Source organism: Hydra vulgaris, chromosome 08 (genome assembly GCF_038396675.1).
Source record: "Hydra vulgaris chromosome 08, alternate assembly HydraT2T_AEP".
Lineage (NCBI taxonomy): Eukaryota > Metazoa > Cnidaria > Hydrozoa > Anthoathecata > Hydridae > Hydra > Hydra vulgaris.
In genome coordinates this window covers 56,256,401-56,328,489 of record NC_088927.1, presented here as the reverse complement: position 1 = coordinate 56,328,489, position 72,089 = coordinate 56,256,401, and the positions used below count along the sequence as shown (strand labels likewise).

Genomic DNA, 72,089 nt, shown 5'->3' with positions numbered 1-72,089 from the left:
CTTTGGCGACAAAAACGTACAGCAAGAGTGAGAAGGGGTCACCCTGTCTAACTCCTCTTTCCGTAGGAAAGGAGGCTAACAGGAAACCGCAATTCAGAACAGATGTCAAAACTTCTGAATATAAGGTGTTGACAAAAGATAAAACATTTTCTCCGAGATTGAATTTTCGGAGAATCTGAAGCAGAAACGCACGATCGACTTTATCAAACGCCTTTTCTTGATCTATTGACAAAATGAAACTAGGTAGATTTTTAAGTTCCGCGTAATTAATAAGATCACGGACTAAATTTAAATTTGAGAATATTGTTCTACCTGGGATTCCACAAGTTTGATTTGGTTCTATAATTTTCCTTATTACTTTTGCAAGTCTTGGGGCCAGCGCTTTTGTGGTTAATTTGTAATCAGCGCCGATTAATGATATGGGTCTCCAGTTTTTGCATTCAGTAAAATCTCCTTGTTTGGGGATCAGTGATATAATTGATTTTTTCATTGAGTGGCTAATGTTTTTTTTCTACAAAAAGGATTTCGTAGGCAAGTTCTTCGAAATCTTTTTCTAAAATGCGCCGAAAGGTTTTATAAAATTCAGCTGGAAGTCCGTCATAGCCCCGGAGAATTTACGTTTTTAAATTAAAAAAGTGCTTCTTTTAGTTCCGCGACTGCTAGGCGGGTGTTTAAAAATTGATTTTCATCATCACTTAAACGTTTAGTGATGTGTTACAAGACATAATTTTGGCTGTCTTTGCATAAACTAGTTTTGGTGTAAATTTCTTTGTAGTAAGAAACTAGAGAGTTTAGTATTTCACCAGGTTTACTCGTCAAAGTGCCGTCATTCTTGCGAATTTCGGTAATTGACTTGTTCCGCTGTTTAACTTTTTCCAAATTATACAAAAATTTTGAAGGTTTTTCTTCTTCTTTGATTACTTTTTGTTTTGCGCGAATAAACGCTCCGGGAAACAGGAGCAAGAAAAGAGCATTACGTTTTTCTTTGATGCTATCTAAATTCGGGTTAGCGTTTTGTCGCTCCCGTTGGATTTTGTTTTCAATCCTTTTGATATTTGGTTGTTTTTTTGTCGACTTTTTCAGGGCAGTAGATTATGTGGAGTCCACATTTAACCGTCTGATTGCGCCATGTGAATTCTCTTTTGTTGCGAAATTTGTAGCGAAAAACATCAACTAGGTTATACCTACCTTGGAAGACCCCGAGTTTAGTAATGCCGTTGGTGTGATATTTAAAGTTGCTTGTGCCTTCTGTGTCAAGAGGTAGGCTTTCAACCATGTTAAAATTCCCGGCCAACAGGACGGGTAGTCCTGTGTTCTGCGAGATGTCTCCAAGGCCGCCGAAAAAAAGGCGCCTTTTTCTCGGCACATTAGGAGCATAAATATTCAGCACCTGCATTTCGTTTTCATCAATTTTTTTCATGACATTTATTATTCTTCCGTTATTGTCCCTTTATAGTTCGTTTAAAGAAACATTGGATTTAGAGAGAACAGCCACTTCACAACAGTTATGACTCGGACCAGAGTTCCAAATAGACTCGCCAGTCCATTCGTCACTCCACTGTTTAATAGTTGACGGTCCGGATTTTGTTTCCTGATAGAGGATTAGATCGAAGGTGGACTTTTTGAGAAACCCAAAAAAATTATCGCGTTTGTCTTGGTCATTTTGACCGTTTATGTTGCACGTTAAAATATTAATAGCCATGATGAAGAGGATCAGGTTTCCTAATTTGAAAACTCTTGTTCTTTAAACATGAATATAATAATTTTACAACCTGACATAAAAAACACAAACATATAAACCTTTACCTTTCAGCACGATTTTTCGTTTGAACTGACGTAATACGAACAATAGGACGCTCTGGACCATAACATTCCACAAAAAAGCGTGAACTACAACAATACGAATTACGACAGCTAAGCGCTTATATAAAAACTTATTGAATAACAAATCGGCCTCGTCCTGATCAAATTTTTGGTCTGTTTCTTCGCGTGCGAATTCTACCACCGTTTCCATCTCTTCTGGTGTTTCCAAAGCCGTAGTGTCAGTTACCAAAACTGTTGTATTCGTTACTTTTTTGGGAGTTCTACCCTCCGACTGTCCAAGTCTTTTTCTAGTTGACTGAACAGTCTTCGGTAGATTTTTTGTTTTCAAAGAAAATTTATTGTTTTGAGGATCTTTATAAACATTGGTGTCAACTCTGCAAAGGTTTCCATCGGAATTTTTACTATCTTTGTCATCAGTTTTCTTTTCTTTATTGTTGACCTCCGTAGGTTCGACATGTTTGGGTTCAGAGAGTGAAATTATTGGGCCAGCTTTTTGAGCATTGTTTTCTAATTGACCGACATGTTTGTATCTGAGGGTAAGCCCATCAACGTTTTGGTAGCGCGGCAGTGGATTTTGAGATGGGTTTTTCCAATTTTTTATAATAACAATAACGTTTCCTGTGTAAATGTATTCACCTCGTACTTTAACCTTTTGCAGGTAAAAAGAGTCAAATTCACCTCTGCCTGTCGCAAGGTGTTTTCCAAGCAAGATGAAAGCACTTTGACACCTATTTCGTAAAATACCAATTGGGATATTTTTCACGAGGACGTGCACCTTTCGTAGAAACTTTTGTTGAAAATTAAGTGCGCAGCCTATGATTTCAATTTCGGTATTTAAAAACACTTTGACTGCCGAATTGTTTATCACCGCAAACTCGAAGAGTTTATTTAAGTAATGCCTTGTAACTCCCCAGACATTAGGTAAAAAGATTTTTCCCAGACAAAGCAAATAAAAATCAGATTATAATCGCCATATCTGCACACCAACACATCTGAGTTGCCGTTAGATGAATTGGATTTGAAAATTCCAAGTTGAGTTTTGGCTTGAGTGTTGGATGAGACAGAAGATGATTATGCACCAGCATAACTTTTCGTCATCATGACAATACCTCAAAATTCAATACATCTATAATTTTTCAAATAAGTAAAATAAACACGCGAATTAACACAAATACTGTAAAAAGTCTACATGTGTTTTTTTCAGTTTTATCCGAGCTACTTTTACTTGAAGGATTTCCTCGATGTCGACCGAAGCCCACGTTCACTTCGACTCACTGTTTTTGCTCTACAGGGAAATGCAGAAAAAATTTTTAGATTATTAATAATGTTTTACTTGTGGGGCATAAATTTTTAGTAAATTAATTAGTAATTACTTATCCTAATTACTAATCCTTTTTATACTTAAAACGCTTATGCAATAACTAAAAGGTCTTTAAAAAGTTTTCTAATACTTTTATTTAGAAATTTTTATAAAAACTTATAAAAACCAGTAACCAGTATCTGCTGAAAACATCACACCAACTTACCCCCCCCCCCTTCCTCTCCCAAAAAAAAAATTTGTAACAATTCCGGTAGTTAACTAGCCCAAGTTTTATATTTAATGTCTTTAATATGTTTCTGCTTTATTGGATAAATTCATATATAAAAATCAGGTGCGCAAATGTGCAGTTACCGCTCATAATGGGCCCTAATTATAGCTGCATAACAACTGCTTCGTGTTTTTAACAAAGAAAAAAGTTTTTATAATTTACCTTATCTCTTGCAGAGTTTCCATTTTTTTCCTTTCCATTTTCTATCTCTTTCCGAGATAACTCTTTTAACGGATTTCGTCGAGGTAAAACAAAGCTAAAACTCCAAACAACAACCAAATAACAAATCGGGTGTGTCATACTATATAATTTTTTTTATAAAAAGTATTAACGAAAACCCACGATAAAAAAACCTGGCGTACAGCTAACTTAAAACTAAAGCCAAAAATAAAAAAAATTATGTGAAGTACGGAGACTTTTGTTTTAGAATTGCATATTATAAAAAATTGCATATTTATAATTTATGTTACGTACATAAAATTGCTTAAGCCAAATATGTGCATAGTATAAATTGCACAATCTAACATCTCGTGCAATATCTGGACGCATTTTTTGAGCTATCTTTCTAACTCGACATCCTCTGACTATCACACTAACTTATTTCGTTCTTCCTAAATTCACTTACTCTTGGTCAGCGATGCTAGTGATGATGCTCATTGGTGAGCGGAACTTGTCTTAGCTGGCCCGGGAAGTTGGCCTCCATATGGCAATTAGCCGGAGAAGGATAAACCACAATACCCTAACTTAGGTTACGTAAATTTTAATAAAAAAATTATGTAATACAGAAAAAAACACATACTGAAATTTTGAGTCCCTGTGTTTACCGGCATGCTCTAATTAGGCAAACCTAATTAAAAGAATGTCTTTCACCAATTGCACCTTCTAAAATCCTGTGCATTCCTATCCGCTGTTTCTATACTATCTTTCTAAATTAACTACTTCTATCTTTCTCTCTAACATATCTTCGTTCTTCCAAAAATCATTATACTCTTGGTCCATAGAGCGGGGGTATGACGCTCCTTTTGGAGCCAAACCTGTCTTTGCGGTCCTTGGTAATGTGGCCTCTATATGGCAATTAGTCGGAGGAGGATAAACCACAATACCAGATTGCATATTTATGACATGACAACAATCCATAAAGAATACAATAATAAAGATTAAATTAAACGAATTTAACGAGCTTTCAAGCTGAAGTCAAAGTAATTACGACTATGGCTTTCAAATTTTTTATATCTACGATCCATGCCTGATAGAATAAATGATATTATGATTAGATAATGCTATGAATAGATATTAGAAAAAGTGTTGATGTAATAGCAGGGGCAGATCCATTTGATTGTAGCAAATAAAAAAATGCCATAAATATTTTTTCGACAAAAAAATAAGAAAAGGTCCTCGGTTTTCAGATTTGCCGACAATACGAAAAGTCCAAGTTTGCCGACTGTACTATATGATCTACATAAATCAATTTGCTGGTTTAAAAGAGCTAAATTTGCACACATTATAAAATAAAATTTATTGATAGGGTTGGGGTAGGTAATTACACACCATTTGCGGCAGCCTTAGATGTACAGCGGCTTATGTGATACACGAGGTCCCCTACCACTGTTTTTTTTTTCGTCGGTTTAGAACGTAAGAACGTTACTTGATTTACGCGACCTTAAAACTATCTAATTAAACTCTATCTCATAGTAACATAATTACCCTATTTCAAAGTATCAACATAGAATTAATTAAAATTTCAGAATGGTTTAAATTAAAAAAGCTTTCTCTTAACATTGAAAAAAAAAAAGTCTCTTTTTCATCCATGCTACAAAAAACATCTTCTACCAAGTGAATTGCCTGCTCTTTTTATAGATGACATTCAAATTAAAAGAGTAACGGCTACAAATTTTTTTAGGGATTTTTATTGATGAAAATCTGACATGAAAAAAACACATTAAAAACATATCCTCTAAAATTTCCAAAAGTATAGGAATACTATTTAAAATAAGAAGCATGCTAAATAAGCATACTTTAATTCAGCTTTACCACTCTTTTATTCATTGCCATCTAAACTATGTTAATGAGGCTTGGAGTATTGTAAGTAAAACTAAATTAGAACCACTTTATCGCCAACAGAAACATGTCGCAGGACTTATCAATTTTAAACATCGATTTTATCATGCTAAGCCTCTTTTAAACAAAATGAATATTCTTAATATATATCAACTTAATATTATTATTGTATTGTGTTTTAAGTTTAAATGTAAGTCTCGCACATCTCCAATTTCTTTTCACAATTTATATTCTTTAAAAGTTAAAAATAAATACAATTTGCGTAATGAAAATTTTATTCTTAAACCAGTTTTCAAAACTAATTTTGGTAAATTTTGTATTTCATTTAGAGGAGCATTTTTATGGAACAAAATAGTGTTAAAACTTTTTGATTTTTCTCATGAATGGAACTTTTTCTTATTTAAAAGAAAATTGAAAGAAATTCTTTTCTCAGTTGAAAACATTCTGATATTTTTTTAAGTTTGTTTTGTTATTTATTAATACTCTTAGGAAATATTTTATCGTAATTTATTTATACGAAATCTTTTATCTTAACTTATATATATATATGTATATATATATATATATATATATATATATATATATATATATATATATATATATATATATATATATATATATATATATGTATATATATATATATATATATATATATATATATATATATATATATATATATATATATATATATATATATATATATATATATATATAAATATATATATATATATATATATATATATATATATATATATATATATATATATATATATATATATATATATATGTATATATATACGTATTTATGTATGTGTATTTGTGCGTATTATTTGTATGTGTATATATATATATATATATATATATATATATATATATATATATATATATATATTGATGTGTAGGTATATTTATTTACATGTTTGTATGTTTAAATATGTATAAATAATTATATTTGTATTTATGTGTGAATATTTGTCTATGAATTATTAAAGGATTATATATTATTTAAAATCTGTTTAGGCGGTTCTCGATGACAAGATCTTATGATCCTCTGCGAGTATCCGCGTTCTTGTTGTTACGTTAACAAAATTGTAATTCTTAATATACGTATTTTATTTATTCTTATATTGTAAAACTTATTTTGAATAAATAAAAAAAAAAAAAAAATGAATACTATTAACGAAATGATAGTTTTCTTATCTTTTATGCCTTTTATTCATGGCTAAAACCTTGACCGAACCGTTATCCTCTTTCGATGTTTTAAATTTGGTTCTTAGAATTCCTATTGCCAGTCAAAGTATTTATGCCAAATAATACACCAAACATTATCATATAAATTTATCTACATATTAAAATCAGCAAAATATTTGTGGCTGTTAAAGTGTTTGAGTCTGCAAAAAAATTGGAGATTGATGTTTGAAAATGAAAACGACAAATTTAATCTAAATTAGTTTAAAATTCAATTTTTTTATTTAATTAAATTTTGTTTTAAAACACATGCTTTATTTAATGTCTTACCTTATAAAATATTTAAAAATTAAAATAGACACTTTAACGATATATATAAATTTTTAAAAACAATTTATAAATATTTTCATATTTTTAATAATAAATTTCATTACTTCATTTCAATAAACTTTTTGTCAAATCATAAAAAAGAAGAAATAGGTTTCAAATCAAATTAAAAATAGTAAATAAACGTTTCAATAAAAGTATATTGCTTTAAATAAATAAGGAATGCTATTAAAATCCCAAAATAGCAAACTCCAGGCATGTTACAATTAACAACGATACAATCAACAAATGTCAGAAAATAATAAAAACAAAAGTGTCAATGAATAAATGTCAACCTAACAAGATAAACTTAATATGGTCGTTCTTTGCTTACATAATGGTGGTTAATGGTTGCTTTGATTTTGGTGTAGAAAGTTTTTAGTGGTTTTTTATAAACTAATATAGAGAAGTATATTGTGATAACACTCAATTTTAACTAAGTTATGCATTAAAGCATAAAAGTATTGAATATGGAAGTCAAACAAACTTTATCTTTAATCCAATTGAAGAAAAGCTATTGAACAGTATTGTCAAAAGGACATTTTAATCCACCTATTTCAAATGACTTTGGATATTGACTAAAGTTTAAAAATATGAAACATTATACTGGAAAAATTTCATACTCGGTAAGAAAATTGTAACTTTTAAAATACATGCTAATGTAAACAAGAGACTTCTTTGGTTTTGATGAGCATTAAAAAAATATGTCTAACGATACTTTTCTTAAATTTCTAAATTCTGTTTCAAGCAGTTATGTAACAAATTTTCCAAACGTAATATATTTGTAACAAAAGTGTTTTTCTTAATAGCATTTTAATCAGCTAAATTATTTCTTCACGTGAATAACTTGCAAAATGCCTTGTGACATGTATTGATATTTTATGCCTATTTTTCGATTTTTTCCATGCATAATGCTGTATCGCAAAAATCCGAAACAAACTTTCTTTGTTTATCATTTACATCTCTGAGGAAGCTTTTTGATCATTATTGAACCTAAAATATATGCCCACACTTATTAGATTACAAGTTTTCCATTATGTGAAAGCGAGTTTAATAAATCACCAGTTCTGTTAACGCTTGAGATAGTAGAAGTTTTAGAATGATTAAGAATAACATTGTAAGTATTATCAGAAAAAAGGGTTTTGCGTTTTAAGCCCATTATATTGTATGTTTTCGATAACGTGTCAAACAAAGTCAAACAACAAAAGAGTTCTATCTGTAGTTAACCAAGGTTTTTTATTAAATGTTAAAGTTAGATTTTTATCGCATTTAATTGCTTTTGCTTTGCTATTTGACTTTTTTACTGATTTTAAACGAATTTGATCACATAAAAAATAGGAATTTATATGTTTACAGGTTTTCACAACATTTTCAAAAGAAATTTAGAACCTTCAAATATATAACTTGTATTACAAGCTATCATAACATTTAAAATACTTTTCGAAAGAGAATTTATATCAATGGTTTTCCTAAAACAGCAACTTCCTGATAAAATAACATTTTTGTAACATACACCTTGTCAAAGGTAACAATTGGTCTTAGTAGAAATTTAAAAAAAAAGTAGTTGAAAGTTCCTTTGATACAGTTTTATTAGACAATTCCAACGCGAATCGTCAAATAAAACTGTACCGTAACTTTTAATTGGAGCTGAGCCTTTAATTTTGGATGATTTATGATATTCGTACAGATTCTTTAAATACTCGTCTTTCCATCTTGATCGGAAATGCGTCAATAACATGGAAAGGTATTTATTACATTGATTGATATCTATATTACAATCAATTTTTTTTTCAGTTTACTATTATTAATCGTAATATAACAATATAACAATACATAAACTTGGTATCTGAAAGAAGATCCGAAAGATCTTGTCGTCAAAACCATATAAAGTATATCAAACGTGTATATATAATATAATAAAAATACAATTGATTTAATAATTATTAACAATGTAGAATAAACAAAAAAAAAATAATTTTACATTTTAAAAATATTCATATATATTGTCAGAAATCAATATTGGTGGTGGGTTGAGTAGGATTGGTGTAGTCTAACAAGTTAAAAAAAAACAACAATTCCGGGTACAAAAGTTTTATTCGTGTACATTCTACAATTTACAGCTTGATCACATTTGATAAAAATCTAAACGTCTGTAGTAGTAGGAAAATTGGAAACATTGATATTAAAATTACTAATTTAAACGAGAGCACATCTTAAGAAAGACAATTTGTTTTTTTGAATTTTAAAATCAAGACTCATAGCGTTGATCATATTTTGATCCACTTGCATAGTAAAGGGATTGATTTGTTGAGATAAACTATATTGATCTCTTTTTAAAAGTAAAGTATAAGGTATAGGATTGTTTCCAATAGGTTGATACATTTTTAAAATGATATTTTTTAATGACAAGCTGTCTGCCTAAGTTTGTATAATAGTACCGTCGCTCTTTTTTTAATAAATAAATTGTTCGTTGAGCGAAGTGCAATAAAATACCAATTCTGTTGGATTATTTTCTTGTAAAATCGCTTTGACACTATTTAACCATGTATTATGAGTCAGTGTAGTCGCTCTTTCGAAACTAGTTGTAGTGAGAAGAGATACTTAAATGGTATTTGAAAAAATGGGTTTGCTTTGTTCGCAATATATTAAAACTTCAATAAAAGTTTCTACGTTATATATAGCAATTAAAGAAGTATCGGATGTCCGTATTTTATAAATGTCATCATGTAAATTTGAAGGTAAAACTTGAAAAGGAGTGCCTTTCATTTCGGGAGTATATACAAATACAATATGATATCACCTATACAAATAATCTACCAAGAGGTAGATTATTTGTATAGGTGATATCATAATCTGAATAGGAGATACTTTTCATTTCAGAATAGCGTTACCTTTCATAAGGTGTGTGCTAATTTTATTGGGTGATAATAATTTTCTTTGGAAAAAAGGTAAAGAAAAAAAAGGATAATAATTTGAAGTTCCGTCTATAGGATCAGGAATGCATGAAGGCACACCTTTGGATTTGCTGGTAAGATATTTACTAAGTATGTTAAAATCAGGTCCTGCATAAGTATGATCAGCAAAAGTCAAGTTGTTTCAATTGAAATTAAGTAAATTGTTTGTCATGTTTAAACTTTTGGTAAAAATATCCATCATTATTAATTCTCTTTCGGGCCATATGATTTGATCTACGTTAAAAAAAGGTAAAGGTAAAGAAGCTAATGGTATATTCTTTAAGGTAAAACGATAATATTTTCTTTTAGACGTGAGAGGGAAATAAATTTGATAAAAACTTGTTAATAATTCAGTAGTTTCTACGCCTAAATCAGTAGCTGTAACATAGAGAAATTTTGTACGAAATCCAGTTGGAAAAGCAGTTGAAAAGCAGCTTTGATAATATCTCCAAATTGTGGTAATACTATTTTTTCACTGGTATAAACTCCAGGAAATTGAGGGTTTTCAGTGTCGACATAATTGATCCAAATTTTCCATAAAGATTGAATACGAAGAATAAAATTATAAGTTATGTTGAATTCATTGAGATTAGTTTCTACGTTGTATATGTTACCTTTAAAAGGTAACGTGTTGGTGTTGGTTATTATTTTTAGTAAAAAAAAAGCAGTTTGCCACGGTACAATGTGTTTCATTTTTGATTTTGTGCTTTCTGCAACAGGTAAAAGGTTGTTAATATAAATATCTAAATCTACGCTGAGAATATTATCATCCGTAGTTAACGGTCTTGTAAATACTATTCCATCAATTAGATCTCCTCCGAAAGATAAAGTTGGATTTTTATAATTAGGTGTCAGCATAATACGAATAAACGGTCGAACAAAAGTTTCTCCTATGCCGTTTATAATATTTGTCTTTCAGGTGAAATAGCGGCTATTTCCGAGGCTGTTAAAGTTGGATGTTTTGCATATATAACAAAACTTTTACTAGTGTTTGTATTCAAAGAAAAATTGAATATGTTTTCGTATTGAGATAACAATGGATTATAATCAAATTGTAATAATTTGGTAAAATCTTCTGCAACGTATGTACTTGCTGTTGTTCTGTTTGAAAAAAAACCAAAATAAGATTACCCTCTGACTTGTACGCATGGGGTTATACTAGATCCAATAGGTTGTAAAAAGGAAGGGTCACTTACATATTCGTTTTTTTTTATAATACCATAATAAATTATAGTTGGTTCTACCATTGAATGGGGAGGTATTGACGTTAAATAAATTTTGTTGAACATTGTTATTTGTATCTAAACTAAATTTTATCATAGGCATATTGACTACAGCTGTTTTGTACATAAGTTCGGTTGAAGGATCAAATAAATATTTTGGATAAAAATATTTTGTTGATGAAATTTTACCATCTTTATTATAATAATTTGAAAAAAGTCGGAAAAATATAACACTCTATTTATTTTCGAATTATAAAGTTCCAAGTTTCTAATAAAAAATCATCTTGATAGGCGGAAGGTGCATAACACCAAAGAGTCTACCTCCACCAGTTGCATAAAAGGACCACATATAACTGAAATGATCGCAACACATATTTTCCATATCTAATATGTCATAACAAGGAAACGTGTCGCCTGGTAAAGGTATATGATTGGCGTATAAGACAACATTTTTAGTAACAAGATAAAAATATTTTATGGGTCTTATAGGATTACAAATCATATCGCTTTGAATATCTGATAAAAATTTTTTATAGCTGGTTTGGATTCCATTCTTAATCCGTAAGCGTTTTCAGAGAAGGATAGGTTTTCGTCTACTCGAGTTAAATTAGTAGGTACGTCCATACTGGCTAAATGTAAAATAGTATTTTTTTAAATGTGGGTTTGTCGATATCGTAAGGAGTTAACGGTAGACTAAAATCGTTCAAGACATTATAATGCACGCTGGTTTCATTTTTATTTTTAATTTCGCTAAATAATACGTACTACAATCATATTTATTTACATCTAAAATATCGTCAAACATTAAATTGTTCATTTCCTCTTTTTTTATTTTTTTATTGTAGTTTTTTCTTCATAGGCTTTAAAAAAGTATTAACATATTATCGTTTTACTTTGAATGTTGTATTTAAATTTCCTGCTATTCCCACTTTATAAATATAAACAGGTAAATAACTTTCTACTGAAGGGTTTGAGCGCTTAGAGACTTTGATAATAATAACTTTTTTGGTAGTGTCTCAATATGGTTGATTACGAGTAGACGATTTGCTAAAAGTGTCTTTATTATCTATTTTATATTTTTTCAAATAACATTTGGTTCCAACGGATAGAGGTTTGGATATTTTTAATTTTTTCTTTTTGTATTCTTTTTCTACCCGATGTAACATGTTGGAAGAAAAATGAAGTCCTTGTCGTCAAATCTTCAGAAGCTATTCCACTAGTTTCTTTTTCTTTTTCGTTGAGTTTTTGTTCAATGTCCTCAATATAAAAACTCCAATTGTTTTTTTGAAGTTAGCCTTGTTTTCTTAATTTTTGATAAAGTTGTTTTAATCGACCTATTGTCGATTCGGCCAAGTAAGCTTTTCCATTATTTTAGAACTAAAGTGGTAAATGTTTTGTTCATAACACCATTTTTCCGATTTGTTGTTAAAAAATTGTCCACCTTGATCGGTTTGCAAGTAGATAAAAATTTTATCGTCTCTTTTAATGTCTTCAAAAATATGTTTAAAACTGCTCAGCACTATATCGGCAGTTTTTTTACTGGTGACTCTCAAATGCACTTTTTTAGATACTCCATCTACCACAACTAAACAAAATTCAGTTCGATGAGGAGCAAAATTTAAATTAAAACTGTTCATATCGGCCAAATCAGCTTGAAAATATTGGCGAGGTCTATCGTATGAATATTGATGAGTTTCGTAAACATAAAGTTTCCTAGGCGCTTGTTTTTTAACATTGACAGCGGTTGTGTTTTTAAAAAGTAGAGTGACGTGTGACCAAGCTGTTATGAGACCGTTCCATTTGGCATAAATGGAACTTTCTAAAAGCGCTCTTAATTGTTCATAAAATTTTAAATCGGTTGGACTTTTTTTTAAAGTGTCCAATTGTAACAAAACTATTTTAATTTTGGGTACGTCTGTTAAACAAACAAACGACTCGATAATTTAGTCAGTTGATCTTCTACAAGGTTATCAATAGCATCTCTCAAGTTGTTGTCCATTTTTTTTTAAAAGTCCGGTTATTTTGATTTTGCTTTTGATCTTGTCTCTATTTTTGATTTTGCTTCTATTTTTCTTCTTATTTCTTTTCTTTCTTTTGAAGTCAAGATCGCAGATTTAGTTGCTTCAATGGAAGCGCTAACACCTGTTGGTTCGCTAGTAGTAACTGTTTCTGGTAAAGCAGTAGCACCTAATAATTCGGGAGCAGTTCCAAGTGATTCGGTAGGTTCGGTTTTAGTTGTTTCAGTAGGTTCTTCTTCTTTTTTAGTTTCTATTGGAGCTATATAGGGATCGGATGCTCGTGTTCGTGGTTCTAATATGGGTGTAGGAATTTCTAATAAGGAAGTCCTTGTTAACGGACGAGTGAATAAATTTTTCTTTTTAAAATTGGTTAGTAGTTTTAAGGCAATGGCAAAATTTTCAATATTATTAGAATCCATTTCAAAACATTTTTTATAAGATATTATTTGTAAATTTAAACGACAAAGTTGAGAATTACACATTGTAACTATTATCATCAACATTTCGAGTAAACTTTTTTCTTTGATTATATTTTCTGTGCTGTAAAATTGATTTGAATTGGATTTAATATGTTGCAATAATCCCAACGCACCTCCAATAATCCCAACGCACAAGTTTGCTCTACATCTTCTTTTAATAGAACTACATCTGTTACATCTCTAAAAGGTAAAGAAGGTACAGGGTTTAAAAAAGTTTTAAATGTTAAGTAGAGCATGGTTTCTCCGATAGGTCTGTTGGCTAATGCGCTTTCGTCATAGTAATTTGACATTTTAACATAAATATCTTTATTAGGTAGTAAATAACGGTTCACTTGAATGTATTCTCTCAAAATTTTATATTTAAAACCTCGAAACATTTCGCCATATTGTATACATCTTTGTTGAATAATGTCTTTTGTTTCTGATAATATTTTAAAAGCTCTTTTTCCACCAAAACTTTTATCGGTTATAGATTCGCTTTCTATAAAACTATAAGTCATGACAGTGTAAGGATCTCGAGCTAGAGCACCAGCATATACTTCTTCGGATGTTAATTTAGTTTCGTTTCCAAAAGGATCGTTGTATTTTTTAACAAAACTCCACAATTTCACAAAAGCTGTCTTATTTGATAATAATCGGTTGCTATTTCATGCCAGCTACAGAGTGAGAAGAGGTTAAAAAAGTTAAAAATTCGTTATCATAAATGGAATATTGTTTTGGATCGTTTATTTTTTAAAAGGCAAAGTTGGTGACATTGTTTATAATATTGGCTTTGGATTCTTCTACATCTACAACATTGGCTTGATATAAAATAAAAATTTTGAAATTGTTCAGAGTGGCTTTTTCGTTTCTCAGTTTATAAACGCGTGAAGAAATTTGATGAGATCCAAACCGAAAATTGACTTGATTTTTACACATATCGACGAAATGTTTAGGTATATTGGGAATTTTTTTTACAGTTTCGTTTTTAGAAAGTTGTTCTAAAATTACGCTTGAATTGGCTGTTTTGTGAAAAATTAAAAATTTACTAAGAGGTGTCAAAATATAAATTTTTTTATGACTCGATGGAATAGTATTTAAAGTAGTAGAACGCGGTAAAGTGTTTAATGTAGATTAAATAGAGGAGGGAGACGTAGTAGTAAGAAAGCTGTCTTGAGTAGGAAATCTTCTTAAATTTCTCATCATTCTCAAAGATTCGCTTATGTTTCTTTGATCGATTTGATCATCGAATTTGCTTATGGTTTTAAAAGCCTAAGCATATCCTCCTACGTTGAGATATGTTTTCCATTTTTCTTAATCGCTTATTAAACTTGTTGCTAGATCGCTGTTAAGCATAGTATCTAGAGGTAACAAAGCATTTAAATTTTGTTGAAAGCTCACTTCACCAGCGATTTGATTTTCAATATTGATACGATCTGCATAATTAAGAAAAGAAGGTAAATCATATCTCAGGATAAGGTGAGACAAATCTGATCTGTTTGTTTCTTCCGGTTCTACGTTTACTTGTGTGTTTTCTTGTTCATCCGTTTGTAATAATTTTTTATTAAAATCGTCCATGCTGCAGGCATTTTTGGCTAATACTTAACGTAAAGTTAATAAAGGAGACTCGTGATAAGGTCTATATTTATTCATGTTTCATAAAAATACAAATTAGTTTTGAAAACACAATTCTTTTTGACAATAATCAACGTCAAACTGCTGTCTTAATAAATCGATTACAGTTTTTGTAGGTTGTATAGTGTCGAATGAGATTAATTTATTAGCATCATAATTTATAATTTCGTGATAAAGTTTAAAACGAGTAGAGTTAAAATATTCTTTTAAAACGTCGTAATTGTTATAAACAAAGTCTGACATATCTTGATTTTTATCTTTCATTTTTTCTTTTTTCATGATGACTTTTCCGTTTTCGTTAAATTTTGGATACGGATACAAATATTCTTTGAAAAAGGGTTTAATTTCTATACAAACGTATTCTTGAAAAGCGTTTTTTATTTGTTGTCTTTCGTGAACTGATAAAAGTTCTCATTTTAACATTTTTACAGCATTAAAACGTGTCAAAATTTCTTTCATCCATATTTTAATTTCGTTTTCATCAATGTCTTTTCTTCTATTCATTTTGGGGATAAAAATTTGTCCTCAAACAGCCAACTTTTGTCTCATGGTTTGACGTTTACTCGCTTTGTTTGAAGGATTGCATAATTTGTAATCATTTTTATAAAATTCGTAAAAATTCTTCACCCAAACATTCAGAACCAGAACTGGGTCCACTGTCTGAAGATTCGTCTCAAGATTCGTCTCAAGATTCGCACAATCCATATCGTTTTTGTCTTTTAATTTCTTCGAGTAATTGTGTTGCTCTTTCGCTTTCACTCCATTTTCTTTTTTTTAGTGAATTTTCTTTTTCTTTATTTATATCGTTTTTATCTTCTTCGTCAGGCTTATTCTCCTTCTCTTGGTTATAGTTATTATGATGCGATTTAAGATAATAATGATTTTTGAAATTGGGACCCTTGACATAGGGAAAGGATTGAAAACTAACAATTTTTTTGTTAACGCTCATGTCTTTATAATCAAAGTCCAATGTGCCTTGAGCGTCTACTGGAAAAAAATACTTTTTTGTTCTTTACTCGTAATTTGTGTTCTCAAGCGTGCAACCGAAGAGTTTCTTTTAAATAAAGCTAAATGTCCGTGTTGATTAGAATTTTCTTTACTTAACAAATCGCTTATAACGTGATGATGCATTTTGCCAGCGGAAGGTAAATCATTTTTAAATATTTTTTTAATCTCGCTGTTGTTATTAAAAGAAATAATACATTTGTAATGAGACACTAAATTGTTCCAACATTTACTGGCTTTAGAAGGTACGGAATAAAAAATGGTAATGATACCTACTCCGTGATGAGATCCGCTAGAACATGCGCTAGTATATTGTTAACTTTTTAAGCAAAAAGCACTAATATCGTCGAATAAAAGTATCGTTTTTAATAGACGATAATCACTATTCTGAATACCGTATTTATATTTTGAAAAACCAATGGCTCTCTGTATTACTGAATCTCAATTTTCTGGGCTGTTTACTGTTATAATATGATACGCTTCTAAATTATTTTTAAAAGATTCGATAATATTTTTCCATGTTTTGTGTTAAGATTCACTAGGTTCTCTCATTTGTTTCACAAATAACATTTCTGCATCAGGAAATTTTCCACAATGTAATATTTGTCTAGCCATAGTCGATTTTCCTCTGTTTGTAGGTTCTTTAATAATTGTATTTTCAGGATATACATCTTGAGTAGGTTTAAAAATATTAAATTTAAATTGTGAATTGGTTCCTTCGTCTTTGAGTTCAGTTTCTTTTGATGTTCCTTTTAAATAAAAATCATGAAAACCTTTTACGTTTAATATTTCAGTTATAGATCTAGCATCGTTTTATTCTAATGGTTTCTCTGTAGGTTGTTCTACAGTTTCGAGTTTTTGTTAAAGAAGTTTTCTTTTTTTTCTTCCATTTTACTATTAATAAAAACAACGATTTCTTTAACTTATATCTTTTTTTAGTTATAAAAAATTTACAAAAAACGGTCTAAAATAATTTTTTAATCTCCATTCTTGATATGTTGTTCATCGCATAAAGTAATTGTTCTATAGTTCCGTTACGATTCCATATTTTTAACATTTGAAAAGCTTTTTTTTCAATACATCTGTAATCTGCATCAATAAGATCCAGTTCACATTCACTTATTTTTAAATATCTTCTACATATTTTCCAATTACGACTTAATCGATTTCTGTTAATAATATATTATCAATCTTTTTTTCTATTTCTAAAAGACAAGTGCAATTATAATGAACTCGATTGAAATTTTCACAATGAATACAATCTTCTTCATAACATCCTACATGACATACAAAACGTAAATAATCAATCAAACATTCAGTACAACAAGTTAAAAATTCTTCAGAAATTAAATCACGTCCGTTGAGAGTAATGAAAAACAGACGTAAAGTATAAAATCTTTTTTTTTATTTTTAAAATAATGAACTTCGTTTTCTGTTTTTTCTACTAAAAAAAAATTTTTAAAACCAATTTCTTTTAATTTGTTTTCATGTTGTTGTATTGTTAGTTTTTGATCAAAAAAATTAAATTCCGTTTTATTTATAAAAAATTTTTTTATAACAAATTTATATTCTTTTTAAGATCGTACAATAAAGGTATCAAAACTTTACGATTAAACATTTTCATTGTTTGATAACGTTCTGATTGTTTTATAATATTTTTTTCAATTTCAAGTAAATTTTGAATGTGTTCATCGATACAAAATATCTCCATATCAGGTAAAACTTTTAAATTGGCTTCTTGTATCGAATGCAAAAGATAATGATCTCGAATTTCAGTCACAACTCCGTCATCAAAAACATATTTTTTTTGTGTAAATCTTTTTAAAAAATCAATAACGTGAGTTTGTATTTTAACTTGCTTGTAATTGACACTCATTCTATTTTGTTTGATAGGTTGTTTTTTTTACCACAGGAAAAAGAAGTTGTCTACACTATCGTTTTGCTGCAAAGGTATCAAAGCCGTTAACATAATTGGAAAATAAGAGTTTAGAATTGGGTACTCCTTTAGCTCTATTTTTGTAATAGTTTTCTTTTTCTTCGTCTCCGTTGACGCTGTGAACACTATAACATTTTGGTACCATAGCAAAAGCTTGAGCGATGTAATAGGGAGAAGGTGTTTCGTTTTGAAAATAATCAGTTTTTTTGGCGTAAAGAGTGGAATAAAAAGGGTGGGTTTTTTTATGATTGGAATAATCCATCTAACGATCCCCAAATTTTGAAAAAAAAATCCATTCTTCTACTTTTTTACGAAATGTTAAGAAAGTGTAATGTTTTTATTTTTCTTTTGCGTAATGAAAAGACAAGAATCAGTATCTGTTACTACCAAATGTTTTTCTGCTTCATGATTTCTTAATACTTGTCCTAATTCCCAACTAAAACGTCCCACGTTAAGTTTAGCATAAGATAAAGTTTGTGAAGCCACAATACGTAAAGATTTATTATTGAGTTTGCATTTTTCGCTGGTTGTTATAATGAGAGCATTTTTATGATCTTTTGATTTTAAGACTTCATAGACGTCTTTCATTTCATAATGATTGTTTTCATCGTGAATTAAAATACTTTTGGTTTTGACATTGCTAATCAAATTTAAAAAAATTTCTTTAAAATAATCGTCGTAATTAAAATCGACAGTGTCGTAATAATCTAAACATACTTTTTTTCAAAAACGTCCAAGTTATATCTTTCAGGTTCAACGCCAATAAACACTGATTCTTTATATAATAAGTTTTGAAAATGTAAAGGAAGTAACAACTTAATATTTTCATCCGTTTGACCTTCTTGAATTAAAACATGACGAATGTTTTGAAAATTTTCAATGATATTTCGAAATGCTTTTTTTTCGTGATTGATAAAATTAGTGTTTAGTTTTTGAGCATTTGTTGACTTAATGTACCGTAATGACCGTTAATTTGTAATTTGCAAAAAGCATCGACTACTTTGTCACCCTTTTTAATAGCTTATTTTCTTTTTCCATATTTCTTTTTACCATTTTTTGAGCTAAAGGATAACGCCATAAAAGGAGTACTTTGTAAATTTTTTCAACAACATATCCACATCACGTAGTCAACCATATTAAAGTGTCTAAAAATTCACAAGTTTCATGCGAACATAATTTCATGACCAATTTAATGGTTTTATCTTTTTCTATACCATATGTTCCATTATTTTTGAGATAACGTTTAGATACAATTTCAGTTGGAGAATAATCTTGTAATGATATTATTTCTTTTTCTACCATAGGTGAAAAACCTCCTACTTGATCTTGATACTCTGGTTTCATGGTAATTTGACAATGGACTTAAGCACTAGTTGAGAATCCGTTTAAATTAACTCGATGATATTTTCGAATCACATCGTCTAAACTAATACATTCCAAATCAAAAGAATATTTCATGTGGAAAGGTAAAGGTTTTAATTGAGCTCCTCCGTATTGTCCATTTTCGTCCACAAAAATTAAACAACCTTTTAATAAACTGTTTAATTTGAATTCTTTTATTTTAGGTTCAAAGTAATCTTTATCAGTGGCGTATTTTTGTGTACCGTTGGTTGACATGCCGTCTCGAATACCCTTTTCAATCAGTTTTTGAAGTTCGTTGGACGGAGGAAATTGAATAGGAATTAGACTGATTGCAGAATTTATTTTTCTTGTATAACTAAAATGCTAACATGATTAAGAATATGAATGTTTGTAAATTCAAATGTTCTTTCATCAAAGTCAATCATAACAGAACGTAATACTACTGTGTCGAGCACAGTTTAAATATGCAATAAAGATATTAAAGTTTTTAAATTTAAAAAGTTTCAGAATTTTCGAACACCTTTATAAACTTCTTTGATTTTTTTAATTTCTTCTTGCACGTTTTAAGACTTCATTTAATCGTTTTGAGCAAATAATTCAATAGGTGGAAATGTTTTGTATTCAATGTTTAATAGCTCGTCTGTTTTTTGTGAGTAAGGAAATAATGTTTTTTTAATAAAACAGTTTTTAAACTCTTGATTGTCAGTTAAATGATTAATTTCAGCATGAAAAGATTGTAAATAATGCAACATGGTGTTAACAATTTGATTTTGAGCTTTTTGAGATAACATACTACTGGCTAGTTTTAAGGAACAATTTAAAATTTTTAAGCTATCCACAATTTTAATATGTTTACCGATGCAGATAATATTCACTTTGCTCACATTTTTAGATACAACATAAACATCTTCCATGATGCTATATTTTTTAAAAGCTTTAAAAGGTGTTGTTTCAGATTCAGCCAAATGACCGTATAACGAAATATTTAAAAAATATTTTAAACCAGCTACAATTATAATACGGTTATCAAAAGTAGCATTGTGAGCAAAAATAAGACAAGATAAATGTTGACTATATCTGCCTTAATTTTTGTTGCAGAAATCATGAATCTAATCCATAAACTTGTCCTGAAAAATGATCGTGATCAATAACTAGATAACCTTCAAAAGCGTTGAGAAAAAATTGCATTTATTTAAAACTCCATTCGTTATTCTCACATAATCACTTAACAAACCGTTAGTGGCAGGTAAGTATTCAAATTTTTCCCACCATCTACAACAAATATAAACAAACTTAATACTTGAAATAAATCTTGTTTTATTTTTTCCGCATCATTGTTGATTAAATAATTTTGAACATTCAAAGGTAGCATGAACAATTCTAAACAACCTACTCTTTGAAACATGATATTAACAACCTGAATTCTTTTGTCGTTGTAAATACAAAATTCGTTATGCATTAATCTTTCTATTTCTTGAGAAGTCATGCGAGAAAATTTATTTTTATAAATATCAGATTTTCGTATTTATCTGTAGGATATCTACAAATAGAACATAAAGGATTTTCTTCTTGTCATTTCAAATTTCTTTCTTCAGTTGTTATATTTAAATTTTGAAAACGCGGTAAACATATTTCATGAGGAAAACGAACCAAAGTATCAGCTAAAGCTATTAAAACATACTCGCAATTCCATTTTAAGTTTTTTTATTATTTTCATGAGTCGAATTTAACTTTTCCCACAATATACGTCTGTGTGTTTTGTGAAGTAAAGAAACTCCTGGTTGAAAATAGGGAGGTAGATACGTTAAAGGATTTCTTTCTAAACTTTCAATAGTATTTTCATAATAAAAAATCCATTAAGTGATCACGTGTCCTTGTTCATCCAAACCAAAATATTTTCTCGCTAATGTTTTATGAATGCATTGAATGACGATTGAATGACAATGATAACCCAACTCAGATAAAGGTTTAACTTTTGAAGTGGCATTTTCTTCAGACTTTGCAATTCTCGTTTCACAATCAAACGTCATTAAAAAAGGAAATAAGTTTCTACTTGTACACATAAACGAATTTTGCGGACGATAGTGACTAATGCAATCGTCGTACGTAAACTTGTCTGTTTATAATAACCTTCACATTCGTGTGTCTTTCTAGTAAATTTTTGTCCACATTCTGAAGATTGAAAAAGAACACGTGACTTGTTAGCAGAAAAATGTGCAGTAGAAAATTTTTCATTCAACATGCTTATAGCATGAAAAAAATTGTTTTTTTGAAAAATACAAATTTTTATAGTGTTTTTTGTTTTTCTCCGTTGATTGGCTTTATTTCTTTCCTTGTCATTAATAAAAACTCTTTGTGAATCTTGATCACCTTTGGTAATGTTTGCGCTTTCGTATACCACTTTTAATAATTCTGTAAGAGTACTTTTATATTGCGATTTTAATTTAGAATGCAACAAACAAATTTTGGTATTACTTTTGTTAACGGCAAAAATTTTAATGTTAATACGATTAAAAGTATTTTCGTAAGCAAAACATTGACGCAAATCAATCAAAGTTTGAATTGACATATTTTTAGATTTTTCTTTTAAATTTTGTAAAACGTTTTTCCAAGCCAGAATAATTTGCTTATCTTGATCTTCAAAAAGGAGTTGTAAAATATTTTCTTCTGAATATAAATCGCTTTTATTTTTTTCCAAAATTTTTTTATTTCATTCTTTAATTGTGCATACATTCCATTGACGAATCAACAAAGAGTTCAGAAAAGCAGAATAAAAACATAATCCTGGTTCAAACAAAATACTATAATCTGAAAACATTTTTCTTTTTTGGTATTAAGAGAGTTTAGTATAAGGTAGTCTTTTTTGCGAGTTTTGCCATTGAGTTATAGAATGAGGTCTATACCGTTCACCAAACCTTTCGTCTACATCAATTTCTTTGCTTCTAAAAATAAAATTGCTTTTTTTGTTATTTTTGTAATATGTTTTGTTGTGTTTTTTAATTTCTTTGCTCCTCCTATGTTGTTATTCAATTTCTTTGCTCCTCATTTGTTGTTTTTTAAATAAAAGTATTTCATTATTTTTTTCGTAATATGTTTTGTTGTGTTTTTTCTTCTTTTGATTTTGTTTATCTCTCATGAGCATTTTTCTTTTAAAATCTGGCAATTCAAAATTTCGTGATTTCATCATTGATCTTTCTGTTAAATTAGATAGAGATTTCATTTTAATATTACATAATCGTATCAACCTCCATCCACTATCGTTTTCTAAATATTAAAAACACTACAAAGATAGGCATCTTGAACAAAACGTAAATCAGTCGGTTCTTCTAAAGGTTTTATAAAACAAACAGGCGAATTGTAACAACGTTTCATTATTTTACAATAACCATCTTCAATAGATTTGCAAAATAAAGTAACAATATTATAACCAATTAAAAATTTTTGAAACAAGTCAGCAAAATAAATACTGTTTTTCATTTGCGTTTCATACCCTTCCTATGTTTTTTGTTCTACGTGATAAAAAATTTCATTTAGACTTTGAGTTTCTGAATAAAGTTGTGATTCTTCAAAAATATCTTCATCTTTATAATCATCTTTGATAAAAAAAAATGTTCAATGTATATACTGTTGTTACTAAATTTTCTTTTCTCAGTTTGATATTCAAATTTAATTTTTTTTTTTTATATCTAAAAAAAATTCTATGTATTTTTTATAAAATTCCAAAACATCTGAATTAACAGTGATACTTTTAAATATTTTTCGTAATTCTAATTTATTATTAATAATTATAAAAATAATAATAATATTACAAACTCGTGATAAAGAAACATAATAAAGACTATTATTAAAAGCTTTCGAATTAAATTGAACAACTGCTTTATTCATTGTACTTCCTTGAGCTTTATGAACAGTAAAAGAAAAATCTAGTTTTAAAGGTAAACCCAATCTTAACCCTACAACAGCATGAGAGCAATCTAAAATCTCTTCTTTCACACATTCAATTTTGATTTCTTTTTTATTCATATTAACCCAAACAGCATTATATTCTATTAAAACTACTGTGCCAATAGTACCATTGCACAAACCTTCTTCAACATTATTATTTCTCACAAGCATAACAATTGCACCTATTTTAAGATAAACAGCTGCTGGAATCTGAAACGAACATTGTATGTTTGGATTTTTAATAACATCTTTAGCATAAAACCAATAACCTTCGTGTTTTACACTCTCCATTTTTTATTATTATAAACATCGACTTCCATATTTTTAAAAAGTAATCTCGTATATTTAGTGATCAAATATTCATCTTTTTTAAGACAATGCGTCATAAAACAATCAATAGTTTGGTCTTAAACTTGTCAAAAACGTATTTCATTTAAAGCTCCAAAAAATTGCGCATCTTTTTTTTGAATAAAGCATTCAGTTAAAACCAAAACTTGTGTCATGTATTGTTGCCATATTTTAGATTTAAAAAGAAATTCTCCTTTACCAGGTGGTAATTGAAAAAAGTCACCGCAAGCAATAACTTGAATACAACCAAATAATTTATCATAACATTATTTAATTTTACAAGGTATTAAATGTAATTATTAAAATGTATGAGCATTAATCATTGAAATTTCATCAATAAGTAAAACATCAGTTTCCAACCCCATTTTTTTAATATCAGGATGCATATGACGTTTATAATAATCTAAACTTTTAACACCAGTTTCTATAACAGCAAAAGCATGTATAGTGACACCATTTAATAAATGAGCTGCTTTTTCTGTACTTGCCGTAATATGTATTGTTTTATAAATTTGTATACTTTGAGCAATTTCTTTTAGGATATAACTTTTTCCACAACCAGCACCTCCAGCAATAAAAAAATTGATTCCCTCATCAAGCCATTGAAGCGCTTTTTGTTGTTGTAAAGATAACATTTTTTTAATTATTTTGCTGAAAAAAATAAAATCTTATTTTGAATATAAATACATAATAGCATAATTAACAAAAATCATCATAAAAATAATGTTCTTGCCAGCAATTTTTTCCATTTTAGATGATAAATCGTCATGTCCATGAAGCATCGACAAAAACTTTAGAGCTAATATATCATCTTCTGTTAAAAGGTTTTTTTGATTAGTTGATAACTTAAGCAACTTTTATTTATTATTTTCTCTTATTTTATCCATCTAAAGAAATTTTTTACATATAATACACTTGATCAAAACTTTTTTCACACTATATAAAAGAACAAATTCGCTTCCAAACTTCAGAATATTTAAATTCATTGCAATCTTCACATTCGTTTAAATAATGCTTACAATTTTCAATTTCTAGACATTTTTCTTTTACATGATTTAATAAATCTTCTTTAGATATAGTTTTATAAAAATAATAAAAACTTTCAAACTCAAGTTTAAATAAGCATGATAATGTATTTTAATATATTGAAACACCATCAAAATCAATGTAAAAGGTTTTCTTTTAACTTCTTTATTAAAAAAACCATCCCAGTCATATTTCAAAAAAAGTAATCTATAAGATTGACATAAAGTTTGTCTTGAAGTAAATGCGTGCTGTCTAATTTTTTCCAAAGTCTGTGGTTGATTTTGATTGAATTTGTATATGCTTTTGATTACTAAATCCAAATCATTTTCTGTTGGTTCTATTTTTTTCATAATGTAAGCTATAACAAAAAAAAAATTTTTTAAAAAATTCTAAAAAAAATCAATTCAAAACATTTATCACAATATATTAAAAAAAAAAAAAACTTTATTCTGAACGTAAAAATCTGTCTTTGTTGCTGCTTTAAAAAAAAATACAAGTCCGAAGAAACTGAGATAAAGACAACAGATAATTACTTAAGTAATTATCTGATAACTTTACCTCAGTATCTTTATTATTATTTTCATTTTATTTTATTCATCTAAAAAAAATTGACATTTTTTTAATTCAGCAACATTTATCACTTTGACGATAAAGTATAAAATTATTATTCTTCCTATAATGAATGTGTATATTTATATCTCCTTTCAGAATCTATATATTTTGAACGTGAAATCTCAATATTGTTCTTTTTACATTCGAAACACAAATTGTTCTCTTGACATGGACACGAAGCCAAACAAAGTATTTCTCTTCTATGATAACCATTAGTATTTTTTAAGAAAAGTTCTGATAAACCAATTTATTTTGCTGCCAACATAATATTAGTTTCCATTTTTTTATGTAATCTAAAAATAATTTTAAAAAATATAAAAAAAATTACAAAAATTAATTTCATTTGTTGTTTCCATTTGATATTTGTTTACGAGATCGTTGTCGTATATATATTTTTTTAATTTTATAAATATTTCTTGACAAGTAGATGCTTCAAAATCACAATATTCTCCATAGATACAAATTGTACAATTGTTTGTAGAAAGCATACTTTTTTCTAATTTACCACTTGGATCAGATTTTGCAACATAATCTAATAAACCATCAAAATCAAGATCTTTTTTGACAACTTCTCTATATAAATCAAATTCTTCAAAACTTGTTTTATACATTTTCTTATTATGTTATCTAAAAAATAACAAAAAAAAATACAAAAATGAATCAAAAAAAATTATATTTGTAAGTACCATAATATAATCCATTATTATAAACACAATCTCTTGTTTCAGAAGTAAAAATGTCATTTTTTTATCTGTACAATCTAAACACAATGGTTTTAAACAATGACATGGAAAAAATTCATCTATTTTGTATTTATGAATAGAAAAAGTCTTGTTTAAAAAATATTTTGAAAATCCACTCTTGATAGAAGTTTTTTCTATCATATTGTAAAATTCTTCGACTTTTTCAGCCGAACATTGATAACTAAAACAAGCAAATCTATCTTCATCGTATTCTAAACAATCAAATGCGGCTAAAAAATGGATGACATTCTCTTGATTTTGATAAATTTCCATAACCTGTTCTGTAGTTAACTTGAGTTTAGTTAAAGTTTTTTTTATTATTTCCATTTATTATGTAATCTAAAAAAAAAATTTACATATTTAAAAAATTCTACCAAAAGAACTATATCCAAAAATTCTTCTTAATTCAACATAAATATGACAAGAATTCAAATTACAAAATACACAAATAGGAGAACAATCACATTGTGCAATTTTACAAAGAGCTTCGTATACAAAATCACGTTTTGTACAAATAACTTGGTGTAATGTTTTTGTAGTCCCTTTTTTTTGCAACTTTTTCACACATTTCTAAATCGTGTTCACGTAAACACCAACCTAAAAATGACAATTCCGCAAAACTTTGAATAAATTTTCTTTTTCATTTTTAAAAGTTTTTTCTTCTGAATAACTGATTACTCGTAATTTTTCTGGTTTTATTTTACGAACTTTTTTTACAAAATGAACAGATTGTTCTTGAGACATTTCTTTACGAATGCTCGGATGAAAATCTTCCAATGGAAAAAAAGGTAAAAATCGATCATATCCCCATTTTTCATCATCTTCACGACCACTATTGTAAATATCAACTCCTATGAGTTCAAAGATATGAGGTGCAAGATCTATGTTCACAATTTTATCATCAACAATACCAAAACTTCCATCTTCATTTTGAACAGTTTCAGCTTCATAAAACACATCCATTTTTTTTATTATGTAACCTAAAAAAGTTATTACAAAAATTTTTTTTATAATAAAGTATAATTTTCAAATATTTGAGGTACAATTTATTTAATATTTTCTTCGTGAATGTAACGATAAATGAAATCATAAGTTCCTTTACAAGATTCACAAACACTAAAGCCAGTGCAATTTTCTTTTGGACAAGATTCTGCTTCTTCCATTAACTTTTGTATCGTTTGACTTTCATCGTGAGTAACAGCTGTTTTTAATATTAGTAGAGTGATTAGATTTTCAATATGAAATTCAAAATCTGACATTTTTTATTACGTAATCTAAAAAAAAAATACAATAAAAAAATAAAAAAAATAAATTATAAATTTTTTTTCCTTTTCTTGTTTATCACATAAACAATTTTAGCTTTTCGACAATTGGGACATAGTTCTATATATCGAGATGTGGTTACAGCAGGTGTTATAAAACTATTGCTTGCTCGTACTGTTATTTTCACCGTTTTTTATTATGTAATCTAAAAAAAAATATGTAATAAAAATTTATTTAATCTAAACAAAAAGTACTCAAATAATCCATCATTTTTAAAAATGATCGTTGTAATTCTTCACAGAAACGTATTGTTTTTTCAATCTTATTTTCAAAATAAAAATAATTCATAATTTCTTTTAGGAATTCAGGAACATTTTTTTCAATATACTCAAACATAGCCACATCTCTTTCTTTTTGTTTATCTTTTTCTACTGTTATTTCATTGTTAAAACTTTCAATATTTTCTCGATTTGTAGTAAATAAGTTGTACATGGATTACATATATACTTGTAAAGTTTTTAATCTCTCTTTAAAACAATCTTTCTCAGCATCTTCTCGTATTAATTTATTCATTTCATCCATAGCTTCTTTTAATCTGTTGACCTGAAAATTTTTAATAAAATGTTTAGCATCTTCACCATATTTAACAAAATATTTGACCATTTTATATTCAAAAGCGATATCTGGATTCAATTTATCCAACTTTCTGTTTTTATGAGCAAGTATTTTCCATAATGAAATTCTTGAAGGAAATCCATTGTTTTATTAGTTTACCTAAAAAAATACAAAGTTTCTAAAATACAAAGTTTAAAAAACAAAATAGAATTTTACTCATTAAAAATATTTATAAAACTAGTAATGAAATTTTAGAAAATATTTCCAATGGTTTGATAAAAAATCATTTTCATATTATTCAAATTATCAAGTGCTTCAATAAATGAAATAAGTTGAGCGCTTTGCACATATGCCATTATGCTTTCTAAACGACTATGTTGTTCACAATCTAGTTTTTTAATAACATCCCAAGCAAATATGATTTGATTTTCTTCTTGCTTTAGTCTGAAATTAGTATCCCAAGGATGTTCGTCTTCATTCATTTTATTAATTTTTCTAAAATAAATTACAATTAAACAGATAATTTATTAAAATTATATTCTAATTCGTGAGTATAAACATATTGATTAAGTTCAATATGATTATAACCAAAAGTTATCAATTTTGAAAAGTTTTTTACAATCCTATTTAAATTATTTATATAATTTTGAATAAAACTACGCTTTTCCATTTCATTCATGCCATCTATTAAAATTATTTCTAATGAATCCATATATAATTTTTCTCTATCATAACATCTGTTTTGAATCCTTTTAAAAAATTTCCAAAAAAGTTTCTAATTTATATATTGTCATCGTTTTAATCGCTTGCATAAAAGAGCTCTTCATAGTATACAAATTTTCAAGCACATTACTAAATGAATTTGTTTGAACGTTTTCAACATAATCCAGTATTCCTGTTAAACGTCGATATTGTTCTTGATCATGTTCTAAAACAGCATACCAAGCACGTTTGATATCAAAACATGAATTCATTTTTTTTTATTATTTTTTCTCAAAAAAAAATTTACAACAAATATAGCATAAACCTTTTCAAAAAAATTACTTAATTTTACATTTGATATATAAATTATTTTCAATTAAGTAATCATTAATGTCTGCTTTTTTTATAAAATTGCAATATCCATAACCAAAATTTTCTTCATCTTTTGCTGGTCGTTGAAAAGACACATTATTCTCAGTAATAAAACTTTTATTAATTCGCTTACCATTAGGTCCACATAGTTGAAATTTAATAACGCGATTTATAAAAGGCCATCTAATATAGCATCATAAAATGAGGATCTCATTATAATATACAAACCAATTTCTTATTCATTATGGTTATCGCGTTTCATATTGATATTAATTTTCATTAAAAATTTTTAAATTTTATATCAAAATGGTACACTATAATGAACTTTGCTTTCATTTTTTAATTGCTCCTTAAAATTTTCAAAAATCCATATCTTACAACCGTGCCCATTATTATTGTGCATTTCTTCTAAAATGGATACTCGTAAATCTAAATTCATTAATTTATCATTATACAAACCATTGAATAAAAAACTCGGATTGTCAGTATAAATGGTAAATGAAGGTCTACTATTTTCTGCAATTCTATCAGCCATAACTTTTACTAATCTAAAAAAAAATTTATACAATACAAAAAATATATTACAAAAACAAATTTATTTTCCAGTGGAACCGAAACCACCCTTTCTTTTTACATCTTTAATTATTGACATTGTTACTTTACGACAAAAACATCCATCAATTTCTGTTACTTTTTTTACAGCTTTAAATATTTTCACAAATCCCATTTGAGCAACAGCATCTCCACGTTTAATAATATAATCTTCTTTCGAATGATTCGTCAATATGACTTTAATTTCATCTTTATAATCAGCATATATTATTACTGGAGCATTCAACACAACCACACCATATTTAAAAGCCATACCTGATTTTGAATATATTTGTCCTACTAAATCTGAATCTATTAAATTAATATAAACTACAGTGTTTACTAAATTATGTTGGTGTGGTTGAAGTATATAATCCTTTGTACTTCTCAAATCAAAAGAAGCGCTTTCTTTTGTTTCATAAAAAGACCATTCTTGAGTATCTCTAGTTTCGAGTCTTTTAAACTCTTTTGCTTTATAAAAAGACCATTGATTTGGTTTGTTTTTATTTTAAACATCTAAAAAAAAATTTTAAATTCATACATTGTGTTTTTGTTCTAAAGATTAAACTACATGTTCTTTTTTTTCCTTATGAGAAAGAATACAATTTTTACAAAAACTTAATTTACAAAAAAAAAATCAAAACAAAACAAACATATTTTCCTGCAAAGTTCACAGTGTCCAAACCAATAATAATAAAATTCAAACTGTTTTATATCCTTTCCGTTTAATGCTCTACTAAAAAGTTCATTAATATAGGGCAACAAAAGCACACTAGTATTAAATTCAGTATCAATCCACATATTTAAAAATAAATCATCTATTTGTTTTACTAGTTTTCTATCGTAATCTTCTACAACTGAAGATTTTTCTAATTGAAACTACCATCAAAATGTTTGTATTTTAATTTTACAATTTCCCTTCTTGTTCTTTTATAATATCTATTCTCTTCCTTTTCCATTTTTTTGCAGTATAAATAAATTTTTATATCTCACTGACTTTACCAGATGATATTAATGATTTGAACAAGTTTTTTTTCCCCCCTTTTTTTATATAATAGGGTAGTCATAACAACATAATCTCTTTTATTAAAATAGAATCAAAGTATCAAAGTACAAAGTTTAAAGTTCATCATATTTTACATCCTTTAAAAAAACTTATTTAATTCTCGTTTTTTTTAATCTCTCTTTTCATGACAAACAGTATAAAAGGAGCTCATTTTATTTTAAAAATTTATTCAAAACACAAGTGAACAAAAATGTCAGAGTTTGAAGTTGTTTATTGCAATGATAACACCTATGTCAAATTTGCAGAATTAGCTGGTGCTACTTTGTGGCTTATTGAATTTAAAGAAGAAAAAAATGTAAAAGATAAACAATATTATACTGTTCCTCTCAAACCACTGGCACAATTTAACTATGTTACAAAAGAATAGTTCTACAAACCAAAATATGAGGGCTGTGAAATATTACTAATAATATATAATAATAAATATAGAGATATGTGTGATCTTAACAAAACAAATTATTTATTTAGATCTGAATTCAAATTAACTAAAGACGACAACAAATTTAAAATGTCCCAGGCAAAATTACTAATAATGTAGTTTTTAAATTTAATCATAATAAAATGACCAAAAAAGTACTGGAAAGTCTGATGGATAGTATGCAAGCAGCTTAAAATGGAGCCTATATAACAGTCGCTTATTCTAAAACCCTCATATTAAAAACAGTCGAATTTAACGGTTATGCAATACGTTTAGCAAAAGAAGAAGATGAGATTCATGTTACAGAGTATGAAAGATTATTAGCTGTAGAAAATTCTTTCCACAACGCTATGAATAAAAATGGTGTTTCTAGAAATTATAATCAGAATTTGAAAAAAGCCTGCGCAGAGTTTGCTGAAAGAGAAGCGAGTGAAGCAAAAAAAGCCAAAGTGGAACCTGAAGTACCAGAAGTACCAGAAAAAGATGAAGATTAATTTTTGTTTTGTAATTTTTTTAATTGAATTAAAAAAAACCTGTTTTATTAATATAAAACTTGTTTTATTTTTTTGTTTTTTCCTATATAGAGAGTAAAAAAAATAAATTCTAGTTCATTTTTGAAGAAGAAAATGACTTGCAAACAACTCGACGAAAGTCTCATCAAAGCTGTTTAACTTTTTTATCCAGATAATGAATTACATCCTATGTTGTTTGAATTTCACCATTTAAATAACACGTATGAAGAATGGCAAGACATTATATTTACTTATTTAAAAAATTTTAACTTGGAGTTGAATTTGGAAGAAGAAAAATGGATGGATTTGTATTATATATTTATAGCTAAAGACTATAAAAACTGTCTTCGTTTGTTTGAAAAACCTTCTCGTCGTTATATGAATTTTGCAGAACAATGAGCTTCATGGAGAACAAACATGTTTGAAGTATGTCGCATGATTAACGATGATTTTTTAAATATAACCAAAACAACAATAGAAAATCGACACGAAGAACTAAAAAAAAAACTAGAAGAGTTTATTAAAGTATATAAACTTTATTACAAATCAAAAAACATTTAAAAGAAATGTACTTCATGGAAAAGCAAACTTAAACAGTCTTTAAATTATTATTTTTTGTTTCCTTATCTATCCAACAAATGGGAATATGATAACTTGAAGAAAAATTGTAAAAAATTAAAAGACGTTTATCCAGCTTAAATGGACCAACCGCCTTGCTTTTCTTTCAACGATAAAGTTTTTCGTAACGCCTATTACACCATTTATACACCTGCTCCTATTTATGAACATTTTATAGAAAAAAAAGTACATCAAGAAGGTGATAAAGTTTACATTTATAAAGCCTTTGAACGTTGTACTTTTCACGAAAAAAGTTTAATAGAAATGTTCCCTCCTGCTCAATGGTTTTTTTCTTTAAAAGAAACTTTAATATTTCAATGGTATACAGAAAAGAGGACGAAGTTTATAATTACAATACTAACAAAATAGTATCGAAACAACCTATACACTGAAACACTAGTTATACTAAATATTATGTGACTGCGAAAGAAGGATTATAAACAAGACATTTTTTTTATTTTTTTATTTTTTTTTTTCCATATCAAAAAGTTGATACCCAAGATTATTTATTTTAAATGTATTGTTAAAACATTCTCAAGTGTCTTTTTTCAACACGTAAACACATTTGATATTGTCTTTTATTAAACGAATAAAACTTGAGTATTCTTTGACATTAAATTCTGTATACTCTCGCACGTCACTATCTTCTATAAAACTGTTTATAAAATCTTCTAGATAGAGCGCGAACATAAACGTTTCATATTTTAGACAATGTTCGTGTGTGTGTGTTCTTTTGCGTGTTTATGTTGAAAATGTTCTAAGCATAAACTTTCGTTATTAATATATCTAGGTAATTTACTTATTTTCGGAAATAAAAAACGCGATAAATCAAAGCTATAAATCTTCTTATTTTTTATCGAATGTAAAACATCCTTCTCTATGTTTCCACGTTTAACAAAAACTAGATTGTATTTGTATTTTGCAAATTGTTCTTCTAAATATGTTGTTGTCGAACAGCAAAATATAATTTCACTAGTGTGATTAAAACTTGGATAATACGGTAAACCATGAACGTTATTTAAACAATAATAATAAACTTTTTTTAAATGTGTCTCTAATTTTTCAAATTTTACACACGGTAGTACTTGTGTGTGATAAATTTTTTTATCACAGATTGATCTAAAACACAATTCTTTAACACAATTTTTTCCCCACTGATGACGTTCACTGTTGGTTATAAACTCGATATCTAACAACCACAACCAAAAAAAGTTGCTTTTTTATTAAAAAAAGAAGCGTATTCTTTCAATAAAATGAATAAAAAAGTATAAAAAATTAAGTTTTAAAAATTTTTGACATTTTTTTTATTAAAAGAATGAATCGCGTTGATAGCATCATTAGAAAAATTCATAACAATTGCGCAGTGTGCGCGCTTGATAAATTGTCTAAAAGATACAAACATTATGAAAACAAGTCTGGAAATTCTTCACCCTCATCTGATCAAGTAGAAGAAGAACATTTTACAGATAAAAATTCATTTGATTTTCTACAATATGTACTCGATTCTAAAAGAATAACATTAAATTCTTACAGTATTGCAAAATGTTTTAAAAACAGTCAATTTAATAATTAAATCATCAAGTTTGTCCAATTCATCTCAACTACTTTGATGATTTAAAAGAACAACTCGGTGATACCTATATAGCTGAACTCTATAAAGCCAAGCTTACTGTTTTGCTACTAGACAGAGATATCAAACCCACTATATATCAAACAGACGGTGATCAAACAGACGGTTTCGTAGATACGTTTACTACAAAAGTAATACCTACCGTCTCTTCTTTGATAGAAAAACTAGATGGAGCTTTAAAAAAGAAATCTGTTAAAAGAAACATTGAAGGAATTATAAAGGAAGGAACCAGCGATAAAAAAACTTTATTTGTTAATATATTACACGCTTTTGTAACTATATTTATCACGAGTTTTTTTAGTTTAGTAAAAAAAGAAGAATAATAAAAAATGGCTACTGATGAATTTTTGTCTTGTTTTTTTAAAAATTCAGAATTTAAAAATTATTTTATAGGAGTTTATGCTTTTGACGAGCTAAGTCAAACAAAAGCTCATATTCATATTATTAATAATACGAAAAAAATGATTCTTTTATCATTTACAACAATGAAACTACAAACGAAGCAGGTCTACATTGGAGAGTGTTGATGAAAATAGACAAGGGTCATTTTTTTTGTTTTGATAGTTTAGGAGAAGAAAGTGTATTGCAACAAATTCTAAAACATTTAAGATTTAATAAATATTTGTTTGAAGTAGAAGAAGAAGTAAATAGCAATATACAAATCAACGCTAATAATATAAACTACAATGAAATTGAAATTAATTATTATATACAACAATCAAATCATTTTCCTATAGAATGGACAGCAGAGAATCGCGATTTTTATTGGTTTACCAAATTTATTTTAAAATATAATGAAATCACTGGCAATCAAAACGTATTTTTTTCATACAATTAATTTTTTTTTGAATGGAATGATAGTAGTTTATGTGAGGCATTTGCCGCTTATTTTGTAGCTCTAGTCTTTCGCAGTGAAAATGTTTTATATACTGATCAAATTTAATTACCTTCATTGTGCAGACTGTTAAACCATTATTTTTATGAAGTAACATCTCTTTATGCCTCTGAACTAATTCAGATAAATCTCTTTTCATTTTTTCAATTTATTAAAAGAGAACTCTTTCAACACCTTGATAACACTGCTAAACAACTGTTTGAAAAAGACATGCAATTGCATTTTTATATGAGAAAACAGGAATATCTGGAACGCAATCTATTGTCTATGAAAATAAAACAAATTCTTATGAATTATGATATTTATGAAAAACAAATATTGGCTCAAAATGCTATTAAAAGATTTTTTAAAGATGCAGGAAAAAAGTCAATTCTTATAATCGTTATAAAAAGAAAAAAGTAGAAGAAAAACAAAACAATATTTTTTTTATACATGTTTATTCTTTAGATGAAATAATATAATATTTTTTTACAACTGTCTTTTTTTTTAATATACTTTAAACACTTTATCCGGAGGCATATAAGGGTTGGCAGATTTTGTAACAACAGGAACAGGAGGAGGTTTTGTTTGTTTACCTTTCCACGCTTTTTTTATACCGTATAACAGCGAACCCACTTGCAATGTGTTGGTTACATTTTTAGGGGTTATAAAATCAGCTAATCCTCTTCCTCGTCGAACTCTTCCTCGCTTACGTATCTTAGATCTATAATGTCTTTTCTGCGTTTTTCGTCGATAAGCCATCCTCCATGAGAATTTAGAACAAAAAGTAAAAAGTTTTTTTCCGATATTTCAAAAGAATGTTCTTCTCCGTCTTCATATATAAACACAACGAATTACTTTAATAATTTGACCCTGTTTCAAACGATATGAAAACGATAAACCTCTTTTTTGCATTACTAGTAGCTTTAAATAGCGAAATGTAAAAATCAGATAATTGTGCAAAGGGATAAAAAATTTTTTTTAAATAACGTCTGCTTCTTCGAGTCGCCAAATGTTAAATGACTCTTTAATAACATCAACAAAATCTCCATACCTGTACCACGTTATCTAAGTATACGTTTTTGCTCTTTACCAATTAAAGAATGATGAGATCTAGGATGAGGTCTCCACTCTCGGTGAACAAAAATATATGTTTTAGTAGTCCTATGACCTCTATGCTTTCTATGTCTCATTTCAATAAATATTTCTTTATTTATCGCGATCCACTTTTGTTAAAACAAAACGATATATCGGTTTTACTACTCGATCCATTTCACAATTTTGTTTATTATTTATATACTTGCTTTTTGTTTTTCGATAACACATCAGTGCTTTTCTACAATATTGACGCTTTATTTTTGTCAAGTTTTTCTTAATTCTTCTACGTCTTAGTACTTTTAATTCCGTTTTATCAGGATCTGTTAATTCATTTTCATCAAATGAGGTCCTATCAAAAAATTCAAAAAAAGCATCTCTATGAAAAGGCCATTGTCCATCCAGTGTATATTTGGGTAATTTAGAAGTATATTTGGGTCTTAAATTACTTTTATAATAGGGATGTCTTGAAAATAAATTCCGTCCTACAATCATACGGGAAAAATCAATGTCATCTGCGCTCATTTTTGACTTCAACTTTTTTGACTTTAACTTTTGATTTGACATTGTTTTATAAAAAAATGATATTTTTTTATTTATATATATTTTATTTATTGCAAAAAACAATATGGTGTTTTTATATAAAACAACTAATATTTTTTAGTAAAAAATGAAATACGTAATAATAAGTAAAATAAAACACGAAGTTTTTCACGATGGTTTCTTCAGAAACCATTATATCATACAAAATGGCAAAAAAAATCTTTTTCATCATGTTCGACCTTATTCGCCTATATTAGGTAATTTTGTTATATTAATAAAAAAGGTTTTATCAAAATAATAAATTATTTTTATAAAACTTTTTTTTTTTCTTATAGATAAAAACATGGAAAGATTAGAAGTCTTTCTGGAAAGCATTCAAGAAAAGAAAGATATAACAAGGAACAGAGAAGTGGGACCTTCCCACTAGGATTATTCGCTTCGTAAGTTTAACTTTACTACTTTTTTTATAAAAACAGTATAAATATTTTTTTTAATATTCTCTCTCCTTTTTTTAGAGAGTCCGGATCCTGTTCCAGAAAACGAATAGATATTTTTTTTTTGTAGAAATTTTATGCATATATTTTTTTTCCAGAAAAATTTTTTTTTATAGTCTTTTATTTTTGTTTATATTTTTTTTGTTTTTATTCTATTTTTTTATCTTTTTAATACAGTATAATAGAGAAAAAATGTACAAAGAAATAATAAATAATATTTCAAAACAACTTAATGGTGAATTGAACAAATTGCCATTAATTTAAATTTGAAAAGAACTTACGTTAAAAAAATCAACAATAGTTACATTAAAAACTTTGATAAAATGAAAAAAATTTTAACTCTATATTGTAACACTTAAACAAAAAAGACCGATAAATCACATTTATTTCATTTTCACAAATTGGGAAAAAGAAGTTGATAATAAAGAACCGTTATTTAAACTGACTCAATGTAAATTAATTTTAATAAAATATATATAATTTATTTATTTTTTAGTAATAAATATTGTATTTTTTTTTAGCAAAAATAAAAAAAAAATGAATTTTTTACGAATTAAACTAAAAACAGCAGCACGCTTGCAAACACGATGGGATACTTTGGCTCAATACCTTGGTTATCAAAAACGAGAAATCGAATGCATACAATACGATTACAACAGCAATAACGAAAGAATGATAAGAGTTTTAACTTTAATATATCAAAAAAAAGGAACAGAAATCGAAGCAGCTCGTGCTTTATATGATGCGTTATGGAATTGGACTATTGATATTTCTACAAAAGAAAATAATCCAGAGCTTATTAAACATTTAAAAGAAACTATGGATATGATAACAAACTTTATATTACAATAATTTTTTTTGTAAACTAATTTTTTATTTTTTAGCTAACTAATATATTAAAAAAATGAATCAATACATAAGAAAATGCGGATGGTAAGAATACAAACTTGTATTTTTTATTTTTTTTATATGCAATTATTTTTTCTTAGTTATGGCGAATATATCAACGAGTGGACTATTTGTTACCACGACTTATTTTTATCTGAGAAAGAAGAAAAAGAAATAGAAGAAATAATGGACATGGAAGAAATGAGTGAAGAAGACTATGAAAATTATTTAGAACAATTACTCCAAGATACAGAAAAAATGGAAGAAATGGAAGAAAACGATTACATTGTTAAAATAAAGAAACAAATGATAGAAGAAGAAGTAGAAAAAGAAGTAGATCAATTAGAAAAAAAAATACACAAAATTTTGCATGAAATGGACTTGGAAAAATATATATTAGATGTTATTAACGAAATGGATGATCTGCCAGAATTAATTTTGTAATTATTTTTTGTAAATATATCTTTTTTTTTTAGTCAACTAAAAAAATGAATAATAATAATGATGATTACAATGATATGTATCCTGGTTTTGGCGATGTTTTTGAAGAAGTAGAAAATGAAGAAGTAGAAAATCTCTCATTTCTCAATGATTACCACGATAATATAAACGAGCACGTACTATTAGACATTGAAATGGACGATTTTTTTTTTATATTTAATCTAGTTGCCGTTTTTATTAATGCCTAATATATAAAATCATTCTATTTTGTTTTTAAAAACTGTTGTATTTTTTATTAATATGGTTATTTTAATATAAATAAATGTTTTTTTTCAGCAACTAATAAATAAAAATGGACAAATTTCCATGTTGGTTTTGTGATGAAAAATTAACTATAGCACAACTCATGGATCATCAAGTCAAATGCACTAAAGACAAATTTGAACAAGTAAACTTTCATGACTGTTTTACATGCAAAAAAAAAGTAAAAGATTTATTAAATCATAAGTGTGATTACGAAGTTCTCAAAAATGAACCAAAAATATGCTTTCTTTGTAATACTGTTGTTGATGACAACTACTATGAACACTCTGTTATTTGTTTTCATCAGTATAAAGATCAACAAAATCAAGATATGGAACAAATTATTCAAGATGGTAAAGCAAACTTAAACTATTTAAATCTCTCATTCAACTGCAACATGAATAGTGTCAAAAATCTTCAAGAAATTATTGCCAGAAAAATTGCTGATTATAAAGATATTTTACACAAGCAAAGAGAAGACGATCAAGAAATTAAAAATCTAAACCAAGAAAACGTCAAACTAGTTCAAACGATTGAAATAATAAATGAAGAAATGCTAGAATTAAAAAAACTCACCTATGACAACATGACCATGTTAACAAATCAAGAAGATATACAAAATCTCAATCAAGAAATCATAAAACTCAATCAAATTGTAGAAGAAAACAGCACAGAATTCTTAGCAATAAAAAAATTAACTCAACACCCAAAAATAATGCAACACCTCTTTAAAGACAAACATATCATCAAACATGATCAAATGAATCTAAGACTGCTATCAGAAGAAGCTTATTATTCGCAAGCTGTTTATTCACCTAAAGGGTATTATTATCGTATAAAAATATATATTCGAAGCACAAATGTAAACAATGTAGCCATTTACTTCCAACTCATTCGAAGCGAACTCGATGATGCTTTAAAATGGCCCTTTGCCAAAAAAATAATTTTTACTCTAAGAAATAATGATAAATTATTTGCTCATACTATCACACCCGAAAATTATATTAAAAGTTTAAACGCAAGTTCTTTTGATAAACCAACCGAAGAATATAATGTAGCTGTTGGTTTTCCAAATTTCATTTTGCACAAAGAACTAAAACAATTTATTATTAATAAAATTTTATTTATCACGATTACTATTCAATAATATATTTAAATAAAAAAATGGTTTTTTCTAATTTTTGTAAGTATTTATATTTTTTATCTCTATTTTTTATACATTATTTTTTAGATTAACTAATAAAAAAAATGAATTTAGTAGAGATATATAGACAAATCAGTCTTGAACTAACTATTGCCAATGCAAAAAGTATCAGACTTATGTTAAAGTTACCATTTGGAATCAAAGAAAATTTAAAAACCGCGATGGATGTCATAGAGTACTTCAAAGATAACGTTATAGAAGATGAGCAAGGATATATTTATGAAAATATGGAAAGTAAATTAGAATTTTTACTTGTATTGTGTAAAGCTATTCATCGTATAGACATTGTAAGTAAATATAAAAATCAAATACCACGATTGCCAACATGCGAAGAAAGTGTAGTTAAAAATCTACCACCTGTTTATTCTCCACAAATCACATTTTATCCAAGTGCTGTCATTAAAGCCAAGCAACAAGAACTTTTAAATTTTTATAACCCTTACCTGAACCACCAGAAGCACCTGAATGTGCTTAAGAACCTGATTTCTACTAAAAAACTTTTAAATTTTGGGAAACAAATCATAGTTTTTTTACTTGTATAGTAAAACATGACTTGTTTCCCATACGTATACCTGATTTTTTATTTTATTTTTTTATATTTGTAAAATTTTTTTTAGATAACTAATTAAAAAATTTGATCATGGGCAGCAACTGGGGCAATATTGGCAGCATACTTGAAAAAGAAATTAGTTCATTTCACTACTTTCTGCATTAACGTAGAAAACAAATGGAACGAGAAAAAAAAGTCAAAAAATTTGACAAAAAAATTAAAAAACCTTGCACTTATTTGGAAAACATTCATTCTCACATTAAAAACTTTGAAGACAAAACACTGATTTGGTTTTATCCAAACGAACGACATTTTTATTATTATCTTTTTTATTACGATAATGATAGATTGGATAACACCAACAAATTTACCTTTGAAAATCAATCTCAATTAACCTTGAAAGATTTATGTAAAGAAACCTTGGCACATCAACAAATCCTTTTTGAATTTGAACAATTACAAAATAAAATCTTTTCTTTATTCGATAGAACCAAACTACCCACCAAATGGAAAAATAAAGATGAAATTAGATTATTTTTTTTACAGCTATCGAAAACACATCTTTTATGAATGGAATGTTGAAAAAAGTAAACATTTATTATTTTTTTATCTTTAAAGACGCTACCTTTACAGGTTATTTCATTTACTTTTTACAGAAATATCGTATTTTGCTAATCCACATAAACAACTAGAAACAAATTTAATGAAAAAACTATATCATTTAATAATGGAATATATATACTGGGCAAAACAACAATATTTTTATATTACAGAACCTTGTTTTATTCATGTTAATATTGTAAGTCAATATTTTAAATATTTTTTTTAAATAACTAATAAAAAATGAAAATAAAAATAAAAAGTTTCGAAGAATATGATTTACATTATCAAAAATGGGTATGGTTTTGTCTACAAGATTAAGCTTCAAACATGAAAACGTTCCAACATTGAAAGAACTATGTAAAAGAAAAATGGCATTCAGTAGAATGAAGATAGAAATGAAATTGTTTCAAATGAAACTGGCAAAAGCGATCCCATTTTAATATTACGACACCAAATATACTATTTGCGATTAAACCTTTTACTTACAAACACAATATGGACTTTGTTTTTATATAGAAAACATTTAGATTTTTTTTACGAACAAATCCTATTTTTTATATACAAGCAGTGAAATATTTTTATCTCATTATTTTCAACCTTTTTTTAAATAATACTCAATATGATCAATTTTATATTTTATTAAAAGATTATGTAAATTGGGCTACAGAACAATATTATTTTATTACATCTGAAAATTTTGTACATAGGAATGATATTATTTTATATTTATAGCTAGAAAATAAAAATGAACAAAACAAAAAAAGGGTTATAGCAAAAAAAAAGTGTCAAAAAAAGTCCGTAACATAATAAAAAATACATTCATTTCTTTTTATTTTTTTTAATAAAAATTTTTTCTGCTTAACATATATATTATTTTTTTTACAGCAATCTATAATGTATAAATAAAGAGAGCTTGCGCCGTTCACAAATGGTCAATAAACGTTATTTTTGCGTAAAAAAATGGGAAACATGTCGAAGTTGCAAATTGCAAAAAAAATAACTTTTTTATTCAGAATTATATATTTTTTAATACATTTTGTCTCTTTTTTTTTATTCCTTATTTTATTGATTTATTTTATTCCTATTTTATATAACTTTATGCTAACATTTTATCTTTTTTTAGATATAAAAAATGAATAATAATAATGATGAATGGTCACTAGATGCACCACCATTTGAAATCAAAATAAAAGCACCAGATTAAAAGGACCGCTCCGTGGTCTCGAATATGAATAATGTGTAAAACTTGAAGTTGCAAATATACCAATTGCAAATAAACAAGAAGAAAAAGAAGTGTGGATACTCAACGCACCACCTTTTGATTGTAAATTTTTTTATGAATAAATTACTTTTAATTTTTTTTAGCTAACTAATACAATGTCTGGAAATTCTAATTGTCTGGTGAAAAAAAAGATTGTTTTGTCACATGAAGAAGCACAATTCGTATTGGAAATGTCACAAAAATTTAAAAAACCATTTGCTGAAGAACTCGATATTTATAATCACTGCATCACGATTGGAAAACAAGTTTACCCAAACATGAATTTTGAAAATTATGTAAAAAAGAATTATTCTACTTTCAGAGAAGAAAAAAAATTATAACTTGTAACAGTCTTTTTATAATAAAATTTTTAAACGTCAATAAAAAATTTTTCTTTGCTTATTCCCCCTCACTTGCTCTTCATGAATTACCGACTAATCCCTTGACCGTCTATTCCCGTCATGTAAAATAAAGTGTCAAATTCCCGTAACATGACGTGTCAATAAAAGGTCTCTTAACTCTTAACACACTTTTCCATCATTAGATATCATCACCCGTAGGCACGCAACGTTTTATTCACGTTTCAATCACGTGTATTTTGGGTGACTTCGTCCAGGTTACTATTTAACGTAAAAGTTAAGTGAAATTTTCCTGCCAAAATGTCGCGTCTTTTGGAACTTTTTTATTCTCAACAAAAACCTGTGATAGGAAATGTGAAATAATATTTTTTATTTTATTAATTATTTTTCTATAGCATAGTTTTTGTATTAATTATATTAGTTATAAATGTTTTACTGTTATGTAAAACAATTATAACATAATTAATTTTTATTGTATTTTATCATAACAAAAAAAAAATGCTTTATATAATATCTTATAACGCGATGCATTTTAAAGAGAACTAAAAAGTCCGATATACTTAAAGTTGTAATATCTAATATCCAAATTACATCAAATTAAGTTAAATAAAGTACCAAGCGTCCCTATTTGCCACCCAAATAAGGTTAAACTCTAATACAAGGTATATTTTTTTTTCTACTTTATGATGTAATATTTTTGACTGGTGAATTTGTCTATTTTCCTTACCTAATGTAGTACAAAATAAGTTATTTTACAACAAATTTAATATCGAGTTAAGTTAGCCACATGGACAAATCATACGTTCTAGCAGAACTAATTATTGATTCTTGAACAATAATAATGTCTGTTGAACTTCTCCATACATTATTGCTCAAGATAAGATAAAAACCAAAAATAGATTTTCTTCTATTATTTGGTTTTTATCAATAAGGTTAAAGAATTTACCCAAGATAATACCAATAAACAAACGTGTTATGTTATTTATTATGATATATGTATATATTATTATTAAATACTTCATCTTTTTGTAATATATGACATCTTGATCTTGTGCTTTACTTGTTAAAGAAGGTTTATACTTTTTTATTTCATTTTTTTATTTTATTTAAATATTATATGATTAAAATATATAATTGACTTATATTTATGAAACTATTATTATGTATATCATATGACTTTTATAACTATTGTTAATATGTACAAATAAAACAGGTTACTAACGCGGATTTGTTTAATTTTTTTGCCACAAAAAGATGATTATGATGCTATTGTATTTGAAACTGCATTATACTTATCTTTCAATGTTGACGACCTTCCAATATGAAAGCAAGAGTCTCTCAAGTATGACTAATTGCAATATCTGTTTATTTGTTCATATTTTGTATGGCATTGCTTTTTAAGAATAGTTTTATAATTTAGATCAAAGAAATAACAACACCAGGAAATCTTGTTGCCAAAACAGTTGGCGACTCACCAAGTAAGATTTGTTTTAAAAGTTTGTGATTTAAGATAATTATTAAACAATCATATTATAATTAAATAAAGTTTTTATTTGTTTCTTTTTAGCTAAATTGAAAAAATATCGACTTATTAATTATTTTTTTTTTACAACAATCATTATTATATATTTCAAAAACAAATAATATTTATATGTCTCCAGTTCATATAAATGCCCACCACAAATTATTAAATTATCTAAAGAGCGTTACAATGCTGTTTTACGCATGCGCGTTTGAATTTTTAACTCATGCGAGTTAAATTAACAAATTTGTGGTATATAACTTAAAGTTATTAACCCATGCATTTAAAAGATATACGCAAGTCCGTTGCACCACAGAGCTACTAGAGACTTGCTTGTTGTTGTCGTTGAAAATATATGTTATTTGTTGAAAATAAATATCAACATATACTAGTAGTACTATGTCGTTGTAAGGAAACTCGCAGAAGACTAAGAAAAGTCTTTTCATCGAGAACCTTTAAAATGCAAAATAAACTTAAAATTTAAAGAGTAAAGACACACATTAATTTTTTGAGGTCTACTGTTCAGTTATATTTTACTATGTATAGTTGTTAACAATTTTTATTTTTTTATTTTTTTATATTTTATGTTTTATTTCTTTTTTGTTTTTTTTATAGTTTAAATTGTTCTTTTTAATTTTTATTATACTAATTGTTATTTTATGTTTAATACATATCGATAAAAAAATTTTTGTTAATTATGAGATCTGTTAGTTTTTTCTTCAGGGCAATAAGATTATCCAATTTAGTAAGTTCTATATTTTGAGGTATTGTTGTATAAATAGGGGCCACAGTATACAATTGAAAAACTCGAAATTTTTTTTCTTATTTATGGGCAATGTAAAGTTTCCGGTTCGTCGTGTGATATATCTGTTGGCGTTAGTTTGAAAAAAGTTATAAGTAAAATGAGTTGGGACAAGTCCGAGCTTATATTTGAGCATAAATAAAACATTTTAGTAGATGTTAATTTGATAGATATTTAAAGCATTCAAGTTTTTAAGTAAAGGATCGGCATGAGTGAATTTATTTTTATTATAAATCAATCTTGATGCGTGTTTTTTGGTGTGTATATAGAGAACTTAATTTAGATTTATTCGTACTTCCCCAGGCAATATTAACATATGTTAGATAACTTTGTATATAAGATAAGTAGAGAATTTTTAAATTCTCCTGGGAAAGTATAGTTTTGACTTTGCAAAGTATGCCGATACTTTTTGATATTTTTGTATTTAATGTTTTTATATGGGGTTTCCAAGAATCGTTTCGTCAATAATTAACCCAAGAAAACTAATAGTTTCAGTTCTTTCGATGTTTATGTTATCAACATATAGTAATGGTAGCATGCTTGGTATTTTGTTTTTTGCTGGCTGGAATGAAAGAAGATGTTTTTTTTTTTTTCTTGATCTAAAGGTACTTTATTTACTTTATACCATATCTTTAGACTCTCAAGGTCATCATTTGCAGATTCAAAGAGATTTTCAATTGATGCTGATGAATAAAATAAATTTGTGTCATCAGCAAACATTATTGCATCAAGTTTTTTTGGTGATTGTGGAAGATCTTTAATATAATTTAAAAATAGAAGAGGACCAAGAATGGAACCTTGGGGAACTCCGCATTTTATTTTTAGTAAATTAGAATATTTATTATCGTTGGAAATAACACATTGTTGCCTGTTGCACAGATAACTTTTAAACCAATCTAGGCTAGTATTTTTTATTCCGTATTTTTTCATTTTTTAGTAAGATATGATTAATTGTGTCAAATGCTTTGGATAGATCTATAAAAGTTCCTAATACAAATAACTTTTCATTATACTGTTAACTAAATCTAAAATTGCATGTTCTGTTGAGTGCTGTGCTTGAAAGCCGAATTGTTTTTTATTTAAGAACTTGCTTTGAATTAGGTATTCATATAATCTATTGTAGATTATTCTTTCAAGTATTTTAGAAAAGGTTGGAAGTATTTAGATTGGTCTGTAATTGTCTATTAAAAATGTTTCACCGGTTTTAAAAAAAGGTACAATTTTAGCTCTTTTTAATTTATCTGGTACAGTTCCTATTATAATTGATGATTTAAATATTTCGAAAATAGGTTTGGGTATCTCCGAAAAGACATTGACGGCGATATTACTGCAAATGTCATCTATACCTAGAGACTTGTTTGTTTTAAAAGAGTTTATTGCATTTTAGTGTTCATCAATTTTTAGTGCTTTAAATATTAATTCGTTGTTGACACTAGTTAGATAAGTTTCAAATAAGTTGTTTGGACAATTGACTTTTTAAAGCCAGGTTTGGACCTATGTTGACAAAAAACTATTAAATTTTTCTGAAATTGTATTATTATTGTCATACTCTTTATTATCTATGACAATTTGAGCAGGAAAACTATTTATTTTGCAGGTTTTTATCCCAAGTTTTCTTAATATCACCATTTGGGTTTTTTATTTGAGTATTAGTTTTTCTTTGAATTTTTTTAAATTTTTTCAAACAAGTTTTTTTTCTGTTTGTAAACATTTAGGTTTGCCTCATTTCTATTTTTTAAATATTTAATATAAAGTTTTTGTTTGGTTTTTGAGGATTTTTTCTTACCTTTGGTGATCCATGGACATTTTTAGTGTTTTTTTTTATTAATTTTACTTTAATTGGGAAGTGCATATTATAGCTTTTTAGGAAAATTTTTTCGAAGTTATTATAAGCAGAGTTAGTGTGCCCAAGATTGGATTCATGGTATACCGTATCCCACTCTTCTGCCGAGAGCGAGTCTTTATATTGTTGAATAGCAAATTTGTTGATTTTTCTTTTATAAATTTTACTTTTACAACTATTATTAGATTTTAGATTTTGCGTCAAGGAGAAGAAAATAGGAAAATGATCAGATATATCTACCTTTATTATACCTGCCTTTAGAGAAGTATCAAACAATAAATTAGTTAATATATTGTCTATTGCAGTGATTGAAGTTGGAGTTACTCGAGTTGGCTTGTTAATAATTGGGAAGATGTAATGTTGAAGCATTTCGTCAAAAAAAAGTTTAGTATTGGTATGTTTATCATATTGCAAACAATCTATGCTTATGTCTCCAATACAGAATATTTTTTTTGCTCATTGTTGTTTTTTATAAAAATTTGTTTTAAATGATTAGAAAATTTAAATAAATCACCTTCAGGTGGCCGGTAACATGTGGAGATCAGTATGTTTTTTGATTTGTTTCTAGTTATTTTAATTGTAAAAACCTCACTATCGGCATCTGAGATCAAAAGGTCATCTCTAATTTTGGTAACTTGATCATTCCTAATATAAGTTATAATTCCACCTCCCCTTTTGTTAGTTTTTCTTTCAGATGATAATAATTTGTAGTTAGGAATTTCTAAACTTGAATTTATTCTGCATGATTCGTCAGAACACCACGTTTCTGTTAGGCATATCATACAGAATAGATAATTGCATTCGATAAGAAAATGTTTTAGCTTATCCATATTGCTATTTATACTTCTTATGTTAATTTGTACTGAAGTAAAATTACTCTTTAAGGTTTTGAATTCACTTTTAAAAGTTTTTATTTCAAAAAAGAATGAACTAAAATTGTTTTCGATAAAAAAATGCAAATAAGCGTTAGAAATATCATTAAGTAAAACATTTGGTGAATTAAAAACATTATAGTGTAATTTTTTAAAATCTATTGTTAAGTTGGTCATTATTTAAAATCGTTAAAATAGCGCTTCGCTTAAAAAATTTCGCGCGTTTACTTTCTAAAATCTCTACAATAATTTTTATCAAATTTAATAACTGCAAATTTACCTTTGTTTTGTAACCGTTTAACTTTTTCCTAAAGCTTCTTTTTTTCTAACATCGTTTCTTTTGCATAATCTTCATTAATATAAATACCGGTTCCTTTAAGTTTAATTTAAGTTTAAATTTATCAATTAGATAAAGTTTGATGCATGTTCTTACCCAGTTTCCTTCCTCACGTTTCAATCATGTATTTTTTAGGTAATCTCGTCCAGGTGACAATTTTACTTGATTGAAACGTGAAAGTTACTTTGCCAAAGTATCGTGTATTTGTTATTCACAAGAAAAAAATGTGATTAGAAACTTGATATTCTTTATTTTAATAACTATTTTTTAAAAATTTAGTTTCAGGGATCTTATTCGGGATATTCCCGGAATACCGGTTATTTTTCTGAAATTTATCTTTTTCCAAATATCCAAAAAGTTTTTCATACGTAAAAGTTAAAGTATATATTATTGTCATCTATTTGTTTTTATGTTGTTTTAGCCATCATTCATACAAAATTTAGGAAAAGTTCTAAAAAAATTGAGAAACCACTTGGCTGAATGCAAAATTAAGAAAAAAATGAGGGGAAAATTATTCTGAATTTTTTCAGGATATTTTCCGCAAACAGTTGTCCGGATTTTTTAAATATAATGATTATGTAAAATATGTAGTTTATATTTTCATTATTGTAATTACTTTTTATTTTACTTTTATAATAATATAATTATTTTGCATTTTAGTTTTATAATAGTTAAAAGAAATAGTATCAGGGTATAAAGTATCTTATTACGCTGCATGGCATTTTTGACAAAAATAAAATGTCACATATAATATTTTATCTAAACATATTATGTTATCTTATATCTAAGTTTTATCAATTTAGGTTTGACAAATATAGGACAATGCAAAGTTCAAAATCTGTGTAACGTTATGGCAAATTATATTCATATATGCAACACGCAAAAGATCAAACCCTAGTTCAAGGTAATTTTTTTTCTACCCTATTATTTATAATTTTAAACTGTCAAATTTGTCGATGTAGTTAATTTAATAATGAATAAGTTATTATTACTTATTTAATATTACATTTATCAAGCTACATCACAAATGATAAAATCTTCATAAAATATTGACTAGGAAAACCCAATGTTATTGTTATGTTGTTGCCTTGGAATATCATTCTGTAGTAAGACCCAATGACCTTTTAACTTTTTAAGTTTGAGAAAATTCACTTTTTCCTCTCTTCGTCTTCTTTTGTGATAGCATCCTGAAGCAAGTATTTAATTTAGTTCATATGTTGTCGGAGAATGCAACTTGATTCTGAGTTAAATTTTCAGCACTCAGTATTTATTGGTGACCTAATTTGACAATACTTTATAATACATACTTTTAGTTTTATATTTAATATATTATATATAATTTGAGGTAGATGAGGCTCCTTAGTTGTGGTAAATCTATTTCAAAGGAACCTCAAGGTGAAAATCTTACCATGGGTAAGGAAAAACGTGATATAAAATCCCCAATATAATGTTTTGTGGTTATGTGGTAACTGTTACATTTTTATAAATTGTATTAATTTTTCTATGTGCATTCTGAAATGACATTTAATGTTGTTCAAATCTTTGTAGATTGCTCATTTTAAGTAATTTCGTGGACCTTTGTAGATTGCTCATTTTAAGTAATTTCACCTTTGCATCTAGTGAGTTAATGTATAAACAAGTTAATGCAGAAACAGATGCAAATATAAGAAGATGGAAAACAAGGAAAACAAATTATTTAATCAGATCTTATCACATAAGGTGAGTACAAGTCTTTTTTTAATCATGCGCATCAGTTATTACCTTTATATATAGATATAGATATATCTATAAATAGATATTAGGTATAGATATATATAGATAAACATTATTTTTTTAAACTTGTATTTTTTATTTTGACTTAATTTTCCTTATTATCTGTCGACTACTTTGTTATATCTTTTTTTATTAAATCCTTATATAATTTTTAGCAACCAGAGTATATAATTAGAACACAAATGACTTTTTTAATTTTTTTACATTGTATGTAGTGTTGTTTTCTTAAAACTATTTAATGATTTAGATAAACGAAAACAAGTAGCAACACTAAAAAATCTTGTCGCCAAAATAGTTGGCGACTCACCAAGTAAGATTTGATTTAAAAGTTTGTGATTTAAGATAATTATTAAATAATCATATTATTATTTAAGTTTTCATTTGTTTCTTTTTAGTTATATTTGGAAAAATATCGACTTATTAATTAGATAAAGTGTAATGCATGCTCATATAGTAGAAAATATAAAATGATTCGTTAGATTATGTTTGAAGCGTTCTTTTTCTGGAGAATATATCGACTGATTAGTCAGATTAATTTTCAAATGTGCTTTTTATGGATTGAAGCGTGCTCTTCGTAAGTTGCAGATCTATGACCTTGTTCTTATTACTTATTGGATATAAGGAGGATATTTTAATAAAAGTGCAGCTTTTTATTACAAATTCAAAATGTTTATGTCAAGAACTACTATACTGACTAATAAAACCATGTAATTAATGCGTATTAAATATTTTTTTGACGATGAGTGTTTTTTCTTTACACGAATCTAAACACTTCGTAATTATAAAGTATAATTATTGCTCAAATATTACGTGCTAAAATTAACGTAAAAAGCACGTCTTTTGGACAGTTCTTGGGGACCGAAAAATCAATTAAATATTACATGCCAAAAGTAACGTGAAAAACAGGTCCATAAATCACATAAATTGGTCATTTCATGGGGACCAAAAAGTCACCTAAATGTCACGTGCCAAAGTAACGTGAAATACACGTTTTTGTCATGTCGCTGTGCCTACTGGGATATACCAATATATTCATCAACCCTTTTTCCATCCACGTGTTTGCATCAACAAATGTCAATTTTAGTAAAAGCAGGAGAGGTCGAGGATACTGGAAATTAAATTACTCCCCTTTGGAAATAGAGGTGCATAGGCAGTAAAACATATATTTTTTTTCTCTCTCCATTTTTTGCCGTATAAAAATATAAATACAACCAATATTTCCAATATACAGATGACCGGGGCAAGAAGAAGACACAGTTTGTCTTATCGCCAAGCCTCGAGATTGATTCCATAAAAAATAAATAATTTCGTATAGAGTATATAAATGTTACCAATATATATAAAATAAGACTTTAATTTTAAAAAGATAAAACAAAAACAAAAAGTTGCAGGGTCATAAAAATTTTTTTTTTAAAAAAAAAAAAAAAAAAAATTAAAACTTTTAAAAAACATTGTTTTTAAAGTAATATTATAATCATTAAAAGTAAAATAACAAATTCTTTGTAATAAATATTAAATAAGAAAGTATATAAAGATTAATATAAATTTGCACAAAGTAAAACTTGCAATAAAATAAACAAATAAAAAAAAACAAAGTTAACAACTTTTTTTTTTTTTTTTTTCTTAATTGATTTTTTTTTTCTTAATTAATTAAGATTAAATACTAAAACTATTAATAAAACACCTAAAAACGTTTATGGTTCATGATTGTTTTTATGACAATAAGGCATTTCAATCATAGTATTTTAAAGTCTCTTGCCTTATAAAAATCTTTAGATAAAACTTACTAATCACTACTTGGCAGAGTAAATAGCTATCAAAACTTTGTTTACTGCTGTTGTGCGCATAATGCGCCGAACTGCATCTTTACAATTCCGGCCACCTAGACTTCCAAAATAAATAATCTAAAAAATGCAATCATTGAATAAATATATAAGGTTATTTAAATTGTTATAATAAATTTAAACATAAATTGCAAAATGCGTCTATAGCAAAATTTCAAATTGCTATTTGTAAGCTTAAATATACTTTCATAACATAATTCTTAGTATATAAATATAGCACAATACAACACTTTATAGCAATTTTGGTCCGCTGTCAACTAGAATAATGCATAAATAATGTAAATTTAACACAAGTAGTCTTAATTAAAACAAATTAACAGTAATTACCAATTTTTTGCGATAACTAGAGTCCTTCAACTTTATCTCAAGCTGTCGCATTTCCTATTCATTTTTAATTTTCTGGGGTAACACATCGTCGAAAATACCATCCCTGGTTACAGCGACAAGACCTCAAAGCATTGCCTTAATCTCCTCTTGATTATCAATAACGATGTCTAGTTTCATAGCTAAATAGGACAAATCTGTAGTATCGTTAAAGTTATAGTACAAAGTATAATCTGCAAACATTAGTCCAGGTATGCTTTTTTTAAAACGAAATCTACATCATTAACATATGAATAAAATCAAAAACAATATATGCTTAAATATAAAAAGACAAAAAACTTACATAAATTGAAAACAACCTATCATATGTTTTAGCTGTATTGTTACCTGCTTTACCACCAGCAAAAGTGTTGCTGTCTGTCAAACTATTGACCATTGCCCCACCAATACATGGTCTTCTGATACTAACTTAAGTATAAACAATATTTTTTCGTTTTTTTAAAGTTGACAAAAAAATGTTTGCCTCATTGAAATTTTTCTTGTCTGTTAAAACTCAAATGGTTGTCCATAAAGGGGGTTTGCACTCTTTTACAGAAAGATAAACCTTAATTTAAAAAATTAACAGAAATAAATTTCATTTATTTCTGTTAATTTTTTGAATATAGTTTTATTTACTGTAGTTTCTCATTCTGTCAACAAGTTTATACATACTTTATGGAATTGAATTTCAACATTTTAGTGTCAAGCAGATTTGGGCTTCAAAACTTTTAAGCCGAATAATAAGTAAAAAAGGACCATCAAATTTTGTTTCATTTGAAAAACCATAAATACTTTTGTTAAAATTTTGTTACAAAAATAAATTAAAGTATTTTAACTTCTACCAACCATTTTCACTCTGCGTCCTGTCAGTTGTTGTAATATGTGCAAGATGTACTTGACTTACAGATGTAGAAGGTTGGTAAATAAGGTTTGCAGCAGCTGACACAAAAACAGCTGCACTTCGCACTTGATGCAACACTTGAGACAAAACAGCTATTTGTTCCTTCGAATGTAGGGATGCATTTTTTTCTTTGAAATAAATAATTTCTTTAATATCATTATTATCTAAACCCCACATGTGTAAAAACATAGATGTGAAACTTAAAATAAAATAAAAAAAATCTCCAGGCTTAAATCAGGCTTAGTAGGATAGATTACAAATAGCACAGTGCTGGAAACTGGCATTTGCAATAAACAGTTGAATTATGAACTAAATTTTCTGAACTATCATTAATACTAATATCAAAATAAACTCTTGCCACTGTTCTGTTTTGCACTATATTTTGGTGCAGATGGAAGAACAATTTTTGTGCTTGGAGGATCGTGGTCATCAAAAGAAGTTTCTGTAAAAGCAATAAAATTTGAGTTATAAAAGAATGGAATTTTAAATGTTAGATAATTAAATTCGTGCTAAAATACATAATTTAATCAACAACACTCCAGATACATATTGTCATGTAAGTCATATAGACAAATAGTGCTTTATGCCATATAAGTCATAGAGACATATAGTGCTATAAGTCATAATAATGTCAACACGTGTTAAATATGAAATACTTTATTGTTAAAACAGAAACTAACTCTTGCCTTTGTTTTGTTTTAAATTATATATTGGTACAGAAAAAAGCTTGATATTTTTGTTTGGAGGACTGGGTTTACCTTAAAGAGGTTTCTGTAAAAGTAGCAATAAAAAAGTAATAAAATTTGAGTTACAACTGCATGGAATTGTAAATGCTAATGTTAGTAAAATTGTTTTACAATTTTACTAACATTAGCATTTACATACCAAAAAACTTATTTTAAGTCTTTACCTGCTGCCCCAAAAGTACTTATTTTGTATAAAGGCCATTTTGGATCAGGTATTTCACTCTTTTTCACTCTGCTCACTGGATCCTTTCTAGGCCAATTACTCAATAGTTGCTAATAAACAAACACAAAACCATTTCAACATGCATTCAATAAAATTTTGAAATACGGTGAATTATCTTGAACCTATTATCTTAAATATCGAAGGGACCAAGAAATAAGTTCGAGTTATTCTATATCATGACCTTTTCCCCATAACTTAAAACAATTTGAGTTACCAAAACTTTCGATCTAAAAGCGCGGTTAGAGATATTGAGACTTTTAAATATTACAAAACAGGTAACTGCACTGCGTTATTAATTAATTGTAGTAATAATATATCTCATCAGTGGTATACACTAGGATTTTGGTCGGTCGTCCAGCGGGCGACGAGAGTAATAATTTGGTTAATCTTGGTCGCCCGCCAATATTTTGAGTCTTCCGTTATCATTAAAAAAAAAAAAAGTTTAATTTATGTACTATATATGTCTTAAATGAGTTTTTTAAAGTGTGTGTTGTCACTATGAATAAAATTATATTTTATTCATTGTGAAAACACATATTTTTCATATTTGATGAGTATAAAGTTATAAAAAAGATTATTTATCTTTTTACAATTTCAGCGGTTATGATACGTTATATTTATTATAAGAAAACTATCGTTGCATTTATAAAGTAGCATTTAAAATGTCTTGGTATTTTTATTTGCGCCACCTTTTATGTAATTAAACTTTAAATGAATGAGAATTGTGAAAAAACAATTGACACATTTATATTGTAGTGTTTAAAATGTTTTGGTAATTATATTTGCGTCATGTTTTATGTAATTAACCTTTGATTGAATGAAAAATGCGACTTTAAGGACTTTTTTAAAAAAAGTTTTTAAAAAAACATTTAAACCAGCGTTTTAAACGTCTTGGTATTTTTATTGCGCACTCGCTCTTTTTTAAAGAGAGAAAAAATAGTTTACATTGTAATTAAACTTTTGATGAACTTTGAAAGATAAAATAGCTTTAAAACAAAGTTTTTTTGAAGTTATTCTTTAAAATAAAAATGTATCATTATATTTAATTTATTTTTAATATATAACAGTGGAATGTTTACTATTATAAGGCTTATAATAAAACTTTATTTGTATATTAAAATTTTATAATATTATTTAAAGAAGGCGTTTTCAACAAGCGTTGTAACAAAATTAAAATAAAAAGAGTTTATTATTTAATTAAAAGTGTTTGATAAATAAACATTTAACATAAGAAATTTTTATAATTTAATTTTTTAAAAATGTTTGCTAATTAACAGCAGTTATGACTTCAAAACTTTTATTCATTCTTTATAAAAAACGAAAACTGGCGTTCTAATTTAAACAGAATGACGTACGTTAATAGAAAAGAAGGTAAACAAACTTCATCATTAAGACTTTAAAAATATTGCTTTATTGTTACGTTTGATTAAAAAGTAATTATCAAAAGCTGTTTCATTGATAAAAATTATTATTTTGTTGATAAAAAGTAATAGTCTTTCGAAATCAAAAGAATAAATTTACCTTTAGTGGCAAAAATGTTACTAAATGTAGAAATGTAAACTGCGGCAAAAAAATAAATTTGAATAATGAGTAACATAAATTTAAGTAATAAGTTCCGAAATGAACCAGTTTTAATAGTTGCCTGGCCGGGCGAATAAATAGCATCAAAACATTATTTCCAGTAGCCTTTCGAAAGATTTGAGTAGCATTTGCCATCGGGCGACCACAAGTGTACACCACTGCTCATTCTTGTAAACTTTTTAACTTTTCGGCATTACCTCCACTGATTGCTCATCAATAAACTCAACAACAATAAAGGGACAGCTACTCATTTTCTAAACAAAAAAAATAAGTTATTGTTTCTTAATAATAACTATATTTGTAAGTTGATAGTTAACTAAATAATTAAAAAATAAACATTTAAACATAAGCGAATTGATTCAGTCACAAAAGTACAATCTTTTTTTTTAAACATATCTTTTACATATTCAGTTTTACATTTCGAGTAGCAAAGTCATAAGTGGAATTTTTTTCTTATTTTCTTTTTGAATCATAACAATCTTGCTTTTTATGGCTGCTGATAAAACAACTTTAATAAAAGAATAGTCAAAATTTGCAACATGAACTCCAATAAGTCTGGAGTCACAAGTCATATCAAACAACGACTTTGTTCTTTGAAATATTCTGCAACGATATTGTTGTAAGTCACAATTTTCCCCTTCTTTGCAAACAACTTCAGAGTATCTTCCATCATGCAACATAAACAAATTGTTGGGGCGACTCATGCAAATTTTTTTAGTGTGCAATTTATTCTATGGGATGATAACGTTCATTTCACTAAGACGCTTAACAATCTGGCTAAGTGGAGCTCTACCTGATCTTACCTTTTTTTCTACAACCTGAAGATAGTTTTCAAAACAAAAACCACTGCACATATCTACATTACCATATCGTTTAGCAACTGCAACTTGGTGAACTAGACTGTGCACATTATATACAAGAAACAGAGGTCCATAAAGATCTTTAGCTTGATCAACAAAGTATAAAAGTAATTGATGTGCATAAGTTTCATATTGTCTAACCAACCTAGTACTGACTAATATAGATGAAGCTACACTTAAAATTAAAAAATATTGAAATAGGTCTTATCGTAAGATGCTTTTCAGAACAACTTTACCAGTATACAATAAAAATTACCTGTACTCGGTTACTTTCCAAAAATCATTTTCATCAAGAGAATGCGGCTTCCTTACAAAGTCTTTAGGAACGCCTTTTTTTAATTAAAGCAATTTTGCACTAACGTCATTTTTATAAGCTGCAAAAGCTTTTACTTCATTTTTGTCAGTATCTCTAATCCAGGTTATCAACAATTACCGCATTACACCAAGACAAGACTGATGCATATAGTCAATTGGAAAATCGTCAAACATATCTATAGATAAAACACAAAATGGTGATACCAGACCTGTATGGTGATGATTTGCATCTGATTTTTGACGGAAAGAGCGATTATCTCTCAGTTGCAGTCCAACAATTTCTGGATAAGTCATTCATCTTTCACAGTAAAAACCTCTTTGGTTACACTTGTCACATCTGTTGTAACTAGAATAAAGTTTTACACACTTTATGAAACCTTTAGCAGGTGTATCACAAACAATAAACTTTAATATTATGCTTATTATTTTTGCATTATACTCCACTGCTTTATGTAAAAACTGGAGATTGTCAGGTTTTATTATACCGTAAGCCAACGCTATGGGAAAAACTATGGGATCAGAATTGACATTAAGAATAGCACACAAAATTGGCCACATGCATGCTTTTGTGCTCTTAAAAAGCAGAAGCCCGTCTATGTTCACAGCGATTTCCAAGTCAAATTAATTGATTAACTTGTCTTCTTCTTCAACATGACATAGTATTTTTAACAATTTTCTTTTAATTCCTAGATAAACATATTCCATAACAGATTTGCAATCAATCTCCACAGTTCTGCATGTTTGCAACAGAGTTCTTACTGTAGCTGGCAATTTAGGGAGCCCATTAATTTTTAGACGTTTCAACAAATCATCACCAGTATTGTGTTTTACATCAGAAAATAGTTGCATCCATTCCTTTATACTGTCACTGAGCGGCATACTGTTTTTATCAATTGAATCAGAATCAAAATCAGATTGAACGGACTACTTTTTTGCTGAGTTGCACTCACTTTAAAGCAATTGTTTCTCAACATCTACACATATAATACTAGAATATGCAGTAGCCACACCATCATTGCTACAACATGAAATTATTTTTTCAAAACAATATATTTTAGTGTCGCTGTCACTTTGACTGTTATTTTGTTGTTGCGATTGTTGCTGAAGAGACCTTTTAGCTGCCATCCACTTTAGTCGGTATATCTGACAATGCATATTGTTTTGATTCATTGCACCTATTTACTGGTATGATAATATAATAAATAGGAATACAATATAACCAGTGATTTCATTTAAAGAAGAACTGAGGTAGTAAAATATAATCACAAAAATTTATATATATATATATATATATATATATATATATATATATATATATATAAATATATATATATATATTTATATATATATATATATATATATATATATATATGTGCACATATATATTTATATACATATATATATATATATATATATATATATATATATATATATATATATATATATATATATATATATATATATATATATATATATATATATATATATATATATATATATATATATATATATATATATATATATATATATATATATATATATATAGGCAGCTAAGAGGTCTTATTACGGAACACTTTTATTTATATGATTTAGAGAGAATTTTTTTTTAGCAAGCTGGTACACATTGTTTCAATAAGAATTAATACTCATAATTGAGCCTATGAATCTTTTATGATTTATAGGCTCATTTCTAAGTATCCAACTTATAATTGAGCCTATGAATCATATATGATAAGTATTTATAATTCTATTTATAAGTATTATACTCAATTACAAGTACTAATGCTTATTCTGTATGTATACAAACAAATTAGTTGTTTATGCATATTATTTGCTAATTAAACAAAATTTAGCAATATGATATTACTAAAATTTTACAAATTATATATATATATATATATAAATATAAGGAAATAGGTTTTATAAGTACTACTATGGTGGACTATAATAAGCATCACAGGCTTAATTATAGGTATTTTTTTTTTTTTTTAGTATTGTATTTGCCGATTGAAAATAATTTACACTCGTAATTTATAAAAACAAATATTTACATGACTGGGGCTTGAAGAAGACAAAATTCATCTTATCATTAAGCCCCCCCTAAAAAAATGCATATTCATCAAATAAAATGTTTTAACAAAATGCAAAAAATAAAATATATAACGTTTAAAATATTTAGTAATTCAAAGAGTATTTTTATTTAAGAACTAATTAGTAAAATAAGATGATATATAAGTATTAATATTACAAAAAGAATTTACAATAACTTTTTTTAATAAAAATTGAAATTATAAAATTTTACAATATTTTTAGTAATTAGTATTTCAAATAATAAAACTTAAAAAAATCGTTTGTAAATTCAAAACTTATAAGATAAGAAATACATTTACAATAGCAGACTATTGTTTAGAATATAAAATATAATATTAAAGAGTAATTAGTAGGTTAATTTTTGTTTTTGTTTGCTAGTTTAAAAAGCTTTTTAGAAGAACTTTAATTCATTTTCATGTATCATCAGTAATTGCTTAAGTTTTGTTTTAAACTGGTTTAAAGAATAATTAGATTTCAGCTCATTATTTAATATTGTATTCCACAGCTTAGGACCTCGGTTAGCAATTGAGAATTTGGTTGCTGAATAATGTGTTTTGGATTGAATGTAATTGTTTTTTGAAAATCTGGTAGGGTATATGTGGTTTATTTTTTCAAAAAGTGAATTAAATAACATTGGTGATATTTTTTTATCAAGTTTAAACATGAAGATAAGAATATGGTAAAGGTTTAGTTTATATACATTTAGAATATTAAGTTTATTAAATAATGTTTGAGTGTGAGAGAAACGGTCTACGTTTGTAATTATCCTTATAGCCTGTTTTTGTTTACTAAACAGTTTTTTTACTTTTGTTGCGTTTGTGCTGCACCAAGCAACGTTTGCATAATTTAAGTAGCAATGAATTAAAGAAAAATACAAGTTTTTTAAACAAGATAGATTTAAAAACTGCTTGGCTTTATACAAAACACCTATATTTTTTGATATTTTATTTTCAATTAGACCTATGTGGTCCCTCCAGGTTAAATTTTCATCCAGAACCACACCTAAAAATTTTATTGATTGCTCTCTCTTTAATAATGCGTTATCAATAAAAAGATCAGGAAGTTTTAATGGAATATCTTGTTTTTTATGAAGACGATGGAACAAAGTGTATTTGGATTTATTGATGTTCAAAGATAGTTTGTTTGATTTGAACCATTGGGTTAATTTTTCAAGTTCTTTGTTTACTGTTTGAAATAATTTACTGATATCTTTACTAGAATAAAACAAGTTTGTATCATCTGCAAATAAAATTAAGTTTAAAATGTTAGAAAATTTATATAAGTCGTTAATATAAACGAGAAATAAAAGTGGTCCTAAAATTGATCCTTGAGGCACACCACAGGTGATTGACTTATATTCCGTTTTTCCGCTATCATATGAAATAAACTGCTTTCTATTAGACAAGTAACTATCAAACCAGGACAAATTAGTATTTATTATTGAGAAATATTCAGAAATAATTTGTTTCAAATTTCTACAAAAAAATTTAAAATGTAATATGTATTCTAAATATCTTAAAATAGATTTTACCTTGTTTGCAAAAAACCTTACAGTAGACTTTTTTCGCGTGACTTAAGTAAATTTTTTGGAACGTTTAAATAGGGAGAAATCGGGAATAAAGAACTCGCGCAACATAATATCGAGCTCTTTAATTAATTTGGTAAAGTATTTTAATAGCTTTATTATAATTAAATTGGTTTTGAGCTTCATTTAAAAAAGAATAATTTTTTAAGCTTGGTTATACTTAATAAAAAAGATAATTTATTAAGTATAACCAAGAAAAGTGTTATTGTAATTGTATTTAAAATATGAATTTTTTTAACGTTAAGTCACATCTAAGTTTATACTTTTTAAGTTAAAAAAAAATAAATAAATCAAATCAAGTTCTAAATAAAAGATCTTACATCAAGGATATTTACAAATAGTAATGTCGCTAATCTCAAGTAAACACCTATTAAATTTAATTATAATAAATAGTGACAATAAAAAGGAAAGTAAAGTCATATAAAAGGTGATAAGTGTAAGAAAAGAAAGAAATAATAGTAATTGTAAAAGTATAACGATGTTAACCACAGAAATAATACCAATAGCAACAATTTAAATAATAACTATAAATTAAAATAGTTTCAGTAATAATAACAGGTTAATAATAATATTAGTAATAATATAAAAGTAATATTAGTAATAACTGATATTATAACATTTTAAAGTAAATACAAATTAAGTTGATATTATTAATAAAAAATATGAATGATAGTAGTGATTATTAGAAACATATTTATATAATGATGTAAAACAATAATAATAAGGAACAACACTAGTATTTATCAAAATTTAACAACAATAATAGTAATAGTAATTATAAAAATTATTGTTACAAAAAATACATATACATATAAAAATATATATATGTATACGCACACATGAACACGTACATACATATATAAATATATACACTTACACACATAAACATAAACACATACACATATACACACATACACTAATACATTAATATATATATATATATATATATATATATATATATATATATATATATATATATATATATATATATATATATATATATATATATATATATATATATAAGGGGTGTCCACTATGCAAAAACTTTTGAAAACCACCCAAATTCAATTTTTTCCCATTCAAGTGTTTGTGTATAAGTAAAAAAAATTTTTATCAAGTTTTAGTAACTATTCTAGAGCCCCCTCAGAGCCCCTAAAGACAAGCCCTAATTTCCTGTTCAAAACAGTATCTTTTTTAGTTAATACACAGAGAAATAATTATTGTGAGTCTCATTTTTCATGTATTTAGAAATTAAATCACAGAAATCAAGCCAAACGAAAGCAGCTTGCATAATATATGTTAAATTATCCAGTTTAACGATGCTAGTTCTGCATTTTTGGTTAACAGTTATAGTCAAAGTTTCAGACGGGAACCCCAAAACTAAAATTAAGACTGTCTTTCTGAATGTTATATCATTGTCTAAGAGTTTTTTTGGCGAAAATCAGGATATTGCTGCCTGTGATTTTTAACGCCCTGCAGCAACCACTAACTTTGTTCTGGATCACTGGTTATGATAGTGGCAAATTCTGAAATCAGTTTAACTCCTCTTTTTGCGGTATCATTTACAACTTTTAGCGTATGGTCTGTTCTTTAAGGTTTTGCAACCAGGTGCCTTAACCAGCTAAAGTTTCTATTGGCAACTGTTTATCCAATGCTGGCCAAGCAGTTTTAAATTCAGCAAAGAATTTAATATCTGGACCAAAAATGTTTCCATATAATTTCTTCCAAACTGCTCTGACAAAGATTTGTGATGTCGACAAGCAAGATAGAGATGTTTTCTTTAATCAATTTAGCAGCACCATTGTGGATGCCACTATTAATGGCAGTGGTATCAAGTACCAATGCCACAACATTGTTGCTTAGATCCCAAGCTTCTAGGAAATCCAATGTTGCATTTGCTTGAGTCTCTTCTTTCGAATCAACGAGAACGGGAATACCAAGCACCTTTTCCTCACTGTGTTCTGGAGCACCCGACACAAGCACAGCTAACTGTTCATGTTGCACAAATAGTATGTCATTTAGCAATTTTCCGTCCCAGTGAAGGGCACCAAACTGGGGTGGGTTGAGCCTTACATTATATATAAAACTCTCAGCAATCCTCTGTCAATTTAACAATCTACTTCGACAAGATGTCGATCTGGAGATATCAAAATTGTCCAAGTTTCCACCAACAGCTTTAATTGCAGCAGACTCAATCAAAGTTGTTTTATTATCAGACAATTTCAGCCTGTCTGCTGCAGAAGAGATTTCCTCGCATTGCATAATTCTTTTGGGGAGGTGAAGGGTAACAAATTCTGATCGTCTACTCATTGGAGGTTCATAACTCAAGTCCCACCCTAAACCGATATCTACTTCAGCAACAGCAATATTTTCATTAATACTCTGTTCTTCGTCATTAACTTCCATGTCCTCATTACCCTGATCATCCTGTCTACCTTCTTTTTCTCTTCTTTCTATTTTCTTCATCTTTAAGTATGATTTTTCGATTATATCTGATTTCTTTCATTTTTGCTTTAATCTCAAAGATTTTGCCATGCCCGTCCATGGTCGCCTTTCTGTCTTTTTTTTTATCCAATAGAATACAACATCATCATCTTTCTTTTGGGCAGTCAGTAGCCTGAATTTCATAATTTCCTGTATGGCATCAGGTGATCCAATATCAAAAAGACTATCCAACTTGGCCAAGAAGTTAACACGTTTTCCGCCAGCATTACTTTTGCGATTTTTGTTCTTCAACAAGCGGTTCCACTCATTCCAGAGACACATAAGATCTAACACTGCATTTTGTCATGTCTTTGTCTTGATGCGTACCATGTTCCAGAAAGTTACAACAGCGTCGATTACTTTATAGCCAATTTCTTGATTTGTTACATGATTTTGGACAATTTCTTCATCGCATCGTTAAAAAAGATAAAATTTCAAAACCTGTCTGCAATCGGGTAGTTTGGAACCAGTTACTGATGGTGATGGGTGTCCAATTAACCAAAACTCAGTAGAGCCACGAGTAACAGGCCTTGTTGTTGATGATGATGACGACGGTGAAGGCTAGTCGTTTGTGTCTGACAAACAACTGGAACTGGTTGGCAAAGACTTGAGTTCAGTTTTTACAACTTTACCAGTTCTTGTAAACATTTCAGTTTTAATTTATTCAACTAAAACAGGAAACAGCGAAATAATTATAACAGTCAATATTACATATTAAATTGTGTCAATATCATATTATTAATTTGCTTGTTTATGAAATTTGTAATCAATGCAAAATTGTGCTACTGTTGTAAACAATTTGTGCATAGCGTCCCCAAAAATGGGAAGCTCTATAAATCGTTAAATGTGACAAAAAACTCAGACACTAATGGGTTAAACAGAAAATTGGGGCTTATCTTTAGGGGCTTTTAGGGGGCTTTAGAATAGTCATTAAAATTTAGTAAAACCTTTTTTTTACATTGTACACAAACACTAAAATGGAAAAAATTCAATTTGGGTGCTTTTAAAAATTTTGCGCAGAGTGGACACCCCTAATAAATATATATATATATATATATATATATATATATATATATATATATATATATATATATATATATATATATATATATATATATATATATATATATATATATGTATATATACATATATATATATATATATATATATATATATATATATATATATATATATATATATATATATATATATATATATATATATATATACATATATATATATATATTTATATATATATAAATATATATATATATATAAATATAAATATATATTTATGTATATATATACATATATATATATGCATAAATATATATATATATATATCAACACACACACACATATATATATATATATATATATATATATACATATATATATATGCATATATATATATATATATATATATCAACACACATATACATATATATATATATATATATATATATATATATTAAATTATATTTACATACACATATACATACACATACACAAACACACATACATATTTATATACATATGCACACATACGTACGCACAAACATGCATACACACATATACATATATATATATATATATATATATATATATATATATATATATATATATATATATATACATATATATATATATATATATATATATATATATATATATAAATAAATATATACATACATATACATACATAAACATATATATATATATATATATATATATATATATATATATATATATATATATATATATATATGTATATATATATATATATATATATTTATATATGTATATATATATATGTTTATTTATGTATATGTATGTATATATATATATATATTATATATATATATATATATATATATATATATATATATATATATATATATATATATATATATGTATATATATGTATGTATATATATATACGTATATACACATACGCATATACATTTATACACTTAAACATACATACATATACACACACATACACATATACATATAAACACACATATGAAGACGACATACATACCCATATATACACATACATAAATATATACACATACATACATATATGCATACATACATATACACACACATACACGCACTCGCATAAATATATAAAAATAGACGCATAACTACACACATATGTACACACATATACACACATATACACGAGTATATACATACATACACACATATAGAATAAAGTTATAATAATATTTATATCACATATAACAATACAAAAGCAATAATAATAATGACCCATAATAATTCCAACATTTTACAAACAGTATCTCTCTAAAAAAAGCATGAGGATGGATTTTAAATTGTGTAATAGAGTTTGGTAATTTAAGGTGAAGAGGTAATTTATTCCAAGATTTAACGCAATGGTTTGTGATTGATTTATGACCGTATTTAATCGAAGAATGATTTGGGATAATTTAAGGTTACTGCAAGGTCGAATATAATAACGAGAACATTTTATAGTGCTAAAGAAATTACAAAATGTGGGAGGGAGGTTTACTTGCTTACTATTCTAGACAAATAGACAATTTAATAAATGAACAAGATCACACAGTTTCATAATTTTAGATAGAAAGTATTAAATATTAGAACTTGAACAATATTGTTGAAAGTAAATTATCTTTAATGCCTTATTTTGCAGATTATTATTATTTTTTTTTTATTTACACTTTGCCGATAAAAAAAAAATTTACAGTCGTAACTTATAAAAAAATAATTACATGACCGGGGCAAGAAGAAGACAAATTTAGTCTTATAATTAGGCCCCAAAAAATGCGTCATTACTAGACAAAATATAGTTTGACAATAAAGTATAGTTTCAATGTATATATCTCTGATATATATTATAAAAGAAAATTTAAATATATCGCATATCGTTTAAAATTTATAGTTTTTCAAAGAATAAGTTATAACAATGGCTTTGTAAAATAAGAGAAACAAAGTTTATTAAAATATTAAATGACAAAAATAAGATTTAAGAATTGGTTTGAAAAATAAGAAGATATAATTTTACATAAAAACATTTTATTGGTGGAGCATTTATAGTTTAACTTATTGAATTATATTTATAATGCTTTTCATTGCCAATTAAGTAAAAGCAAATAAACAGTATAAAATAAAAGTAAAAGATTAATAAATAACGCAAAAATAAAAAGTAAATTTCTCAAAAAGAAGATTATCATTTAAAATGATAAAAATATATGTACAAGTGTTGATTAATTATGTATTAATAATCTAAAGTAATTAATTAGTTAACTATTAATTATTGATTTCTTATATAAAGAAGTTTTATTAAAAAAATTTAATTCATTTTCAGTTAACGAAATTCATTTTCAGTTAATTGCTTAAGTTTTGTTTTCAATTGGTTTGGAGAATAATTAGTTTTCATTTTATTATTTAATATTAAGTTCCACAACTTTGGTCCTCGGTTTACAATAGAGAATTTAGTAGCGGAATAATAAGTTTTGGATTGAATGTAGTTGTATTTTGAAAATCTAATAGGGTATATGTGATTTATTTTTTCAAAAATTGAATAAAATAAGATTGGTAATATATTTTTATCAAGTTTGAACATGAAAACAAGAACTTGATAGAGGTTTAGTTTATATACATTTAGGATATTGAGTTCATTAAATAGTGTTTGTGTGTGTGAGAAGCGATCTACGTTTGAAATTATCCTTATAGCCTGTTTTTGTTTGCTAAACAATTTTTTTATTTTCGTCCTAAAATTCATCCTTGAGGAACACCAAATGTAATTGTCTCATAATTGGCGTTTTCCTTCATCATAAACTATATACTGCTTCCTATTAGTCAAATAACTCTCAAACCAGGACAAGTTAGTATTTTTTATACCATAAACTTTGAGTTTCGATAGAAGGATTTGATGATTGACTGTATCGAAAGCTTTACTTAAATCGATAAAAAGACCAAGGGTATACTTGCCTTCATCAAACGATTAAAATATGTCCTGAACAAGGTGAATGATTGCATGATCGGGTGAATGGCCAGATATGAATCAAAATTGTTTATGGTAAAGAATATTATTTACATTTAAAAAAGAATAAAGCCTATTATACAAAACTCGCTCTAATATTTTAGAAAAACAATTAAGAATTGAGATTGGACGATAATTCGCAACTTCAGAAGGATCGCCTGATTTTAAAATTGGAATGATTTTTGCAATTTTTAGGTTTTCTGGAAAAACACCATGTTTTAAAGATAAATTAAAAATATGTAATAATGGAATTGTGATGTATTTTATCGATTTAATAACGACGTTACTACTTTCTACGAAACCTACACTTTTTTTGGGCTTTAACAAAGAGACTGCGTCTAATAATTCATTTTTCGTAAGTTTAGGATTTGAAATAACACTAATGTTGTTTAAGGTTACGTAAGACTTAAAGTGTATTGTAGAAGTTGCTATATTTGATGATAAAATAGGACCTATATTTACAAAAAACTGATTAAGTGTTTCGGCCACTAAGGATTTATTTACAATGCAATTGTTATTAACTTTAGGATTTTTCGGAAGTAAATTACCGTATAAACTTTTTTTACCGATTACCTCCTTTATAAATTGCCATGTTTTTTTCGAATCATTTTTGTGTTTAAATAATTGTTCCGATTAGTAATGTTTCTTTGAGCGTTTTAAAACTGATTCATATAGCCGTTTATAGGTTTTGTAATTAGTTTCACTTTTAAGAGTTTTTTTTTTAAGAAACTTGTTATATAAACGTTGTTTTTTTTGAGAATTTAAGAATGCCCCTCGTGATCCAGGGGTTTAAAAGTGTTTTTGTTTTGATAACTTTATTAACTTCCGGGAATGCTTTATTATAAAGATTAAGTAATTCAGTTAAAAAGATATCATATGGTTTATCGGCATTTAGATTTAGTTGTAGGGTGTCCCAGTTGACACCAGTAAGAAGTTTATGAAATTTTTTGATGGAAGCGTCGTTTACTAACCGTGTTGTAATTAATTTTTTTCTATCACTAAGAGCATCATAGTCGATGCATTTTTGCGATAGAATAAAAATAGGGAAGTGATCAGAAATGTCAGATTTAAATATACTTGTCCTTATTTTAATACTTACGAAATCATTTGTAATGATTTGATCTAAAGATGTTGCACTTTCTCTAGTTACTCGCGTTGGTTTATTAATTAGGGGAATATAACTATTTTGAAAAATTGTGTTAAAGAAGTTTTTATTTTTGTCGTATTCTAATATATTAAGATTAATGTCACCAACAATATAAACCGATTTATTTAAAGATGATTTTTTTTTAATTATACTTTTAATTTGATTTTCAAATGCCTTGATACTTCCTGAGGGCGGTCTATATAAAACATAGATGACGATATTTCTTGAAGTTTTATTAATAATTTCAACACATAAAGATTCATAATCATTAGTGGTTGAACCTAACTGTGGTTTCCTTTTGAATAAAACTGAATTTTTTTATGTATATACACAAACCTCCACCTTCCTTATTTGATGCTCTAACTTGATGAATTACTTTGAACTTAAGTAATTGAAAATTGGAATTGTTTTCAATGCTTACATCGTTACACTATGTCTCGCTGAGACAAATTACCTGAAATCTAATGTCAATTTTATGTAAAAATTGTTTCAATGACTCAAAATTTTTTTGAATACTTCTAATATTAATGTAAAGCATTGAAAACGAATTATCTTCCATTCCTTTATCAAAAATTTTTGAATTTGGGTTATAGTATATCGGGCTAGTATTTTTAATTACTTGACTATCGTTAAAAAAATTATAATCGGGATCCGAATCGTTGTTTAAAATTATTGGCTTTTTCTGTGAATTAAAACTTATGTTTGATAAAACAATATTATCAGCCATTTTAAATAAAAAAATAAATCAATATAAGATTAACTAAAAAAAAAAAAATCATTTAACATGATTTTTTTTTTCTAAATTCTTTAACAATGAGCTTATCATATATAACAACAGAATATTTACCGTTTATCCTATGCGTTTTGCTTTCTTCAAGAAGTTTCTTTCTTATTGTAGTAGTTTCTAGCGAAAAATCCTCGTTAATATAAATTCCAGAACCTTTTAGTTTGTTGGCGTTTTTCAAAACCTTTACTTTGTCTTTATAATTTAGTAACTTAATTACAATTGTTCTAGGCTTTTTAATATCAATAATACCAGTTTTGTGCGCTCTTTCTATGATTACATCTTTTACATTGAGGTTATTTTCAAGAAGGTTTATGATTTTGACTTCCGTATCATCCCAGTTTTCGTTATCATTTTCTTTGAATCCTTCGATTCGATTAGATATTCTTAAATAAGATTTTGTCTGGCTTTGTCCCCAAACCTGACAAACATATCGTAAATGTGATCCAAAAACAGTATGGTATATGTTGAGTAGAGTATCATGATTGACATAATGTCGAACTTTGGATAGCATCCCATTTGATCTAGATAGTTTCAGTGCTAAGTCTTTAAGGTGAGAGGAAATGGATAGTTTCGAGTCAATTTTGATTCCAAGATATTTTAAAGAAGTTACAGGAAAGGTATTTTGGCCACTTAGTCTGAAGTTTAGGTGTTTAGTAATTTTAGACAGAGTTTATTTGAAAAAGATAAGCTTAATTTTGCTGGTATTAAGACTTATTATGTTAAATCGCAGCCATTGAAGAAGATTCGATAAATCATGATTTATATGTTTGTTTATTTTTTTTTTTAATTTGTTCGTAAGAAGTAAGTTTGTGTCATTAGCAAAATGGTAAGCAGTTGAAAGTTTTAAAGACATATTGAGATCATTTATAAAAATAAGGTAAAGCAACGGACCTAATACAGATCATTGTGGTACACCTATGGAGAAAAATATTGGCAAAGATTTAGCATCATTGATGGCGACAAACTGTGACCTATTAAAAAGCTATGACTTTGTTTTTGTTCTTTATTACAATATTTAATACAATATTTACAAATATATCAATAAGAAAAATTACATGCAAAGAAATCGTAAAAAAAAAATAAAGAATGAAGATAAAGAACGCGGATACTCAAAGAAGAACATACAGGTCTTGTCGCCGACAACCACTGTTGAAGAACTTTGAACTTAATTTAGATTTAAAAAAAAGCAAAAATAAATAAATACAAAATTTGAACTTTCCTTTAGTTATGGTCTTTATGGCTTGAATTAAAATACTAATTCTTCTAAACCGCATGACTCAAGAGAAAACAAAAATATCATAATATTCTTGATAAACAAATACGTCTCGCATCTTACTCGCATCTATACGATCACTGACTCTTCTTACTCAAACGTATCTTACAATTAAACTAATCTTAATTGTTAAATAATTAATAAATAAACGAAAATAATAAGAATATGATTGCACTAGGTACATCCAAATGCCCTTTAAGGTTGTCCAAAAGATTGTGTAGAAGAATTTATCAAATGTTGGTGCGTTTACGTTTATACTTCCATCGACAAAAATGCTAAACCACTGTCAAAAAATGGTTAACTTTCAAAAGTATCATACATACAATATTTGCAGATACATCCATTCAAATACATCAATTTTTTTTTTGTTTTTATCTTTTTATATATTTTTTTATTTACATAATTAAATTCAATATTAAAAGTATATACTGTTTGTAATACAAATTATTTACAAATATTACGAATTAAAATAAAAATTAAAGAAAACTAGTAAATAATAAATGACTATTGTACAAATAATGTCAGTGCAACTTTTGACAAAATTCAAGTAATGGTGTTTCTCCCATAAATTTTAAATCAATATTGTATAAAAGTAAAATATACATGAGTGATGACAAAACTGGGTTTAATTAAAAGTATATAAATATATTTTCAATTGAGAAAATTACTTTTTTTAGTTTTCTTTTGGACTCACAATAATTCCATTTATAAGAAAAATCAAAATTTTTTAAAATTATTTGGTTCCATAAAAAAGCTCCAAAAAAAGTAACGCAAAATTTACCAAAGTTTGTTTGAAATTTCGGTTGTTTAATAAAATTATCATTTCTTAAAGAATATTAATTTTTTTCCTTCAAAAAATATAAATCAAAAAAGGAAGCTGGAGATGATTTGGTTATACATTTAAACATAAAACAAAGAACATTATAAACATTTACTTGATATATATTAAAAACATTCATATTAAATAAGAGTGACCTTGAGTGAGTAAAACGATTATTGAAATTTATAAGACGTGCAATACGCTTCTACTGACAATAAAGTGGCTTTAATTTACTTTTATGGGTACTACCCCACACATTTTGTAGATTTTCGACCTAACCCCAACGAAAACACCCGGAAAAATCCTCTTGAGGGATGATAATACATACCAATAGGAGTTCATAGCAATAAATCTTAAAATCAGGGATTACCGTCCGTAGGACTTTTTTTGCGTTTAAAATTCTAAATTAGAGTGAAAGTTAGTTTTCTTTCTTTTCCGAATTCAATAATTAGTTTTACAAAAAACTTTACAAAACAAAAAATGTTCTACATAAAATTCTAAACAACTCTTATCTTATTCATAATTTCACAAACACGCGTTTTTAACCTTCAAAATTCGAGACAAAAAATCTGCATTTTGTCTACCATAATGTCACGCTGAAAAAATATCTTTTACAACCATCGTGTCACACTGAAAAACGATTTTTTGACGATCTCATCTAGTCCCACGGGAAAATAACGCTTTGTTTTGGGAAATGGCACTTGAAATGCTTGACTAAGCTTTAACTTTTGACTCATTACGATCAAAATGCCTAATGCATCAAAAACACATGATGAATGCAGAAAATTTTTATGTGTTGTGTGCATGAAAAAAAGTGATAGAGAACTGACAGTTGCAGCAAAGGAAAAGATTCTTCAATTCATTGAACCTGATTTAAACTTCAATGATGACAGGGTTTCATTAAGAATTTGTGTCAACTGCAGATTTCAACTTTGAAAACTGGATGGCTCCATGAAAAAAGTTCCAACACTTTGTAACTTTCCGAACATCTCAAAAAAGCCTTCAACTTGCCCATCACTTATTTGTGATTGTTTGATCTGCCAAATAGGTAAACTGAGAGGAAAAGAGCAACATCCTCTGAACAAACTTGAGGACTCCTCTGAAAAATCAATCAAGCCTGAAAACCAGAGCGTTGAAAAGTGATGCACCAAATGTCTTTCGTTAATTGGTCGTGGACTCCCTCACAACTGCACAC

General features: G+C 27.1%; 1 protein-coding gene across 1 annotated transcript; it reads left to right on the top strand.

The window, feature by feature from the left end:
• The first annotated feature begins 38,764 nt into the window (after window positions 1–38,764).
• Window positions 38,765–39,862, top strand: LOC136083471 (TNF receptor-associated factor 5-like). The gene has a single exon (XM_065802872.1). The coding sequence runs from the start codon at window positions 38,765–38,767 to the stop codon at window positions 39,860–39,862; it is 1,098 nt and encodes a 365-aa protein (XP_065658944.1).
• The last annotated feature ends 32,227 nt before the right edge of the window (window positions 39,863–72,089 follow it).

What these genes read in the sequence shown, in the direction of transcription:
- LOC136083471 (XM_065802872.1), top strand. Translation starts at nt 38,765, where the DNA reads ATGGACAAATTTCCATGTTGGTTTTGTGATGAAAAATTAACTATAGCA.